At 48.5% G+C, this 71507-nt stretch overlaps 1 protein-coding gene and 1 long non-coding RNA gene across 2 annotated transcripts; one reads left to right on the top strand and one right to left on the bottom strand.

Moving 5' to 3' along the window:
* Positions 1 to 19527: 19527 nt before the first annotated feature.
* On the top strand, positions 19528 to 60443 carry LOC102029246 (protein THEMIS3-like). The gene is made up of 4 exons (XM_005372613.2): positions 19528 to 19628; positions 20667 to 20801; positions 52886 to 53359; positions 57772 to 60443. The coding sequence occupies exons 1-4, from the start codon at positions 19538 to 19540 to the stop codon at positions 58737 to 58739; spliced, it is 1668 nt and encodes a 555-aa protein (XP_005372670.1). The 5' UTR covers positions 19528 to 19537; the 3' UTR covers positions 58740 to 60443.
* LOC106148976 lies at positions 30864 to 32960 on the bottom strand. Its single transcript, XR_001234815.1, has 2 exons — positions 32853 to 32960; positions 30864 to 32394 (listed from the first exon to the last, which is right to left on the bottom strand). It is a non-coding gene; the product is annotated as an uncharacterized LOC106148976 (long non-coding RNA).
* Positions 60444 to 71507: the final 11064 nt, after the last annotated feature.

Raw genomic sequence — 71507 nt, 5'->3', positions numbered from 1 at the left:
AGTCACCCCTAGAAGGCACACTGCCCGATTCTAACAGGGATGTTTCTTACAGTCAGGCAGGTGGCAGCTATAAGCTGCCACAGGTCAACTGTATCTGTGCTTACTCAATCAAGCATTTCACTTGGCAGTCACTCCAGGGGGCATTACTGATAGGATACACAGGGAGTTTAATTGCTATTTTACAGTATCCTCAAAATGTTAACCATGATTCAACCTTGAGATGACAAACAAAATTATGTTGTGAACCTGGACAGGGAGCGTGGGAGTAGGTATGAGTCTGATTGTAGCGAAGCAACTGTTTCTCACTAAATGTTGTGATTTTCTGCAAAGCAACAGCCAAGTGTTGTATAGCACTAAAGAAAGACACCACAAGGCAACAGTAAAACTGCCCACCCTGTACCCAGCAGTGCAGCCCAAAGGCCAAACAATCTCCAAGTGCTGGATACACCTGTAAAGAGGAAAACTCTTTAGACCAATTAACTTTAGTAGAGTTTATTTCAGCCAAGCAAAATAAAAATGGTTCATGCATCAGGCATCTTCCAGAACCAGAGCAGATTCTGAGAACTCCAAACAATGCAATCAGACAGAATTTATAGGAAAACCAAAGTGGGGCATAGAAAACCACTTAATTGGCCACAGCCTAGTGAATCCACCAGCCAACTTGTTACAGCTTTAGTGAGTTGTTCATAGTCAGTCAACCTGCTACAGGCTCTCTGCAACCAGCTGGACTTCGGTTGCTATGGTTATCTCCTAATGGTTTGGTTCCACTGGGCCCAATGCAGATGTCCCATGCCAATCCAATGGCCTCCGTCCTTTAACTCCCCCATCACCCTTCTTGCACTCCTGCTCCCACGACTGAGAGTTCACCCAAGCTTAGGGCTCAGAGCTGTGCTTGGCTGCCACCATCCTGGGTTTCCTGTTTGAACACTGAGCTCTTGGTGAACTTAGGGCATGTGTGTCCCAGCTGACTGTTACTGAACACTCTGTAAGGTTCACCATCCTGGGTTAGAATGTCCTCATGATCAGGCATTTGAGTTCTTGTCATTCCAGCCACAGAGACCATAGGCCACACAGCAGGTGACTGTGCAGACACGAGACCTGAGGACCTGCTCCCCAGGGGCTGATTATGACCATTGGAAAGATGAAGCCAAGAGTTTAGAGCAGCTCCTCAGTGAGGTACTCATAAACCAGCCCAGCTCCAAACCAGATGACTGAAGAACAAGCAGGTGAGGAGTCATTCATCCTAACCAAGCAGCTTCATCTTATTTTTCTTGTAACCAAGGCTCTGCACTAGCTAATGTATTTTGCCATTGTCTTGGTTACTTTTCTCTTGTTGCTGAGACAAAATATCTAACACCCAGAATTAAGAATGAAACAGTTTATTTAGCTTACAGTTCGTGGAGGTTTCAGTCCATACTTGGCTGGCTCCAAGGCGGAGTGGCACGTGGCAGAAGGCAACAGTTCATGGCAGTGGAAACAACAAAAACAGCAAGAGCAAAAGGGGAGGAGTGGTGGCAAGCAGCCTCTTGCTGTCCCTTACATATGCAAATACATATCTGCGCATACATACCTTACATATCTGTATCAGGACAGGTATAGCACTCACACCCATAATGTCAGCATTGGACCATGGATCAATCAAAAATCTAGAACCTTGCCCCATGACTGCATGAGGATTTGGGGGGACATGCAGGTATAAACCATAAAATCCATAGCAACTGAAGTGCAGGCACTTGCAGACTCCACCCTGCAGTTAGTAAGTTAGCACCAAATGGAGTGAGAACAGGGTCTGGAAATCTGGCTATGTATCTAATCCTGTCAAGGGAAGGTGATGGCCTAAGAATAGGTGAAGGAGCACAGGTCTTATGACCGAACATCTGATTCTGATAGCCTGAGTGAAGCTGTCCACATCTGAAGATGTCTGGTTTGGGGAGAGTCGGATGCCTGTAAGTCTCCAACAGGTGAATGGACCCCAGGTGTGGGGCCCTCAGTTTTACTGCAATGTGGGTGGTGAGAAGAACTTGGTATAGTCCCTTCCAATAGGGTTCAAGGGCAGTCTCTGAACAGTCACATGACTTTTCCCTAACTTGTATTATTTTTTCTATGCCATATGACTTACAGACTGCAGAAATTATAAAGGACATAGAAAAGAGGGAAATGAAAATAGGTATCCTGTGGGTGCAGGTTAGATTAATGTCATGTAAATGACCACACAAGTCAAAGCAATCTACAGATTCAGTGCCATCCCTTTCACAGAAATAAAGAATCCTAAAATTCATATGGAACCATGGCAGACCAAAAATAGCCAAATAATCCAAATCAAAAAAAAGCTGGAGAAATCACAATACCCGACTGCAAAAAATACTGAGAACTATGGTAACTAAAACAGCATGGCACTGGCATAAAAACAAACGCATGGACCAGTAGAACCAGGTGGAGAATTCCGAAATTGAGCCACATACTTACAGCCAACTGATTTAACAAAGGCACCAAAAACACACATTGGAGGAAGCACAGCCTCTTAAGTAAAGGGTGCTGGGAAAATTGGATGTCCACATGCAGAATGAACTAGATTCCTACCCTCTCACTCCACACACATGTACACACACACACACAGAGCTCACAATGGATCAAAGACCTACACACAAGACCAGAGACTATGAAGTTGCTATAGAAACACACAGAAGAATCACTTCAAGACACTGGTGTAAATAATGAATGTTTTGATAGGAACCCAAGAGTAAAAACAGATAAATTGAGTTCTATCAAAGACACTTCTGCACATCAAAAGAAATAATTAGAGTGAAAAGACAACCTGCAAAATGAGAAAAGACATCTGCAGCTACTCCTTGGATGAAGATTAATACCTGGAATATATAATGAACTCAAAGCAGTCCAATTAAAAATGGGACCTGAGTAGATGTTTCCCAGATACACAAATGGCTGAGGATTACATGAAAAACTGCTCCATATCACTAACAAGAGAAAGGCAAATCAAAACCACAATGAGATCATCATGTCAGGTAGAATGGCGAGTGTCAAAAGCCACAATCAATGCTGGTGGGAATGTGAAGGAAGGGAAGAGCTGAGATACACCGGTGGAAATGTGAATTAGTATAGCCTCTCTAGAAAACAGCACAGAGATTCCATTCTGTAGAAATAGAAATACCACATGGTCCAGCAATCCCACTACTGGGTATACATCCAAAGGAATCCTATCAAGACATCTTCACTCCCATGTTTATTGCATCACTATGCACAATAGCCAAGATATGGAATCAATCAATAGGTAAACTGATAAAGAAATGTGATATAGCTGTATGGTGGAATATTATATAACCATAAAGAGGATAAAATTCTGTCATTTTCAGCAACAGAGGTAGAACTGGAGAACATTAAGTTAAATGAAATATGTCAGATACAGATACATGTTCTCAACTAAGTAAAAGTTAAAAAGTGAACCTCATAAACGAGCAGAGTAGAATAGGGGTCACTAGAGACTAGAAGAGCTATGTGGAAGGGGACAAAAAGAGTTAGAAAAGGGACACCAAATCAGACAGGAGGACTTAGTTACAGATTTCTGTAGTGCAATATAGTAGTTACTGTCTAAAACAACATGACAATGTCGAGATAACTAGAAAAGAGCATGAAGGTCACTTCCCAACAAGTAGAAGTGACTAATGCTGAAGATGGAAGCGTCTATTACCTTGGTCTGACGTTGTATACAAATATCCGATGACTGCGCTGCACATGCTTCCTAAATATGTACAAAAAACTTTCAAGAAGCCCACAAAAAACCCAGAACTCAGTCATGGAGGCTCTAAAGATTCAGGAAAGAACAGGCAGCTGCCCAAGCCCTCCATGAGGCCAGGCTTACTACTTATTTACTTTCAGACACCACTTCTATTTCTCCCAATAGGTGTGTGGCCCTGTCCCCTAAGCGGGACGGAGCAAGTGAGCTGCTTAGACAGCCCAAGGACCTCCCTGAATCTCACATCTCAGCAGCCCAGCACTGGCTAACTCAGGATGAAAACCTGCCAACGCATTCTGCCGGGTGTGGGGTCAGCAGTCTTGTGGACCCTCAGTCTCTTTGTTAGAATTCTAGAACTACTGATCCAGTCCAGTGATGTGATCTCCAGATTACCCAAAACTTGTACATATGAGAGTCATTTCTGTCTCCTTGAAGAGGAAATGTTTCAGGCCAGCATCAATCATAGCATACGTGACTCAAAACTCAGACTGGCCTTGACCACAGTTCTACGGAGATTTCCTTATGAAACGATGCAGCTGACAAGGAAAACTGGTTTTCTCTAGCACACAGGACACTAAGACAGTAACTAGGACTGTAACCAAAGACACTAAACCAGGACTGTCAGAACCTATGAATCCCATACAATTTTTTAATCTATTAATACATTTATACAAACAACTCAATGAAGATCCACCGCCATTTTTTGGTAACGCTTCCCAAACAACATAAGATAGTAAATAGGCCTCATTTAATAGCCTCCATGTTCAGATGCCCCAGGGGCACTTCTGGAACATCCCCAAAGTTAGTTAAGGTCAAAAGAGTTCATGTAGAATTGATTTTAGAACACTCTCAGTTTGGTCTCGTGGGGCCCAGCCCAACACAGAGCTGTCCACCCTTTTCACAGCACAGCACACACCTTTACAGAAGCAGCATTGTGGGAAACAGCCTCAGGCTCTGAGCCCGAAGGGGTCCCACATAGCTCAGTGTGGAAGCTGGATGTGGAGAAGTTTGAGAAATGTCTTAACGGATGCAGTTTGCCTACTTGTCCAGTACTGCACTCCCTAAAGTGCTCTTCCAATAACTTGAAAGGAAAACATGAAGCGACAGAGAACTCCGTGCCAATTTTCTGGGCAGCACTGCTCCCACTCATTGAGCCACAAAATGGCGCATCTTGGAAACAGCGGTCTCAGTTCTGTGGGATGTGATGGTTGACCTTCAGGAGTGAATGCCCAGATCTCAGGTTTAACCTGCTCACTGCATGACCACCAGAGCTCCCCAGACGCTGGCTCTGCGTCCTGGGCTTCAGGTTGCAGAAGGCCCCATAGCATGTCACTTGGTTAAGCTGCAAACAACGACCCTGCTAAGTCATGGCCGGCTGACGGCTGACTGAGCAGGCTGTGCCCAATGAAGCTGCTCCAAGGCCTTGCCTTTGTTTTCCTGTGAGTGCCGTCAGCACACAATGTGGGCTGGAGCTCTGTGCACCTGCTCTGGTGCTGGAAATTGTCTGACTTACAAGTCACGTTGCTCTGTCACATAAACTCTACTCCACTTAGTCAGCATCAGGACTTTCCTTTTGATTGTGATTAGCCTAGTGGGCAGGATCCAAGCTGGAGCCACAGCGGCCCGGGAGCATGGAGTTCCCAGAGCGGGGCTCTCCGAGTCACCTCACCCTGCCTACCAGGCCTGTGCTGCCTGCTCTCTCATTGCCTCTGGTTCTTGGGTAAGTTCTCGCATGGATCCTGAGCCGGGCTTGACTTGGGAGTCACATTTGGGTTCACTCCAAGCTGCTCTCAGAAGCTATGTGAACTTGGACAAGTCACTTCCTCTGCCTGTCAACCTGAGCAGCTCCATCTGTTGCAGGCAGCTGAGTTACAGAGAGATATTACGGCAGTCAGACAGGGCCAGGCCCTCGAGGGAGCCAGTGTGGAAGACAAGATGCCTTCAACTGTAGGCCAGACCTCAAGACAAAAGATGAAACAGGGGCTGGGGATTTAGCTCAGCGGCAAAAGCGCCTGCCTGGCAAGCGCAAGGTCGTGAGTTTGGTTCCCGGTACCAGAGAAAAACCAAAAAAAAAAAAAAAAAGATGAAACGAATGCACCCGCATACCTCCCTAAGCATAGACATCAGGGACTGCTGTTCTACATAGGTAGCAATCACCTTGAAAAAAGCCAGGAAGAGTCACTAACCAACCCCCTTCAGGAAAAGCCCCTGTTCTGTATTCGTGCCCGCTTGCTACATGACTCGCTTACCCATCTGATCCCTATTTAATCAGTTTTACCTGAGCAATCATACTCGTAATCTTACTGGTTGATCATAGTTTCGTCCCACCTCATGCCCACCTAGTGAGTTCCCACGATTCCCACTTTGGTTTTTTTTTTTTTTTTTTTTTTTTTTTTGGTTTTTCTCCGGTACCAGGAACCGAACTCACGACCTTGCGCCTGCCAGGCAGGCGCTTTTGCCGCTGAGCTAAATCCCCAGCCCCACGATTCCCACTTTGGATCAGCCTCACCTTGTGGATTTGCTTTATAAAAATCCCTAAGAAAGGCAAGGTCCTTGGCAACCCACTCGGGTCCCCTTCTGTTCCTCTTTCAGGCAGACTCTTTCTTTCCCCCAATAAATATATTCTGCTCTTAATGTCCATTGTTCCTAAAATTCATCTGTTGTTCCTAAAATTCATTCTTCGATTTTAGAGAACACGAACTCCTCCCAGACATCATCCCGGTGGGAAATTTCTTTCCTCTATATCACATCTGTAAGGGAAGAAAACGGATGACTGAGGCAGGAGCTGCTGCAGGATGGAAGGAGATCGTGTGTGCATCACACACTCTCTGTGGGGTTGGGTAGGATTGACCGGGTCTGCGTCTGATTGGCTTAATCCCGACCATGTGATCTCAAGCATGATTGCTACTGTGGTCTGATTAGAGTGGCACTTGATTCTTAGCTAGTTTGGGAAGAGCAGTTCTTTTTGCCTGGATGGGATGGTATGTGTGAGGCTTGTCACTCTAAGAGCCATTAGCTACCAAGGAAGCCAGCCTGGAGAAACCAGGCATGGGAGAAGAAGGGCAAAGTTGAGAAAAACTAAGATAGGGACCCAAGCGAAAGCATCTGAGCCCTGCAGTGCCTCAGGTATGAGCCCAGAAATTCCCTGTGTTCCAAGCACTGCCAAGTGTGTTCTCTGACTTGCATTCCAACTGACCCAGCAGGAAAAGCACTTAGCACTTAACAAAGACAGTCTTTGTTGTCAAGTGTTTAAATTACGCAATGAAAATGAGCGTGGGCTCCCAGCCCCTAACTCGCTGGGGTGGGGCGACAAGTCCAGTCCCACAGGGAAGTGTTCTGCCTTAAGGAGCCCCTGTGCCTGCTCTGGGATTTGGCCCGATCTTCACCTTGTAAATCACAGCCAGTGGAAAATTTCCCACAGCCACCTTCAGAGCAAGGGACCCAAGCAAGCCCTGTCAGGGACAGAAGGGACTGACCACACCTCGTCGCTCCACTCTCCCCTCGTGCCTGAGGTGCAGGACAGCAAGTCTCTGCTCTCGAGTAACCATGACACTACGGGGTGTCCTCACTGGTGCACAGAACTGGGGCTCAGTGTTCCAGACCAAGACAGTGTCAGGCCACATCAGCCGGCCTGAGAAGCAAAGGCTCAGGACCTCCTTGGGGTCTTCCTGCCCTGGCCCCTGTTCTGCTCGGTGGGAAGGAAGGAGAGAGCAGCTCAGGGCTTCCCGCTTTATGCTCCTCAGGCTGCCAAGCGCTCCTTGTGGGGATGTTGAGGCACACGGCCGGCTGCAGTGGGGCATGTGGCCGCTCTCTCCAGGGCACAGGGACTGTGTTCCCCTGGGGAAGCCACGGGAGCCTGGTCTGGCCCTGCCGCCTTGCAGAGGACGCGAGGGTGGCCTCCTCAGTCACAGACTTCCCCGCTTTGATAGACTGATCGCGCCTCGGTGGTCACCGTGTCATTGGTGCAGCCTGCAGCCCCGGTCCTCAAGAGCCAGGAGCAAATGGAGACCGGTGGGGTTTGCTGGGCCTCAGCCACGGGGCAGGCGCCATGGCCAAGGACCACAGACATCAAAGCCAATTTGTAAATACGGAGAGATGGATTGTGTCAGTCAATTCACATCAGAACAAGCAATATCCCCACATAAATGGATGTGTCTCTGCAGATGTTTGACTTTTAATTAGCTTGTTTTCAATATATGTTACCTGGAAGTATTGTTTGATTTCCACTCACTAAATCTCAGTCAGGTGAATATCCTGAATGACAGTGATTCTTTCTCCCTGTCCATCAAGCAGTGACATAAAATAAATGAACCGCTAATATAATTTTAGAAAAAACAATAACCAAGCAAAGGGCTGTGCCCCAGGGAGGGACAGCTCCAGAAGTAGCCTGCATGGACCCAGTGAGTGACCATGCCAGCCACTCCCTGTCTGCAGCTCGCTTCCTGTCTGCAGATAAGTCGTGGGCCATCTACTGCCCAGGCTGAGGGGAGCACTCTCTGTTCTGTGTAAACGCCTGGCATTACGGATTTGCTTGTCTCGTTCACCCCAAATGACACAAAAAGAAGCAGCAGGGGGCTCCGTCTTCACGGGCGGCCTGGACGCATCACCCTCATCTCTTTTTGTGCAGCAGAGCCTGGACCCCGTATAGGTCCCCCCAGGTGCCTTCTTGGCAGGTCAGACTTGCAGACCAGGAGGATTCCCTGGGCCGCTGGCTCTCTCTGCTCCTGTCCTCCCTCCCAGCTCCCACCTGCCTGCCTTGGGCGTCCCAGTCTCCTCCATCGCCTCTCACTCCTCTAAGTGGTCTGACACCTCAGCGACACCTTCTCTCTCCTTGTTCCCCTTCCTGACACTGGCTTCTGTTCTTTGATTACTTTTTCCCACTTATTTTGTCTTTTCTGGCTTTGCTCAGCACCTCTCCTGGGAAGCGCACCTTGAGAGCTGCTGGGTTTTGAAGGCTGTCTGCCCGGCGTTTGGATTCCCATGGGGAGGGCGCTGAGGACACAAGTGGCAACTGGGTGTGGTTTGTGCCTCCCAGAAGGCCATGCGCTAAGCTCTGTCCCCACTGGCTGGGTTGGGCTGCTGGGACCTTCAAGGGGCGGGGGTTACCAAAGGTAGTTAGATCACTGGGGCTCCACCTGCAAAAGCGAGTTGTTTTAAAAGGAGCAATCCTGGCCCCTGGCTCCTTCTGCTTCCCGTCTCATTGTGTGCTTTCTAAATTTGTATTTTCTTGAGTCTGTGTTTGCAGTGCATCATGACCACATTCCTCCTGGGGAGGTGGTACGTGGACATCACACATCCTCATCCTTTCCCTCAGCCCCTCCCACTCCCCGTCCATGCTTGGTCATCTTCCCACCCACAACACATCAGTCTCCCTGTTTCTTTCCATCTATCGATCATTTTGCTCTTTATTTAAACTTTGAGTTTCTCATGAAAAAGAAACTATGTGATGTTTAAGCTTGTGTGTCTGAAGCTGGGCATGGTGGCACACACCTGTAATCCCAGCACTCAGAAGGCTGACCCAGGAGGATTGCTGTGACTTTGAGGCCAGCCTGGGCTACGTAATCGAGTTCAAGGCCAGCCTGTACTACACAGTGAGACCCTGTCTCAAAAAAATAAATAAACAAACAAACAAACTTGTGTGTCTGGTTTATTTCACTCAACATGGTGGTCTCAAGGTGCATCCATTTTCCTACAAGTGATTTGAGTTTATACATGAGAGACTATTACACTACCATGAAGAAGATGAACTTCAGTCATGTGTGCTTCATCTGCACATGCTCCCAACATTGTGATTTGATCCACCACCATGCTATCACCAGACACCAAACAGACAGAGCTGCCCCATCATGAACTTTCAACCTACAGAACTATGAGCTAAAAAAGCCTCTTTTCTTTACACAGTACCTAGCCTTGGGTATTTTCTTATAATGACAGAAAACAGACTACAGCAGCACAGTGTGAGAAGGACCACAGTCTTCATTTGGCTGTGGGAAGACCAGGCCCTGTGAGGCAATCTGCAGTCTCCTTTTGGAGGTCTGGAGGACAATTGGGTCTAGTCTCTGTCTCCAGCTCACTGTGTAGACCAGATTGGAAAAGAGACTGGGCTGAGAGGTCCTATCAGGCTGACCTTCAGAATCTCCCAGGGGCGAGGTACTGTGTAGGTGCCCATGGGCACTGAACCTTGCAACCTGTCCAGCTAACAATCTCTAACACTCCATAGTGAGTGCTTGCTAAGTGCGAAGCTGGCCCTCCACTGGTGCCATGGAACCCGCACCAGCCACACCACATTAGTACTGCTGTCACCTTCACTTTATAGATAAGGAAATCAAGACCAGAGCTACCCAGGGAAAGGCCAAGGTGTCACAGACAGCAAGTAAGGACAGAGTTCAGACTCCGGCCATCAGAGCCACGTGACTCACTGCTAGCTCTAAGTGGTATGATTCTTCCTCTTGGTTTCATTCTTTAGGAAACTGAAGTTCAGAGTGAGTGTCCTGTTCCAGGTCAGAGTGAGTGTCCTGTTCCAGGTCACAGGGCTAAGAACATCACACTCACCTGGCCTTCTCCCTGTATATGAGTCAGTCTCCAAATTCCCCCTCTGTGAGAACACCCAGTGTGGTGGATTAACTAATGGTCAACTGTGACACACAGCTGAACTAGGTCAGCGTGGTGCTGGGTGTGGAGGGCCCACCTGAGGATTGTTGCCAACAGCATAAAAGGAAAAGTGGAGGGGAAAAGTTGGTTCTGTTGATCCTCCTGGAGAAGTCTGTTGTGCTGGTTTTCCTGATATAAACTTGGCTGTTCTTGTCAGAGTTGTTCTGGTCCTTGCTGTCACTGAGGATGGCTGCAGTTCTCTTTGGGGAGCTCTGATCCTTACCTTGAGCATCGCTTCCTGGCTCCAGTGCCGATCCCTCAGCCTGGTGGCACAGATCCTTCATCCCACCAGCACAGACTTTCTGGCTTTCACCACTGACCTTAGGGCCTTCTCACTGCAGATCCTTGATACAGACCTGCATGGGCTCTGGGCCTCCAGCTGGACTGGTGCAGGACATTGCTGTGGGATCCAGGCCCTCAGCTGGACTTTTTGGGTCTGTAGCACATGGACAGATCTCTTGCACTATTTTGCATTTGACTCTTTGGGTGAATATTATAAAACAATCCTATAAATCATGTGTCCTGTATTAAATCTGTTCCCTTGTAAACCCTGACTACAACAACCCGTCGAGTTGGATTAGGGCCCCAATTCAAAGACCTCGTTTCTACTTGGGAAAGACAGTTTTGTTCTCATCACACAAATTGCCCCAAAGCAGTGGATGAGTCAGTGAAGTACAAATCCACATCATTTCAGAACTCATAGCCCTAAAATATTAGCTAGGGTTAGGGTTGGGGTTTTAATGTGATATGTGATTTGCAAAAATTTCATCTAGAATATTTACATCAATATTCATAAGTGACATTTGTTATTTTCCCTGTTTAGAATGTCTAAAATCAGTTAGACATCAGTGCTATGCTTGCTTCGTAAGGTGAGTTGCAAAGGTCTTTTATAATGCTCCAGGACAACTGAAGGAGCACAAGGAGTTACCTAATCTCTGAAGGTTTGCCAGAATTGTCCTAGGAAACAGTGTGTGTGTGTGTGTGTGTGTGTGTGTGTGTGTGGTATTTCTTTGATAATTTCTTCCCTTTCTGCTGCAGAAATTGGTCTGTTTATGTGTGTTCTGTTTCTAATCAGATCCATTTTGGTAAATTGTATTTCCATAGGAAATTATCCATTTCTACTAACTTTTCAAATATATTTTCAGAGAACCTCACAGTCTTGAGGTTAAATTTCTTTCATATGAAGTTCTTTCACCTTCAACGTGTCTTAGTTCATATATTTGGTCTTTCTAACCTCTCATTTTTTTCTTTTCTAAGTTGGCTAATGATTTGTCTCTTTTGTTACTTTTAAGTGAGGTATTGACTTATTGGTTATAATTATTGTATCAGATTCCTAGGGCTCCCATGACAAATACGCTCGAGAGGGTGCCTCATACCACAGCAGTTCAGTCTCTCACATTACCTGGAGGCTACAAGTCTGTGTTTGGTTTGTTTTCCCCATTGTTTTTGCCCTTTTTATGTCGTATTATTTTCTGTTAAAATCACCAAACTGTTAATGGTGATATGGTCTTTTTCTGTGTAATGTGGGGTTTTGTTTTGTTCTGGTTTTTGCTCTTTTAAGTTTTTTACTTTCTTTTGGTCCTTGGAAAGGTTTAAAGACTTGTTCTTATGGTCACCTTTGTGCTCACAGCTTTTAAATGCTGCCGGTCCCTGTGACTTTATTTTTGTCTTTTACCTTGTAGGTCCTTAGTTTTCAATGGTCTCTTTTCTTCCATCACTTAGGCACCAAATTGTAACTCCCCCACCTCAGGGCATTTGTCTCAGTCAAGGAAAAGGTTGAGTCTGTGACCCATGTAGGAGAACACTGTGTGACTTCTTGGCCTTTTTCTTCCTTGTCCTTAAAAACCATCCTTTCTTCCAGTCAGACAAATGGACACAAACACGTGTACACACACACACACACACACACACACACACACAGACCTCAAGCAAGGCCTACAGTCATGCGAGATCTCCCCCAACTTCCCTTTCTGTGCAGGGCACCCATGAGTTTTGAGAGGTCTTCATCAAAAAGAAGGGCTCGGCCATCGGTGGTCCCAACTTCCTCTGCGTGACAGTGTCCACCCTGTCTGCAGCACCAGAACACTAGGGAACAACCTCTCCTGGAGGCCTGGGCCACCTGTCAGGGAACAGGGTCCCTGTAGAATCCCCAAGGGCTGTTGGGCAGTGACAGGTGAGGTGGTGTCAGACTGGTAAACACGTTCTGGAGGAGCAGCGGTGGGCACTGAAAGCGCAGGTGTGAGTCCCCCGATCCTGGCAGCCCAGGTCCCTTTAGCCCTGTCTAGGAGCTAGGAGCCCTGAAGCATCACCCACTTCCTCTAAAGAGCTGGAGTGTCCTGCCCACAGGAGGGCGGAGAAGCATTCTGCAGCCAGGAAGCTCTTTCTCTCACCGCTGCAATTTCTCTGCAGTTCTGAAGGTTTCTTTTGTGCAAAAACAAAAAGGAAAAGAAAAGGCTTTCATCGGCCAAGATTTTTACTTATCACATATGAAAGGGTATCGTCTTCTACAGATTTCAAAATGCCTTAAAAAGGGGTATCAAAGAGTCCAAGGCCCATTAATCTAAATTGCTTTAACACTTCGAGAAGAATAAAAGGCACTTTCTCCAATCTGCAAATGAGTATAACCTACAAAATCACACATTAAATGCTGGGGGAGGAAAATGCCTTAGGTTCCTGCTTGAAACAAGCATTCTTTGAAGGGAAAGAAATATTACTTCAATATTTTAAAATCATGTTTTGAAATAGATGAGAAAGAGACAGATATGTACTTAGGTCCAATGGAAAGTGACAGGGAGAAAAAAATTCTACTTCAGCTGAAACTGGTTCCCATTAAATTTCATTTAATAAAATTTCCCAAGGAGGGATCAGCTCCATAAAGAGGCTATTTTTACAACCTTTGCAGAAGCCCTTCCACATGAATCTAAATTTCTAAGCCATTTTTCGCCTTGGAAGGAGATACGCCATTCTCAAAGTTTAGAGCAAAATTCTCGTTTCATTCGGTAGGAGAGAGGTCTTACTTTTCAGCCTTTCCCGTTTAAATTTATTCTCTGGTGCTCACATAGTAATAATAGAGTGTAAGGCCTATAATATTTGATAACCTTGATTTTGGAGCCCCAGCCAGGATGGGAAAGCCATAATAATGTATTAACACATTACATTTATACCCTAGTATCTCCAAGGAGCTAATGGAGTTTTACCACACAATTCTGCAGGCTGACTAATCCCATCATCATCCTGGCGGGAAAGTCCTGAGGAGCTGGGGTCTGAGCACCATCCCTCTCGTGTGAGGAGACCCCTTCCCTTGCCACCCAAATTCCGTGCTGAGCCTCAGGGCTCTGACCAGCTGGGAGACCACACTTGTTCATGGAGGGGTTCCCCTCAATGTTCCTATATGGAACACCTTTGGGGTTCCCCTCAATGTTCCTATATGACAGAATTAACACAGGCTAATGTAGAAAAGCTATAGTATTTGAGTGAACAAAAAACTATAAGAAAAAATGGCTCATCAGACCACAACCAACATGCCACCATTATTTTTGCACACAGCCATCCAATTAGGCAGCTTTTCCTGTACACAGACATAAAAACATGAGATTCTACTATATACATGTTACACACACATACATACGCACACACACACACACACACACACACACATTCCTCTGTATCCTTGGGATGTTGGACCCTGGATATACATCCCTAAGCCGAAATCCACGGATGGTCAAGTCAGGTGGAAGGAGCGGTAGAGTATCCGCATGGTCCACATGCATTCTCTCATACACTTGGAATCACATGTAGGTTACTGTAATACCCAACACAGTGTAAATGCTATGCAGCTAGCTGTTACACTGCATTGTTTAGGGAGTAATAACCAAAAAGCCATGTGGACATTCAGTAATGATGCAATTTTTTCCAAATATTTTTAATTCATAGCTGACTGGATCCACAGATGTGGAAAGAGGCAGAGGGCCACCTGTGCGTATCGCATAACATGCATGCACGCACACACACATTTACCAACATGCCCATGGCAAGTCGTCAAAACCTCAAAGCTTCCATTTTTGCAAGTACCAAACCCTGAGCCACTACTTCCAAATGTTTGTCATTATAAAGTGTTAACAGTGAAATACATACATATATTTAGCAATCTTTTATTTTTCATTTAAATAAATTTATTAGCTTCTACTTTTAAACCATTTACATTTTTTTCTTTGTTTTTCTCTTGCCCTTTTACATTTGATCTCACCCTGTACCTCCAATATAACCAGTATTTTCCTCTTGATTTCTATCTCCACCATGCTCTTCCACATGGACAGAGGCACAAAGTATATAAACTGAAGACCGCATTGGAAGAGGGTTAGTAATTGAATGCTAGGCTGGGCACAGCCAAAAATAGTAAGACCCCAATGAAGAGTTAAAGAAGGGCTCGTTTCCTTCGCAGACAGGAAGGTTGGAAACGAGCTCTCACATGGGTCTCGCTGTTCAGGGGCATCGGTAATGTCTGGGGCTCTGTGTGGTGTCTGGCTGAGCCCTGAAGTTTGCTTCTGTGCTCCAGTATGTTCCCTGCTGTTCTCGAGTAGTCACTCCAGCCTCTGCCTGTGCAGCCACATTCCTACCACTGACGTACCTCCAGCTCATTGGCCAGCACTGGTCACATGTCCACTGCCTGCTGCAAAATCCTGAGCACTGGTAGGTTCTGCCTTCCCTGAGCAAAGTGCACAGGGAACCAGAGGGGGAACGGCCATGGTGCTGGGTATGATGGTCTCTGCCAGAACAGCAACCCTGAGGGTCATATGTGGAGCAGAAACACAACAAGAGTGGCGGGTCCCTCTCAAGGATGCTGGCTTAGGGACCAAAAGGGCATCTTTTCCTCCTCCAGGGCTCCAGACAGTGAGTGATGGGGCCTGGGGTCTTCCTCGGTGACTGCACAGCCCAGGGTCATTTCATGCAGAGCCTCTGGGATTGGAGTGAAATTCGGCCAGATGGAAATGTATATCCCATCTGATGTGATAACTCACCAAGTTCCTTTGGTCTTTCTGCAGTTGAGGCCTCTGCATTTGCACCGGGGAAACGTGTCCCCTGGTCAGGTGAGAAGCTGGGCTGAACTTCTGGTCCTTTCCATTACGGGAGAGACCTGTCAAATCCCTCCCGCCTCTGGTTACCGGTGGCCATGGAGCTGCCGCCCTTAGACAGCACTTGTCCCGCTTTCCCTCCTCAACACCCATTCGCCACGGCTTTCTGCAGTCAGAGCGCTCTGCACAGGCCGTGACATGGTGAACTCAGGGTCCCCCTCTGAGGGTGGAGGCAGAGGCCAGCTTGCCTTCCCAACCACCGCTCTCCACATTCCAGCAAAGGCCGCCCAACACCTCTGCACAGAACTTAAACACTGCAAAGATGGTGCTTTCCACCACACGGTGACCCACAAGCCTTTCGCTTTCGCTGGTATAACTTACTCCAACATAATTTGCTGTTGGAATTAGTGTCATTGTTTTGGGAGGGAGAATTTATATACTGATTCCAGATAATTATCATTGTCAAGTAGAAACCTGACAATACATGAGACACAAGCAAGACACCTTCTCCAGACTGTGTTGAAAGCTTTGAAAAGAACATCAAAACCACGAAGAGACAGGTTGTTAAAAGACAGGGCTTCTCAGAATATTTCCAGAATTTGTACTGAATTCTGGCCTGCGCAGGAAGTCCACACCTTCAAAACTCCTGTCCCTGTATGATTCAGCCACCAAGAGGGCTCAAAGTTCACTTTTATTAGTTTCTTCGAATCTTTTATTTGACTGAAAGTTGCTTCCCGTAAAGAAAGAAAATCATGTGCCGCAGCCAATACAACCAACCCAGTAACATGACCTGCCCCAAATTCAGTTTCTTGGGTTTGTCTTGTTTTTAGACTCTGGCAGCGGGATGGGTCCGAGCATCTTTTTCAGACTCGTGTTTGTGTTTCAAGCTTGGAGCTGCTTGCTGTTAAGGACATTTGCAGAGAGATGCCCCCCTCACAGCCTTGGGATAACGGCCATCACCCCTAAGCCCAATGTCACAGGCAGGGCTGGAACAAAGCAGATATGCCAAGTGAGCAGAGAACTGGGGGCTCCGTTGCCCCAGAAAGCTTTTCCTCCCCACCTCTCTCACACTCATCCAGCAGGCCTGCCCTGCCATGGTTAAATGTCCCCTCCAAAGCTCACGCTGGCACTTAATCCCCGAGCTCTACACGTATGGATGGTACATGGGCTGATGCCTCGGAGATGGTGTTGTGAGGATGGTGTCCATGACAGCATTAGTGACTGTGAAAGAGGAGGAGCCTCCAGCTTGCACGCCTGCTGTGTCTCTGCATGTCACACTCTGCCATGTTAGGTCACAACAAGAAGACCATGAAAGGTGGCAGCGCCGGCTCTTGGACCTCGGCCTACAAATCCCTGAGGCAAACAGACTTCTTTCCACCTCAGCTGGTCTTAGGGACTTGGTTATAGCCCCAGGACACAGACTAAGAGACACCCCTGCCCCTGCACCTGCTCCAGGGAATGTGCAGAGAAGACTAAGGAGGTGGCCACTGAAATGATGCTACTTTTTGGTGTGGTTATAAGCATCCCAGCCATTCATTTAGAAACTAAACTTACAGAAGAAAAGGCATAAGCCCAGCATCTTGCCTTGTTTTCTCAGCTACCTGCAGCAGCCGAACCGACCTCATCCCCATCAGATCCCTGTTGTAACCTCAAGCATGGCTCACAGATGCCCGTGCAGCCACAGCAGGTTTGCGACACCCACTGTCATTTCTGTTTATTTCTAATGATCTTGACCACCAGAAAGGAGATCTGCCATGGAGCTCCTCTCCGAGATGACTGTCGTGTAGTCATGACTTCTCCCTCTTTCCAGTCGCTCTCAAGACAAGCTGTTTTTCTCTGCTGATTCTTTTCTCTAAGCCAGCATCCTATGCTACTCTCCTGTCCTCCTCCTCGGGCTCGAGGCGGGGACCCGCCCGTATCATGGTGCAACAGCTGCTTTCCCTAAGGCAGAGGCGGGTGGGCACCAACTCCAGGCCAGCAGCAACAGGGGGTGGCAAGAGGCAATGTCGGCATTTAGAGACAGGAAGTCCAGCTGTACAATGAAAGGAACAATAAGACAGCAGGAAGTTAGTTACAGGGAGCGGCTGCCATGGTGATGGGAGTCTGTGGCTGGCAGCCCCTCGCTCAGTACCCACCACAAGGGGGATGCTGTTGAGATGGGAAGAGAGAAAGGGTCCTGCAGAGAGGTCACTGGCACGGGGAGGGGTAGCTCTTCCGTCTCACGCCCAGGGCGATTTCATAGAACGGAGCTCACTGCTCAGGATGCTTTCCAGCAAGTTGGTGCTGTGTAAGGTCACCCGGGGCTGAAACCCAGCCCTTTCTCCCCACCAAGGTCTGCACGCCTGTATCACCAGGAGGAAAGGCATCCTTTCCTGGTCTCTGCGTGCACCACCATGCACACATGCCTGCTTACATATTAGGGGCCCTTCTGGCACTCACTGGAGACTGTAGGTAAGAGATGGACCGCAGCAACCACTGGGCTGGCTGTGGAACTGGTTACCTGTGACCAGGGTCAGGTCTGGATGTGGGCCTGGTGCCAGGGAGCACCAGCCCTGGGCGCATAAGGCCACCCTGCAGAGAAAGGCTGTTCTGGCTGTGGCCAGGAGATGCCCAGAGACAGAGGGAGATTTTACAGAGCAGACATGGGGGGAAGGGAAGTTGCCTTTGGATGTGGGAAACTCACAGGTACCATTCCAGGAAGACTGAGTGTGCAAATGAGCAAGCATGCAAATGACTGGGTGTGCATCACCACATAAAGACATGAGAGCACCGAGGAGAGACATGTCCTTCACCATGTCAGCAAATGCTCGGAACCAGTGGCTCCCAAAGCTGGGAGGAGCCCCAGTGGATAAGTAAGAGTTTCAACTATCTAAAACTCTCTGAAAAGTGATTTGGTATTCGATAACAAAAGCCTTACAAACATGAAAATCATTTCGCTCAGTAATTACTGTAATTACACTTGCAGGGCTTTATCCAAAGGAAATAAGAAATGAATATAAAGATCTTCCCTGCATGTATAGAAAAAAAATTTTAAATGACCCAATGTCTAGCATGAGTACAAAAGAGTTTATTAATGCCTACTATTTAAGTATAGGAATTAAAATTATGTTTATGAGGTGCTTTTCAAACCAAAAACAATATCAAATGAAAAAAAAGTGGCATTCCAGCATTTCACAGAGGGAAAGGCAAGAAGAAAATACTAAAAGTATAAATAAAGGAGGTGGGATTTGGGGGGACTGTTCTCTTCTTTACCCTTTAATTCTCTGCAATAGATATATGTGATTCTTCTAATCAAATAAAACAGAAGAAATATCAGAATAAAAGGTAAAAAAACTGGCTGGCAAGCATAGTGCAGTGCAGACGGAGGTGTGGTGCCTGCGGTGTGTGGTGGCCCTGAAGACAGCTTGGGAGGGATGGGCTCAGCTCTGAGCGTGAGGCTGTCATGGTGGCTCTGGAGCAGGGAAAGTCACCTCTGGTTCAACATGTCCAGTGAAGCCTGAGACTGCATCTCTAACGAGCTTGTCCACATGAAAGAACATCCCCTCGGAGCTCACTGTGTGTCAGGTCAGCCAGGTGGGCTGGGCTTGCTGCCACATCTAACCAGCACACAGGTGAAGCTGACACTATGGACCTGCAGACCACCCTAGGATAGCGCCCTTAGTGCTCACATCTCTGGAACCTTCTCCTCGAAGAGTGATGGCCAGCCATACCAGTGTCAGCCAGCGGCCTAGCAGAAATGCAGATGTCAATTCCACCCCAGACTGCATGTCAACAATTAGATAAATGCATGCACCTAAGAGTCTGGAGTCCTTTAACTGAAAGACACTCCCAAAGGGCTGGGTGAGAGCATTTCCCAGAAGATCAGGGGGCTGCCCCTCCCAGCAGTCAACCCCTGTACCATGGCCTCTCTGCCAGTGGAACCACTTACTTCCCTGTTCTTCCTATCACAGCACTCAGGGTCACTGTCCCCTGGCAGATCACCTGCTGGCAAGGGACACTTTCTGTTCATAGTTCACTTCCTTGAGCAGTGCTATGTTCTCCAGGAGAAATCACCTTAAACACCATGGATCAAACTTGGAATTCTTACATCAATTCCTTAAATCCAAACTCTTTGCCTAGAAAAGTGGAGGTGACTGAAGGAAACTATTTTTCAGGTAGGGGAGATGGTATCTGATTCCACTGGGGATTCTGTCAAGTCCTGGAAGAAATGTGGGATTGCTCAGCATTCTTGGTTATAGGGCTTCAGGAATTGGGGTGAAGGAAAGAAAGTCTTGGGTTCTAGAACATCTTTAAGCAATTGTATGCAATGAAGAATTAAGAGTCATTCCATTGGAATGATTCCCCTAAAAAACAGTCCTGTCCTTATTTCTTTTTAATAACTTCAAGGAGAAAATTCCCTTTTCTGAGATGGTAGAGAATTAGAAAAGAGAGAGAAAAATGTTCTCTTTATCGAAGACATATTTATTTACTAAGGCATTTTCCTTATCCTTGGGTGAAATGAAATATCCAATCTTAAGATTATCTACCCAGTTTTAAATGCTGTGTATGTTGTCGTATTTCCTGCTACTTGAAAATTGTGTGTGGGGTGTGTGTGGTGTGTGTGTGTTTAATAATTTGATGGGAGGGTGTAGAGCGAAGCTATTCTCCAATGGCTATTTGAAGTTTAGTGATTGCCTAGAAAGGGGGAAAAATGTTGTTCTCAAGCAGTGAATATTTTTCACTCTGCTAAGAAATTATTGCAGTTTGACATATGAAGTCTGAGGCATAGATAAGCGTGATCCTGAAGAATTGTCTTTTGTTAGCTTGATGATAACAAGAAAAACAAATCCTGTCGATGGTATCGCATTTTTCGTAGCCAGTGGAATTCAGCTGTTGCTACAAAAAGCCATCCAGCACCTGCTCTGCTGTGCAGTGGCAGGGAAAAGCGGACCAGCGGCTGGAACTGACATGGTCACCTCTATCCACAGGGCAGGGCAAATGATGACTGCAAGTTTTGTGTGCCATCGCGCATTCCTATAAAAGATAAGAACCATCTAAACAGTGGTCTTTCCGTTTGGTTCTAGAGGAGAATTCACTTGTCTTCTGTGTCAGATTTAACAAGTTTGAATTAAAGTGTTTATTTACCAATGGAAATACTAGGTACACACCGATCTTTGAACATAACTTCAGCTTCTGGAGTGACTTTCTTTCAGGGTCTCTGAACAACCTGTCATTCTCCAATGGGGACATCATGACGCTGGTTGACCTCATACCCTCCAGTGTGGGAGCGGAAGTGATTGATGGCGAGCAGATTCTGGGGATGGTCAATGTTCCTCTTGGATATGAAGGTAGGGTGCTCGCCGTTTTGTGTTGGCTTTTGAGAACGTTTACAGACTATAAGCATGTATGTTGTAAAAGAAACGAACTCAGAGTGGTCCGCTTTCAAGTCAAAGCGGCTAACTCTTTGTAGAAAATTACTAGCAGTTAATCTTGCCTGGCAGCTTCTGGACACGACAGAGCTCGGCATCTGGAAGGCTCCTCAGCAAACAGGACCTTGCGGGAGAAATAAACTGTTAAGAAAGTCTTTGTGGAGAAATGTAGATGTGAGTGGAGAGAGGAGAGAAAAGAATACCCTATGTGGAAATGATAAAAACTAAGTGATGTCCAGGAAGACTGTTCACCCCGCAGTACTCAGCCAGTGAGGCCCTGGTTGGAGAGAGCTGTGCGCTGGGGAATAAAATGCTTGTCAGAACTGCCCTGGCTGTGCCTGCTTACCAGACACTCAGTGTTATGCTTTGTGTGTAGATGTCCCCGCAAGCCTCATGCAGTCATGGAGTGGGCTTTTAGCGTTTTTGACTGATCCATGGTCCAATGCTGGGATTATGGGTATAAGTGCTACACCCACGCGGGAGGGGGGGTAGTTTGCATACAATGTAAGGGAGGGAAACAGCCTTGCTCTCCGCTGCTCCTCCCTTTTTGCTCTTGTTGCTTTTGCTGTTTTCCACACCGTGAACTGTTGCCCTCTGCGACGTGCCACTCTGCCTTGGAGCCAGCCAAGAATGGACTGAAACCTCCACAGACTGTGAGCTAAATAAACCTTTCCCTCTTTAATTTGGGTGTGGGGTATTTTGTCTAAGCAACGAGAGAAAAGTAACCAAGACGCTCAGGCTTGCAAGACCATCGTTAAATTCTCACTTTCACTATGCTTTGTGCCTCCAAGCCATTCCTCGGGTTTGGGCAAGAGAGAGTACTTCTCACAGTGCAGTGGAGGGAGGGTCGTTGTTGTCCAGTTTTACCAGGCAGGGTCAAAAAAGGACGCCAGGCCACCAGCTGGAACAGGCTTGGCGGGAAAACAGGCAACAAGTGGGCGTTTCCAGGGACACAGCCTGGGAAGCAGACTGCCCAGGCCTGCGCGGGCTTCTCCACAGCCGCCTGCGAAGCTCTCACAGGTGCTGGCCGCGCTTGCTGGAGTCGTCTGCAGAAGGCCTGAGCCTCTGTCCCTGCTGCTGTGATCAGCGGTGTCCCCAGGGAAGCAGAGAAGGCCACAGACTCCTGAGCGGGAGACCACAGCGGACAGCAATGGGACTCGGGCGTGGGGCTGCTCTGAGCCGGCTTTGAGACCCAGAGGGGAGTAAAAACACCCGCTCACCTCCTGTAACTGGAGGACAGCCCACGCAAGAGGGACACAAAGTCCGCGAGAACTTCACGTCTGCCCTGGGCCCCGCGAGGAGCGCCACCACAATCACAAGGGGCGGCAGTGAGGAGGGAGGGACGAAGAGAAACCGCGCGCAGCGCTGAAGCGGTCGCGGAGATGCGGACTCATCCACCACAGGGACGGTCGGGACTTGTTTTAAAAACGCAGAGATGGGCTCAGCCAGGCGCTGGAGCGCGGAGCGTGGCGCAGTGGAAGCCTCTTGTCTCGTCGCTGAAAGTCAGAACCCGGGCCAGAGCTTTGCGGCCGCGGCGCTGCTGGGAAAGCTCTCTCCAAGGCACAGCGGCTCGGCTCTCAAACCCAGCAGAACTGCGGGGCCCCAGGAGGCATCTCGGACCCGGGTTCAAGCGAGGATCGACGCCAAGTGCAGAAGGAGGGTGCCAGAGGGGTAAGTGAGGGTCGGCGGTGAATGTGGAGCACAGTCTCGAAAGGGTGCTCCCCACGCCTTTTTACTGCTGAGATGTTAGACCGCTTCGGCACTGACGGAGCCGTTAAACAGCACCATTACGTACGGGGAATAAACTGGTTAAACACGAGCTTCCTTCCTTCAAGCGGTGCTTGCGTCCCTCACAGAGACCCAGAGCTCGGCTTTCTGGGCGGGAGGGAAGCGCACACTTGCACCTCCCTCAGACCCGGAGAAGGCTGTCCCGCGCACGTTCCCCAGAGAGTACTCTTTTTGATGTGTCATCTATGCCTGTCTGGTGTTTGTTTTGTTTTGTTTTGTTTTGTTTTGTTTTGTTTTTTTCCGGTACCGGGAACCAAACTCACGGCCTTGCGCTTGCCAGGCAGGCACTGTGCCGCTGAGCTAAATGCCCAGCCCCCGTTTTTGGATTTTTTTGAGACATAGTCTCACTGTGTAGTTCAAGCTGGCTTTGGTCTCACTATGTAACCCAAGCCAGCCTCAAACTCAAGGCAGTCCTCCTGCCTCAGCCTCCCAAGTGCTGGGATGACAGGTGTGGGCCACCATACTTGGCTGACCCAGGTAATTTCAGTTCCAGAAAAGCATTTCCAAGATTGGGGGCAGCCTGGAAGCTGCATCTCCCAAGATTGCTCCCCAGGGCTGCCATCCCTCCAGAGCCTCCTGGTACCTGCCCCAGCTGTCGGTCTGTGTCCCAGGCCCAACAGAAAGCCCAGCCTTTCTCTTCTCCGCACCTCTTCCCGGCTAGGCGGGGAGTGTGCTCCCTGAGAGAAGCCCTTCAGCGCGTCTTGGGTGGGGCGTGAGTTCCAGGGTCAGCTCAGGCAGGAAGGTGCTGGGAACAGGCTCTGGGAGGAAGCTGCCAGGAGGCCCCGCTGTGCCCCCACACCGCCTGGAGACTGCACTGGGCCGGGCCCCTCCCCCTGAGAGAGCAGGCGGGGTGCTGGCCCTGCCTCCAGCCCCTGGACTCTGTCCCTGCCGCCCTGGCTTCAAGACCTGCCGCTGTCATTTTAAAGGAACTCAGAGCTGGGCGTGGTATTGCACAGCTGGAATCCCAGAACTCTTAGAGGCTGAGGCAGGAGGTGGCAAGGACGAGCCCAGCTGGGCAAGTTAACAACAGGGAGAACCTGTCTCAAAGTGAAAATGAGGTGGGGATGTAGCTCAGGCTGGAGGCCCTGGGCTCGGGCCCCAGCATCACACACACACACACACACACACACACACACGTGGATTTGGCATCTGCAGAGACCTAAATGGGAGTTCAGAAGAGCAGCAGCCCTGCAGTAGGGGTACATGGGGTAGGAGGAGGGCGGGGTTAGAAGAGAGATGGTGCAAGGAGGTATGGGGGCTGGGGAGCAGGAGGAAGGCCAGGAAGACGAAGAGCAGGGAAGGAGCACGTCGAGAGCGACCCAGAAATGTGGGGTTTGGGGGCACATCCCCTCTGGTATTGCTTCCTGTGCTCCGGTTGGGGACATCACTAACAGATCCGTCTCTCCACCTCATCGTCTGGGAGTGGGGATAGCGATCAGCCGCCCAGCCAAGTCCCCCGCACAGAGCTTTAGCGTGGCCGAGGGCAGCATTCAAAGCACCAGCCAGGTGTTCCACAGAGGCCATGGCCCCAAGAGTGGGGTTTGGGGGTGATGCATTGTGTAATGTCTTCTCTTGGGCAGAGGCGTCATCCGGGCTACGGTGGAAAAGCCAGGTGGGTTGGCCGGGGAGAGAGCAAGGGCGTCGCTGGGACTCGGCAGAGTGGGCGCTGGTGGCGGACCCGGCCCTCCGCTTCCACTTCCTGATTAGCCATTCCCAGCATGCCTCTCTGTTAATGGTGGCCCAGAGGGTCAGATTAATCAAAGTGGAAAATATTCCTCTTTCAATTGCAATTACAACCATTATTTATGTTATTGAAATTCATCAATCACCATTGACTACCTTTACTATTTTTATATCACTTTGGGGAATGAGGCAAACAAATCTACAACCCCTCCCTCCTCCCAGGGTAGAGGCCCCCTTGCCGGGAGGCAGAAATGTTCCCCTCGAAGTGTAATGGGAGAAGGGTGGGGGGTGCTTCTGCGGTCGATATTAAAATTTAATGGGTAATTTCCATGTAAAGCAACATGTGATTTATGTTCTTGTACTTTCTCGGCTAAGAGCTGGCACTTTTTAATAGACCTGTGTCTCACACCCAGGTCACCTCCATTCACTCACTTGCTGATGACGCTTATGTGCCAAGGCTGTTTCAATGATTGGGGGTCAGAACTGTGGGTGGGCCACATACCCAACCCCGCCCCACCACGGTGCATGTAAACTGGAAACCCTTGCGGACTGTCCTCTGGCTACTTTCAATGTGTAGCACTTTTCCTTAGACAACAGAAAATATATACTTGAAATAATATGGTTAAAATCATATCCAAAGTTTGAGCAAGAAAACAATTAAATCTATGATAGAGTGTTCTGAATAACTGCATAAGGAAAATGTGCTCTACAGGGCATGACAAAATACGGAGACTGTTTAAAAATGTATTGCAGAAAAGGCACGTTGCCATCAGTCCACCTCAAAATTCTGCCCCTTATTTTACACACACTCATCCCATCATCCCTGCCGCTTTCTGCAGCAGCTCTGGAGTGTTCTTTCCTGAAGGTCTTTAGTCGTTCTGTCCTGGCTGCCTTCATGTCCTGAATCAACTCAAAACATTTTCCTTTCATGGTCATGCTGACTTTGGGGAAGAGCCAGAAGTCAAATGGTGACAGATCTGGCCCTGTTTTTATTTGACCAAAATTCCCATAAACCTTTAGAATCAATTCAGGACACTGAGGCAGCAGTGAAAAGACATTCATGAAAGTGACAAGAAAAATAGGATAAGCATGTTTGGTGGGAGGGGCACAATTTTGAGAGAAATTAATGGCAATGTATCTTCTACTGTAATAAATGTTTTAACTTTTTAAAGAGAAAAGAAAACAGAACAACAAAGATAAGAACAAAACTACACACAAACAATAAAAACAATACAGAATTTCAAATCTAGATGATAGAAAATTAACAATGGTTGTTACATTACATACTGTTATCTTCAACAAAGTTGCTCAGATTACCAGATGTAACAATACAAGATTGATCAAACAATTAAAGAGAATAAAAAATAATTAAAAATTAGAAATGATACATAGTTTCACTAATCAAGATGGTAGGAATTCAACAATGGTTGTTATATTGCATGTTGTTGTCTTCAGATTAGTTGTTCAGATTACCAGATATACATATGCAAAATTTTCAAGAAAAAATATAAGCGTGAACTGTTCCTTTCCATAAACCAATAGACATCAGCAGTACAGTTATCCTGGCTATCCATAAATGTTTTAATTTTTATTTAAACATTCACTGTATTTTTTCCAGCACACCTCACACATCCAATAGAGTTACTCAGCTGTCAAGGGAAGGAAGTCCCGCCTTTAGTGACATGACAGATAAACCTGGGACTCACAGGTTTATCTCTCAATAGCAAGAATACTCTCAATAGCAACTCCCAATAGCACTCTCAATCTCTCACAGCAATGTCACTCTCAATAGCAAGAACAGCTCTAAGTGCCCACAAGCCCTGCCCTGAAATCTCTTGGCCAGTCCCCATCCCTGATCCCATCAGAGGCTGGGACACTGGTTGGCGAGGAGCTCAGGCCCCGGTTCCTGGCCAGTCACGGCTGAGGCAAGCGCCGGCCTTTGGGTGGACAAGGCCAGCTTTCCCTGGAGAACACAGCCCACTGCCAGAGGGGTGAAAACCACTTGAGCAGCCTGCCTGGGGATGGAGCAAATGGGCAGCCACTTATTCCAAAAGCGGACAGCAAGGAGGGGAGGAGGACGCCCAGTGGTCAGGTGTACTTGGAGATAGGGCAGGGGGGTGCACAGGAAGCAAACCCCAGGGTTTCCGGCCACACCCTGGCCTGGGTATGGAGAGGTGCTCTGCTGGAAGTGAGGCCCTTCCCATTGGCCCTCCTGGGTGGACATTTGCATCCTGAGAGCCGCCATTACAGGAAACCCATCCTCAGGGAAGGAAGCAGGGACCACACAGCCCACTGAGGCCCTGCCCAATGTACAGAAGCCTGGAAGTCAACTCTTCCTAGCATGTTGAGAGGGCCCTGCAGATTGTCAGACATATTGTGTCCTGGAAGATGGAAGCTCCATGGGCCTGTGTGAGTCCAGAGGGTTCCCCATGCTGGCACCCTGACTTCCATGCGCTCCCTCCCCTCATGGGTATGCGGTCACCGTGCCAGCTGAGCAGGGAGCAGCACCCTCCAGAACCCAGCCCTGCACGTCCGCAGCCTGGGTGTGTATGGCAGAGGCCGGGCGCGGTTCAGTACCACGTCCCCCAGGAGGCTCCCAGAGCAGAATGAGGGCCGAGTGACACAGACACCCCTCTGGTGGTACCGATAGGGCACATCTGCCTACCCTCCCCGCCCACCCACAAACCAGGAGGTTCCAGGACCAGCCTCGGCCCTAGCACACGGCAGATACGTGGTGGACCCCAGCACGCCGAGCTGAGCTGCAGCACCCACGGAGGTCAATTCCTGGGTTGTCACTGCGAAGTGCAGCCATCGTCTACCCACTGATCCTGTAGCTTTCTCTCAGCGAAAAGTATGAATGACTTGCTGAAAAATTGAATGGATGGAGGATCAAGGCCAGCCTCGTGGAGCAATTTATCTCCTACCACCCACCCGAGCCCGGTCACTGTGGACATTTATCTCAGGCCCAGTTTGTTCAATTAAAAGATAAAAAGATTTCTCAGCTTTCCAATCCTAGCTGGCTCTTAAAGCCCCTAGTAGGATTCAGAGCAGAGCAAAATGCCTTTTCTGATGACCCCTGGAGCGTGTTGTTTTGCCATTAAGCCTGGAGAAGAGCTTCACTGAGACAGTGGGTGATCTGAGGCTGACACCTGGAAGCGTGTCCCCGGTTCCCGCGCAGAACAAAGGCAGGAGAACCCACACGGGTTCAACCCACCCGCCGTCCCGGAGTCGGCCCTACTTTACAACGCCACGGTTCACAGAACAGCACCGTCTGCAGCTCGGAATCTAGTGCATCTCCCACTGCAGCTGGAGCCATTCTGCCCTGATTGCTGTAACCTAGATGACCAGGCGTTTTGCTGTGCGGGGTGGAGCTAATGAGACGGAGCGCCTCCTCGGATGGAACCTGCTGGCCCGCTGCCTAATGCACCGTGCCAGGAGCCTATGGGAGCCGCTGCCGCCCGCGCGTGGCAGAACGTGCTGATGCGTCTGTCGCTGGGACGGAGGGAAGCGGGCTGTAAAATAGAACAGCAGGTGGAGGGGACCCTGTAGGGAAGCCACTGAGCGCCCCTCCCAGCACAGCAGGTAGCAGCCTGAGTGCGCTCGGATAACGGGGCGCACACCGCTGGGAGCACACACTAGGAGCACGGGAGGGGACGGCGTCAGTCACTGTCCCCAGTGCAGCAGCTGCAGGCTGGAAATCGGTATCAGGGAGAGAGACGTTTTGTTCCTAGTGGCGAAGAGTCTGTGGCTGCGGGCTGTACTGTCCTTAGTGTTACTACAGTGAAACTGGGCTGGCGGGGAGCGCTATGGGCGTGCGCTTCCCTGAACCTGGTCTTTGAGCTGAAAGAGACAGGGTAAAAGAGACAGGGAATAAATGATGATTTGCTTCTCCGAGATCCAAATGCTAAGCAGAGGAAAGGGGGCTACAGAAGCTTAGACAGGTACCAAGGGGGTCTCCAGAAAGGGCTAGACGCTTCTAGAAGCAGGCGTTCATCAGCATCTCGTGGACCCTGTCAGCTTCCCCAGCGGCTTGGAGGGTAGCACGTGTGACCGATGACTGGATCACAGTACCTGTGGCGTCTTCTCATCCACTGTGGCGCTCTGCTGGGACAAGACGGCTGATGCGTCAAACGGAGCAAGTAAGCGGGAAGACCAGCTCTGCCTTGGCTGAATCACCGCCTCTTTCCTGAGGAACAGCTGCCTGTCGCCACCCCCTGCTCCATGCCGTTGGCTAAATTCCCAGGAGACTTGGTGCGAGGGGCCCTTGTGACACCTGTCCTTGTCACATGTCTGTCTGCTGGGTCATAGCAGATGAAGCACTGTGGCCACGCTTCCCTGATGGCAGAATCCACTTGGTACCTGGCTTCCCTGACTTTCCCAAATCCTGGGGGTCTCAGAGCACCCTTGGCTTCTGCTCCGGCCACGGTCACCAGAACAGGGTGGGCTCGGCTTTGTCCGGGAGCAGAAGGCATGCTATCATCTCTGTGTAAGACGAGACACAGAACGAACCAAACCCACAGCACCCACCACCCAGGGCTCAGCGGCGGGCACCAGGCGCGTTAAGGCTTGAATCAGCACTGGAGCCTCGACTCCGCCTGCCTGCCCTTATCCCAGGCTCTCTCCTGAGCATCACTGCTGCTCCCCCCAGGGCTCCGTGGACAGCTTTGCAGCACTGGTGTGTCCGGCCGTCTCCTAGCTCAGCACAGAGCCTCTGGGCCTAGCAGCTGGCCGGGGTCTGGAGAGTCCCTTCCCCAGCGTCTCCAGCCCTCACTGTAGCAGCCCTCTTCCAAGGTGCAGAACCCTGCTTCCTGCCTTTGCAGTGAGGAGGACTCTGCCAGTAGCTCCCTCAAAAGGACGCCTGTGCCCTGGGGCCAGCCTGGGCAGGGACTTGAAAACACGGGTGCATCTGCCTCTCCCCAGCTGTCTTGGGCCCAGCATGGCCTCTGCAGGCTGCTGTCCAACTCCCATCACCAGGAGAGGGCGTGCTTTGCATGACACCTCCTGGCTGGACAGTTGAGGCCAGCACAAAAGCCATCCAAGAACCACCACACAGATAAAGGCCCTGGCGAGGCCCACAAATGTCTGCGGGGCCCATGCATTGTACAGGGAGCTGAGCTGGGGCACAAGGGTGCTTCTCTGTGTTCTGTCCAGGAACTTGCGATTGGCCAGATACGCTGGAGATGACAGTGACCGAGCACAGCAGAAGACAGACCCGTGTGGCAGGCAGAGGCTCTGAGTGCGGCAGGCAGTTCTGAGTGTGGCAGGCAGAGGTTCTAGTGTGTCCTCCCGTCCCTGGTGCTTCGCAGCTGCCTGCATTGCCGCACCTGGCTATGGACACTGTCCACAACACAGGAAGCCATATCACTGTCCCTCGAGACAAATGCTTTCACAGGAAATGAGAGCCTGTCAACCTTGGTTCTCAGGTGAACCCATGGAAACAGTAAATATTTACTGTATGAAGTACTGACTCCCTAAGGCTTCATTCATGCCTCCGGCAGGGCTGACCCTCAAGCCTGGCTTTGCCCTCGCTGAACCCTGGTGTCCACGGAAAAGGCAGCACAGCGTGGTCCAAGAGTTATCCAGGGGCACCACTATGCCCACCATGTCTGTCCTGTGGCAGGGGGCTGTGGGAGCCAGGAACCCGCCAAGGGAACCCCACCAGCCAGGAGGGGAGCATCACATCATGCCAGCCCTCCTGCGCCATGCCTCAGGGCATTCTTCTCGGACGTCAGCTTCTGTTGGGCCACGCAGTCTCCCAGTGCCCCCCCCCCGAGCCCAGGAGCCAAGGCTTTCTAGGGTGTGGGGTGGCGAGGCCATGCTCACTGAGTGTGCTGCACGGTGCCCCGCACAGGGCGGCATGGATCAAGGGACCCACCTTTCCCACAGTCTAAAGAAGATTGACTCAGAGCCCACTGCTTTTGAAAGCCCCATGCTCTCCAGAAGGAAAAACACCACTTTTCTAATGGGGATCCATGCTGTTGCCCAGTGCCTGCCACGCCCAGAAAGTTCCCCATGTCTCAGGAAAATCTGTGGCCAAGTCCGTGACCAAGTCGTGACCAAGTCCGTGACCCGCTGGCGGCCCATGGTCCCACAGCACAGCTGACGGACCCGGGAGGCACAGCCACTGAAGGCCCCGGAAACCGGCCACAACGGGAGCCCAGCTGCCCCCAGGAAGTAGCCAAGTCGGCCTCCTCAAGAACCTGGCCCAGCCCCTGACCCGCCCACAGCCCGCACGGCCCAGGGCGCGCCCTTTGGCTCGGGCAGCAGTCCAGGCCCCAAAACCACTGCAGACCTCTCCGGTGTCACTGAGCTATGTGGTGGCCACAGGTGATAAGAGTGCCTTGTTCATTTCAGAATAGCTGAAACAGACTTTAATATACAGACCATGAAAAGGCATAAATCAGCAAGATCTGCGTATGATGATGACCTTGACTGAACCTTTCCATAGTGCATGTGCGGATGGAAGCCTCACACTGTACCCCACAAATACACACGATTCCCATTTGTCAGTTAAAACAAAAGTTTTACCTTTTCCCCAATTACAGAGTCACACATAGAAAGCTAGGAAACGGGCCTTCGGGTTAGAGTCCAGGGTCCTGCGCTCTGTGTGTGTTCAGATACGGCCGGTAGGTCTGTCTGGGAGTGGGGTAATCAGAAAGCGGGCAATCGGGGCTGCAGCCCAGTCACCCCTGTGTGGGGCCTTTCCATGAAAGGAACCTGCGGAGCGAGCGCGTCGGTGAGGAGCGGGCTGCGAACGGTTTCCCTGGAGTCCAGGGTGGATGGTGTGGCGCCGTTTCAGTCCCTGTCCTTCATCAGTGAATTCTGCAGCCCAACTTGGCTTCTCCGCAGGCTCTGCCTCCGGGGGGTAATGAGAACCAGGCGATTCTTCGCACACAGGAACACATTTTCCTCCCGCATCATCAGCAGGCAAGATTCATTACACTCATCAGAGTCTGCGGGCCGTGCTGTTACACCTTCAGATATGCAAGTTGGTCAGCCGAGTGGCCTCCTTCCGATATTCACGTCTCTAAGCCACTGTCATCATCCTCCAGAACCAGGCTGAGTCTTTTGAGGGCAGCAGCCAGAGCAGCAGAGAAAAAACCAAAGGACTCGGGAAAAACACATATGGATTTACCACGGAGGGCCAATGAGTGTGAATTTTATTTTTTCCCTAACTGATTCTTAGGGAGTGGAACTCAGGAATACTAATGGAATGAAAAACAGGTTAGCAGCGAATGGCTTTCTGGAAGGACCCTGGAGCCTAGGCAGCGTTCCCTGTTGGGGAGCGATGGTAGTGGGAGCACAGCCCAGGATGCCCGCCCCCCATCGTGTGGTTCCCAGCCCGGGCCACAGCTCCGCTCCCCATGCCAGGGCACAGGGTCCCCTCACCCCTCCGTGTCCTGGCATCTCAAGGGCTGAAGTCACCGCTCCCTATTCTCCCTGTGCCGCTCTTCCTTCCATATCACTGAGGATGCACTGATGACCTGAGGAGGAAGCCAAGGGCACAACCCCGTCCCCTGGTGACCCGCCAGTGCTGACTTTCGCAGGGCACTGTGGGTTGAAGAGGAGGCTGCAGATTCAGTCATAAGCAAGAAGCCCCAGGGTGGCTGCTGGTAAGCTGAGCCTCCCGAAGCCACCTGTCCAGCCGAGCTGAGACAAGCTGTCCTCGTGGCGGGCTGGGGCGCCCCACCTGTGATCTGTCCCTGGGAGGAGGCAGCGTAGCCTACGCATCCCGACAGAACTGTCCCCTGAGGAAAAGGGAGCAGGCCCTTACACCCGCAGTTATCTCAGCACTGCCTGGTCTAGTGAATCCAAATGAAAAGCATTACTCCTCTTTGTTGCTGGTAGGCTGGACTGTCTTCAGTCTGAAAAATAGTTGGCAAAGTGATTGTTATGGGAAATAGATACCTTCCACACAGCTTTATCTCTGATTTACTTCCTAGTAGAGATCTGTGTAGTGACTTCTTTTAATTTGCTTCGATGTTTGACTCAGTTTCCACTTCTTTTTCTCGTACTTCATTACAGTTTAGCATCCTGCTACCTAGGGTAGCCAAGGGGGGAAAGGGTAAAAATTATTTTATAAGTTCAACAAGATGCAGTTGGAGGCTTACAGTGCTAACTCATGATATCATCGTAAGGTTTTACCCTTACATAAATACCTTCCCAAAGGAGACTGAGGAGAACCTTTAAAACCATCATTTAATTTGTGTGAAGTAAATTAATTCTTAAAAGAAACATCATAATCTTTGATTTTTAAATGAAGAACCTAGATTTAAGGTAGATGAATAAAATCTATATCATTTTGTAGAACCATGTTCAAGTTTCTGGTATGAAATTGTAGCCTTTACAACACACACACACACCCCAAAATGACATAGGGAAGAAGTGATGGAAGTCTCTACTCTTCTTACACATTTTCTTACACAAACGATTGTCTATTTTCCCAAAGTTTGCCTTGTCTCTCCTGTTGATGAGCTTTCTATTACTGTGACAAAATACCTAAGATAATAACTGAAAAAGAGGAGAGGTTGGTTTGGCTCAGGGTTCCCAGGGTGGCACGGTCTATCACAGTGGGACTGTGTGGAAGAGGAGGCTGCTCACTTCCTGGTGGCAGCTGGGAAATGGGAAAGAGAGACAGGAAGTTCTCACAGTATCCACTTCAAGCCACGCCCCCAGTGACCTCACTTCCTCCCACTAGGGCCCTCTCCTTAAAGGAGCATTGGGAGGGCCCAATAGGGCCATGAACCAGGCACCAAGCCATCCTTACATGAGCCTTCAGGGAACATTCTAGATCCAGACTATGACACCTCCACTCTCTTGTCCTTTCTGCCCGGCCCCTACTCCTACCCTCCAGCCACTCCACAGGGCCCAGCCATTTCCCCTTTGGGCTTCATCAACAGAGCCTCACAGAAAGTGGACTTGGAAATAATACTGACTGAGACCAACCACCAACTGTGTGACAAGGACTGACTCACTTAAAATCACGTCCGGGTTCATGGACACAGGAGAACCACAGCCGCTCAGCTGCTAAGCCTCCGAGCCAGGGCTGAGCACTGTTCCCCTCTGGCCTTGCATCCTCTTGAGATCAAGCTGGTGCTCAGCTCTGTGCGAGGCATTGTGGACGCAGAGTCCCCTGAACACCAGGATCCAAGGAACTCCATGCTCTATAGCAGGCCGAGCACCTTGGCGTTGCTGTGTACCATGGGGGCGCCCGACCGGGCCAGGAAGTGGTCTAGGGAGGAAGAGATGGCAAGCCCGTCTCCAGCTGCCTGAAGGAGGCCAGGCGAGGCAGAGTAAACCCTAGCAGCACAGCCCAAGCCGGACCTGCGGGCGAACTCAGGGGCTCCTCTTACCTGGCGTGGAGGTACACATGGGGCGGCCAGAGACAAGGCCACGCAACAGGTCAGATGGCTGCCTGTGAAAGGCCCATCCTTACACATGGGTGATGGGCACCCTGAGGTGCTGGGATTCCCAGGTGTGGGTGGGAACTGGTGCTGGCAACGTCAGTTTGGACTCTGGGTATGGAGCCTCTGGGACCCCCGAGCAGCGTGGTCCCCAGCTGAGGCAGGTGGTCCTATGGCTTGCGAGTACTCTTTGGGAGGACAGGAGAGGCCCTGGGGTGGTGCCAGGCCACGCGGAGGGCTGAGCTTGTAGAGGAGAGGGTAAAGAGGTGCCGGTCCGGGACATGGGGCTCAAGGGGATGGCTTGGTGCCTGGTTCATGGCCCTATTGGGAGGGGGTGCTCCTTTAAGGAGAGGGCCCTAGTGGGAGGAAGTGAGGTCACTGGGGGCGTGGCTTGAAGTGGATATTGAGGCTGTGAGAACTTCCTGTCTCTCTTTCCCATTTCCCAGCTGCCACCAGGAAGTGAGCAGCCTCCTCTTCCACACAGTCCCACTGTGATAGACCGTGCCACCCCGGGAACCCTGAGCCAAACCAACCTCTCCTCTTTTTCAGTTATTATCTCAGGTATTTTGTCACAGTAATATCACTTTAGAGGCAGGGAGAGGAAGAGGAGACTTCCAAAACACCTGGGGAGGAGCATGTTTCAAAAGAAAGACCAGAGAAGCAAATGAGGAGGGTGGACTCTAATTGGTGGACTAAGAAAATGGGTTTGGTTGAGTGCCACTGCTGCACCCTCAATGAGCACCTAACTTTGCTGCAGTTTGGCCGCAGGGAGATCAGTTTCAGCTGAATGGCTACAGTCTCCGCAGGAGAGAGAGGAGGTGCGGATGTGTCTAGGGTCCTAAGCAGCAGGAACATTCCGCCAGGCGAGGAGAGGCTGAGAGAGCGGTCCTAGCACAGGACTTGTGTTTGGGGATTTTTCCTGAGAAGGAAATACTTATCTCTCTACTCATCCATCCATCCATCCATGCACCTGCCCACTTACCTACCTGTTGCTGAGAAAGAGCTGGCCGGGAGGGAGGGAATGAAGATGTATACTTGGAAGAAGGTGTGACAGACACAGCTTCATTCTTCAGGAAGGGAGAGGGGATGGCAGCCAGGGAACAATGCAAAAATTAGTCATGGGCGGGAGGTAACAGGAAATTCCTCTCACAGTTGTCTGGGCAAGATGATCAATCCTTGTGTTCTTTCCCGCCATCTTTGGAACTGACAGAAATAAGGAGCCCGGCTAAGGCCAGGGAGACCAGGAAGAGCCGGGTTGCCTAAGGGGCAGGGTCTCCAGGCTCACTCTGCTCTCACCACCCTGCACAGGCGCCCGATGCCAGCCCTAAAGCCCACCGGGCCCTGGACCAGCCACGGACACAGCTCCCTGTGGGAGGAAATCACTTCCTGTCCTGAGGGGCTGTGTTTGCTTTCGCAGGGACAGCCCCTCCAAAGAGCCAGAGATGGGCTGGGGGCGGAGGGCAGAGGAGAGCCCTTCAGGCCTCTGGGTTTTTCCGGAAGGGTAACTTTCATGTTTAATAGACCTAGGCAGGAATGAGGCACACATGTAATATTTCCCCTGACACATTCATACAAACTTGGAGGTAAGCAAACAGGAAATGGAGGTGTTGGTGACTATTTGTGTAGCTGGTGGGAGAATATCTGCTGAGAGTAAGCAACAAGCACCATTACAATAAGATTGTTAAAGGAAGGGGATAATATTCAGTCAGACAGGTGGGATAAATTCAAGACACAGACTGTGAACTTGGTGAGTGTGCTGTGGTCCCCTTTATCCTTGGGATCATCCCAAAATGTCCCACAAATGCCTGAAACTATAGGTAGCACTGAGGCCCGATGTACTGTTTCTGCCTACAGTACTGTATGCACCTGTAATATAGCCTAATTTACAAACTAGACATAGTAAGAGATTAACAACAGTAATGGCATAGAATGGTTATAGCCACCTCCTGTGATACCATTGCCAGTCTTGTGCTTTGGGTCACTATTAAGTAAAATGTGTCCCTTGGACACAAGCACTGCCATACTGTGACAGTGGGTCTGATAACTGATGATAACTACTGGTTACTAATGGGCGGGTAGCATAGACAGTGTGGATCCACTGGACAGAGAAGTGACTCATGTCCTGGGCAGGACACAGGGTGATGAGAGATTTCATCATGCTCCTCATAACATTGTACAATTTAAATGTATGAATTGTTTATTTCTAGAATTTTCTATTTAATGTTTTTAGCTCACATTTGCCTACAGATAACTGAAACTGCAGAATCTCAGATATGGGAAAACTTTAGTTAATAACTTATACTTAATATTGTTAAAAGAGTGTACTTTAAGTGGTCTTATCACACACACACACACACACACACACAACAGGAAAAGGTAAGAATGTGTGGTACTGCCTGTGTTAGCTTGATGTAGCCACCCTGCACCTACGCAGATTTCAAAATGTCATGATCTACAGACCAGGAATACATACAATTTCTAGTTATCTACTAAAAATTATAAATGCTAGCAACAGAAAAACCACAGAACAGTACCAAGACCACAGGAGAGTTTCTGGGACCCTGGAAAGTGTGACTGTGTCCGAGCCATCCAGATCCCTGCTGGGTGTCCCCACCACCTTCTGACACAGGGGACCCTGAAGCCCAGCCACCCTGTTCCCTGAGGGTGGCCAACCCGGTGTCTGGGGCCCAGCCTGTGACGCAGGAGCTGGAGGGCGCTGATGAGGGCACCCTGCTGCTGGGCTGAGCGCAGGGTCCTGGTCCTCAGCTGCAGGGAGGCAGGCCGAGGGTGGGAGTCCGGCCCAGCTGCAGTCGGTGCGAGGTTCGGAGGAGGCTGAGCTGCTCTGAGGACCGAGGCAAAGGTCCTGGAGGGAGGGAGGCCTGAGGCTGGGCGCAGGCCCAGGGCAGGACGCTCTGCTGTGGCTCTCCGGCCTCCAGGGGCCCTGCACAAATACAAGTCCTGGGTGCTGCAGGGCGACATGTCTGATCATCTCCCAGGGGTCAGGGAGGCGGGGTGGACAGGTGACTGCCAGCCTCTCGCTGGGGGCCTGCTCCCATCACTCCCCAGCCCGTGGTGCCAGCCCCGTGTCCTCCCACCTGTGGGTCGCCAGAGACCACGCCGCCTCGGGGCCACGGTGGGCAGTGGGCTTCGTGGCAGCCTGGCCAGGATCAGCTCAGGACACGGACACACACAGACACACACACACCCCGACCCTGGCCTTGAGTTCTTTTTTTAAATTTTTATTTTAAAGAGAAAAGAACAAAAACAAATTAACAAACACAAAGACATAAACAGCATAACACAAAAACGATACAGAATTTCAGGCAAGGTGATAGGAAATTAACGACGGTCGTTGTACTGCGTATTGTTATCTTCAGATCGGTGACTCAGACGAACAAATACAGGCCTGTAAGCCTGCTCGTGAATGAAGCGCTTTTCCGTGGAGTCAGCTCCAGGAGCGCGTCTCGCCGCTCACAGCGGAAAACAACCCGTACTGAGAACTGCGGTGATGGGGTCTTCTCGGGGTTTATAGATCGTGCTCCCCGATTTAAGCACGGCCCATTGTCCCCTCACTTAAACAATGTTCGGACGGGGAAAAACGATGGTGCCCAGAGCAGCAGTGTACAGGACGTCTGCTCATGGAGGTGCTCTCCTAGCGTGTTCCTGCCCGCAGTCGCGCGCTGGTAAACGGAGGTCGGAGGTGTTAAAGCCGGGCTCTGCGAGGCGCGGTGTTCGTCGCCTTTGTGTGCCTGCCGCGCCATCTAGTGGTGATGCGCGGTACTACGTCCCAGGGGCGGAATTGCCGGGAGCCCTGCTGGCCCGAGAAACGCAGGCCTTTGCCGGGCGCCGCGGTCTGCAAGTGTTCTGAGCAAGGGAAAGTGAACGATCCAGGAGGAGAGGAGGCAGATCTCCGGAAGCGGTGAGAACCCGGGCTGGAGGAAACCTTGGGTCGACGGAAAGAAGGGCGTGTTCGCCTCTCCGCGGCCCTGTGCCCCCAGTCCTCTCTGCGCAGCAGGACAGCAAGGACGACAGGCGGGAGGCCTTTCAGAGTTCCCGGCCCTGCTCCGCGCCAGCGCCGGCGAGCTCGGGCCGGGGGCGCGGGAGGACGGCAGGCGGCTTGCGTCTGACTGCTTCTTCCACGATGCGATATTTATGGGCCTCCCGCCAGCCTGGCATTATCTTGCTTTGAGGGACACGCACGGCGCTGTCTGCCGACGCCCTCCATGGCCTGTGGGTTTGATGCATTCCGGGCTGAGTGATGGCTGGGTGTGTTAAGTATGACTGCTGTGTGCCTTGGGGAACAACGAATAAAAATCTTGGCTGGATCACTTAAAAGGAATGCACGGTACAGGAACCTCAGGAAACACACGGAGTAGGTGGGAAACTCCCAGCAGAGCGTGGATAGCAGGAGACCGACGCGAATTCTCTAGGTAGACACCATGATGGTTGAATTTTTTAAATGAATTTTCTAAAAATTCAATGTTTGATATAGGAGCTGGAAACGAAAATAGCTATACAGGACTTAAAATCTTGGGTATCTTTGTAGAGGTTGTGTACTACTAACCCGATTTTATGGTACAAGCAGGAGTTTCTGCACACATTTGGTATACTTTCCATTAAAAAGCAATGCGTGTTGATTATGTAAGTTTGGAACGGAACCATATAAAAGGGAGACAAACTTTACACTCCTGTGCCCGTCACTAACTCCTGCAGTTTTCAATTCCCTTTCTGTCTTCTTATGTGACATAACCCTCCCTCATCTTGGGTTTTGCTTTCTGCAATTACCTGTAGTCATCCAGGTCCAGAGTTACTCCATGAAAATTTCCGGAAATAAACCGTTCCTAGGTTTCACGTCTGAGCAGGGTGACGATCTCTCACTGCATTCCCCCTCCACCTCTGCCCAGGACGCTAATCACCCTGTATGCAGCATTTCCATTCTACCTGCCCACCAGTCACAGGGTAGCTGCCTGGATAATCTGTCAGATGTCTAGTACCACAGTTCCAGGGTTCAAGTTGCCTGTGTTTTACTTAATCATGGCCCCAGCACACAAGGCTAGTGATGCTGCCACGTGTGGTGGTGCACGCTTGTCATCCCAGCACTCAGGAGGCTGAAGCAGGAGGATTGCCATGGGTTTGAGGCCAGCCTGGGCTACATAATGAGTTCAAGGCTAGCCTGCAGTGCACAGCAAGACCTTGTCTCAAAAGAATAAAACAAAACCAAGGCTACTGATGCTGGCAACTTGAATATGCAAAGAGAAGCTATTAAATGCTTCTTTTAAGTGAAAAGTTTAGAATAAAATATTTTGAGAGAGAGGGACCACGTTCAAGTGAATTTTATGATCATGTGTTGCTATAATTGTTATCTTATGATTAGTTACCACTATAATTTAGATCTTGATTATCCCTAACGGCTCTGTATGTTCACTGCTTGGGCCCTCACCCTTGGTGCTGCTGGGAGGCACTGGGACCTTCAGGAAGTGGAGCCTCTTGGGAGGAAGTGAGGTCACTGGGGGGCAGGGCCTTGAAGGTCAGATTGCCCCGCCCAGCCTCTCTCCTCCTCTCTCTTTATCCCCTTCCCCCTGCTTCACCAGTTGAGCAGCTTTTGTGCTGCCTCCTACAGGGCCAAAAGCAACGAGACTAACTAACCATGGACTCAACCCCCAAAACTGTGAACCCAGAATCAACATTTCCTCTCTATAGGTTGATCTCTCAGATATTCTGTTACAGTTGTTCAAAGCTGGCACACACGTTTATTGATTCAGGCACTCGTGGCAGCCTTAGTCCCTCGTAAGGCGGGACAGCTATAGTTTTTTTTTTAAATATAGGTTGTAAAAATAATGATATGGTTTGGATCTGGGGTGTCTCTGAACCATGATTTTCAGGGGTGACTGGATCATTCAGGGCCATATTGAATATGTTACACATGCTGTTAGCAGAAGGGGCCTGGCGAGAGGTAGAACCTGGGGGACGCCCTGGAAGTGTTTATGTCTCCCCCTCGCTCCTCCCTTCTTTCTCTGTTTCCTGCTGCCATGATGTGAGCAGCTCTCTTGTACCCAGGTCCTTCCTTGGAGCCAGCCAAGCGGGAACTGTGACCCTGAGCCGAAATAAACCTTTCTATCACACAGGCCCCACTTCCCAAGCTAGCTCAGCACTGCGTCTTCCCTTCCCCCAGTCAGTCTTCCACAGAGTGGGCGCCTTCAGCAGGTGTGGCGGTCAGGGTGGAACATCACCCTGAGCGGCTTTGGGTGACCCACAGGACTCAGGATCATCACCCTGTCCTCAGCGAGTGGCCAAGTCTCCAGCAGAGTGTGACGGGTGGAGCTTGAATTCCCAGGCCTTTCATGATAGGTGCCACCCACCCCAGACAAATCAGCCAGGGGCAGAGTTCCAGGCCACTTCCCAACCCCTCACTCGGCCCTCTCCCCACCAGGCCCTTGGGCATCCCCAGAGGTTAACAAATAACTCTTCCTGTTGTTTCTCAGATGCTGGGGCTGGAGCCCTGGGCCTCCCCCAGGCTCAGCATGTGCTCTACCTCTGAGCTACGCCCCAGCCCTGCACCCCAACCCTGGCAGGGCATCCCACTGTGCCAGCCTCTCCCCTCCTTGGCTCAGCCACCCCACCTCCTCTTGCCCTTAGCTGTGGCTTACAGGGGCCTGGAGAGCCCCTCAGACCACGTGGCTCCACGCAGATCCCTGCTCAGCCACTACACGGCCTGGCTCACTTCTTCGGGTTGAAGTGTAAATGGCATTTCTCACCCCCATGATGACACGGTGTGAGCACTCCTAGGAAGGGGCTTGTTATGGCTGTGTCTAGATGTCCCCCGAAAGCCTCATCGGTGTGGCTTTTTAGAGATGTCTGGATCTAGGGTGTGAGATTCTGCGTCCACCCACTGATTGGATTAGCATAATTCTGGATGCAGCTGGATGGGTTTATTGAAGGCAGAGGCCTGGCTGTGGGTGTGGGTGACACCATCTAATATGCTTGTAGCTTGTGTGGACTGTAAAGGGAGGCTCCATGCTGCGGCTCTGCTGCCTCCTGCCCACCCTGCCGTGGATTGTTTCTCCTCTGCCGGGCCGCCCTGCCCTGGAGCCCGCCGACCGTGGACTGAAACCTGCACAAACTGAGCCAAAATAAACCTCGCCTCCTTTACTTTATGACTGTTGGGTACTTTGTCCCAGCAATGAGAAAGTAACTAGGACAGGACTTCACTCATACACCATCCAGGACCAGGATCACTGTAACATGAACTAGTTCATCAAATTCCTCTTCTCCCTCTCTCCTTTCCTTTCTCTCTACCTTACCCCTTTCCCTTCTTCCCTTCCATGGACTTTTACTTATAGAAACACTTTGAAAAATCAAATCACTCCATAAGGCTTATAAAAAGCAAAACCTTCCCTTCTCTACCCTAGTTCCAACTCTTTAGAAGGCAAGAGCTCACTTAGCACTTCCCTCTGGAATTTGCTTCCATATTTCTAAATAAAATGTGAACACAAGCATCCCTCAGTATCCACAAAGGACTGGTTCCAGAACCCCTGTGAATACCAAAATTTGTGGGTGCTCACGTACATTATATAAAATGGCACAGTATTTGCATACAACCCATGCACACTCTCCTGTGTGCTTTAAACCATCTCTAGATGACTTGTGATACCTACTACAGTGCAAATGCTCTGTATGTGATTGTTATGCTGAGTTACTTAGAAAATAATGACCCAAAAAAGCCTGTACAAGTTTAATAGATATGCAATTCTTTTCTTGCCAAATATTTTCAATTCTTGGTTGAATCCAGATGTGGAATTTGCGGATATGTAGATGTGTGCTGTTTCTTGATTTTTTTTTTTTAAGATAGTACTTGTTGGTTTCTGTTATAGATGAATATGTGGAGATTTTTTTTAACCTCCAACCACATAAACACAGACAATTTACATTACAATAATTAAATTATTCACAGCTGAGCCACGTATACAATAACAGCCAATTTTCCCTTCTTTTCTACCTTGTTTGTCTTGGTTTTCTTTGTATCTAGTGTTCACTTATCCTCAAATTTTTCAGCCATCCATTCAAATGCTTCAGAAGATCTGTTCGACTTTGCCTATTTTCCTAGGACCCCCCAGAAACCAGCCCCTTGTCCCTTTGGCTGCTTCCCCAGCCCCCGCAACACTCTGCCCTGTCCCCCCAGGGGGACCCATAAAATGTGTCTCTTCTCAACTGCTTCCTGATTTTGGAAAGGGACATCTTCCAGTTTCTGCCTTAGGAAAAGTACATGGAGAGTAACATTTGAGGCCTTACACAGGTAAAATCCCTTTACCCTGCCCCTACTCTTTTTCAGGTTTTATTTTTGTTAGTGCAGAACGATTGCATTCATTGTGCAGTGTTAGTACAAGTATGAAACACACTTAATTCTTTTTATACCCCCTTCCTACCTTCGCCTCCCTCCATCCCTTGGTTCCATTCCTATTTGCAAAAGATCCACCTCCCTGTTTTCTATCATCTGTCGTTTACTTTGCTCTTTACTTATACTTTGGTTTTCTCACATAAGAGAAACCACATGACATTTCAGACTAGGTGTCTGGTTTACCTCACTTGTTTTATGGACTCAGGGTGCACCCATCTTCCTACAAATGCCTCGAGTGCATCCCTTGTGGCCAAGTGGTGCTCCACTGTATATAAAGGCCATATTTTCTTTCTCCATTTCTCTGCTGATGGTCATACAGGTAACTTCCAAAACCCACCAGCAATTTGACCAGCTGCCTTACTCCATGCTGGATGCTATCACAAAATGCCATCAACAACAGAAATTGGGGCTGGGGGTTTAGCTCAGTGACACAGCGCCTGCCTGGCAAGCACAAGGTTGCGAGTTCGATTCCTGATACCGGAAAAAAAAAAAACAGAAATTGATTTCTCACAGTTCTGGAGGCTGGAATCCTAGAGGAAGTTTCTGACAGATGCAGTGCCTGCCGAGAGCCACTTCTGGGTCTCTCGGTGGCACTGTTGTGTTCGGGCAACACAGCTTTTCCACTGCCTTTCTCTTACTTCGTGGGAGGGGCAAGACGACCCACTACTCCCATCAAGGGGTGGCACCCTTGTCACCTAATCACCTCCCCAAGTCCCCGCCTCCTGGCAGCGTCGCCTCGGTGGTGAGCGCTTGCCCTATGAGTTTGAGGCAGGGCACAACTTTGACCATAGTGCTACGTAGTGGAGGTCATGGTGGGGAGGACGCCCACCACCCGCTCCACTTTATCAACACTGCTCCTCTGTTTCTCCGATGCCGTCTGTTATCACGAAAGTCTGTTGCCTTTCTGGTTCCTGACCCTTCTTCCACTGCCTTTCTTTTACTTACAGGAGTCCAGAATCTATTCCTGGGCTGTGGCAATAGCAAGGGGTAGAGCACTTGCCTGGTGTGTGCAAAGCCCTGGTTTCTACCCAGCACTGCAAACAAACAAGCAAATCTGTGCTTCCTTACTGTTCTGAAAGCTCATCCTGCAGTGGCTTTTCTTCATACGTGGTACTGAAGACTTAACGATCCCTTCAGATTGAGAATGCCTGTCTGTGCACACCCTCAGGGCCAAGCTGGGGAGCAGCGTGGGCCCTCACTGGCTGGAACTCAGCCTATCGTCCCCTCAGTCTCTTGTTAGTACTCCACTCCCGGGGCCCCTATGCCTAGTGCCCTAAGGCAAGGTTTCCCCTGGTTCCACTTCCCTGCAAGTGGGACCCTGGTCTCCATGGCTCTGGAGCAGAGTGGCTCGGCTTGTGGACTGGACGGGATGTGGGGTCATTGTTCCCTGTACAGTGGGTGCAGACAGCCCTCCTGCCAGCTCCACTTGGTCCTGGCGTGAACATCCCTGAAGCTCCCTGCCTCCGGCACAACCCCAGGGATGGCGGAATGCTGTGGTTACACAGGAAGTGCCCGCCCCCCAGAGATTTGTGGATGGAGGGCTGGACCCTAAGCCAGCAGTGTTCAGGGGCATGGCCTAGAACTAAGGTGATTGGATCCAGTGAAGATTTTGGAGATGCTAAGGAGGTGGTGTCCGGTTGCAGGAGGCGGGTCCTAGGGTGTGCCTGTCAGCGGCATTTGCCCCTCGGGGGGTCTCTCCCTTCCTCTCTGCTTCCTGGTGGCCGTGACGCAAGCAGCTTCCCTCCGCCACCGGAGTTTCTGCCTCAGCTCAGGTCCACAGCAGTGGAACCAGCTGACCATGGACTGAAACCTGGAGCCAAAATAAAGCTCTCCTTTCTCGAGTTGTGGGTGTCAAGCGCTCTGTGCCAGTGGTGGAGAGGTGGCAGGTACACTCACTTTTCCTCTTCCTCTGTCCTGCTAGCTTCATTCCCCCTTTTCGTTTGCTGTCTAGCTTGTGGACTTCTGGGGAGGGACTTTCTGCTGTCTGCTGATGGGCTGGTTTGTTCACACACACCTGGAAGGCCAGCCAGGCCCCTCTTCATGACCAAGAGCCAGAGTTTTAATGGAGGCGGAAGAGTTTATACTCATTCCTGTCCATACAAGGCGTTGGAGCAGAGTCTGACATCAAGGGTCTTCAACAGCCAAGAAGTCTCGCTGGGGACTGAAGGTCTGACTTCCAATAGTTAGACAGTTGGTTCCACGCAGGAGGGTGCCCGCGAAGTGGAAGAAAATAGCTACTGATGGGAAACAGGCAAGTCCGGCAGAGGGCGCCAAGGTTCCGGGGCTCTGTAGTCCTGCAGGAGGCCTGGGACACAGAGCGCAGAGTCTGCCCTCCAGTGGGGAAAAGGGCCAAGTGCAGCGGGAGAGGCGGCAAACCCACCCACAGGGTGCCACGCACAGAGCAAGTCCTACAAGAAGCAATTTGCTGTCATTTTTTAAATGTGAAATTGGACATCTTCCCCAAGTCCTTTCTTCTCATCGAGATAAGTAAGTTTTCTGCCCCATTAGGTCTCAGGCTAATTTCCAGCTTCTTTGCATATTAAAAGTGAATTTGGGAACGACAATTGGATTAAAAAGAGGACATGGTGCTTACTCACACACTTTCATCTTAAACAATTTAATTTGCAAAACTGCTACCTAAACGGAAATGAACAAGCTCGTTTTAATTTTCAAATTACATGTTGCTAAAAAACACAGCCCAATAGCTTCCAGCCCACTAAAGTGCTCTGACTGTAAGTCTTGACTAATCATTTCTGACTGTGAAAAATGAAGCTTTAAAACTGATATTTTTCCCCCCAGACTGTACTAAATTCTGCTACTCTTTGTTCAGGAACAACCTGGGCTATGTTATGTCTGTAATACAGTTTCCATTCCCAGAATGAGTACTACCAGCCTCCCAACAATCCCTCAGAAGCCTTACAAGTTAGAGTGTACTTTTCACACAAAATAATCAAGATATTCTTTTTTTAAAAAATTAACATTCAACTTCTGCTGCACCACACTTTTGCAGCTTTATTTAGTTTGTTGCAAACAAGCATATCGTGTTGTACAAAAAGTATTAACCCAGTGGAAATAATTTGGTGACTTTATTGCTTGGAAGAAAGGATACATTGTGCATTTGTTGTAAAATTAAATTTAAACAAGACAGAAAAGTACAAAGGGAAGTAAGATCTGTGCAGTTGTATCGCCTGGAGATAGCCAGGGGTACGTTTCAGGTGTGTACCTACAGCCTTGCTCTGTAGGCACCTGTGTCTTGTACAGACACATTCTCCATCCCAGACGCACAAGTTGAGATCAGCTTGTTGATACTGCGCTGCCTTGCGATCTTTTTCCTCAACACATCACAAGCGCTTCTTTTGTGATTTAATCTTCTCATGATTATTCAAGTCTACCTGATTCCATCCTATAGCTACAGCAATATTTACTTATGGTCCCCAGATAATTGAACATTAAATGTGACATTATCCAGCTGTAAATAATGGCATGGGAATATATAGGAAGCTTAGCTTACATCTCTGATGACTTCTTTGGAATAAACTTCTGAAGGAATGGGTGTACCAGACAGCGTGTTAGACACGCATTTTAAACTTCTTTTATTAACTATGTTTAGAGCTTTAGATCTGCACTGAAATTGAGAAGCAAGTGCAGGACTTTCCTCACTATCAACACTTGTTACAAGTGATGGATTTAAATTCTTGACACCGCACTGTCAAGTCCAAAGTCAACAGCTAGGCCTCCCACTTGGTGCTGTATGTGTGTGGGTTTCTGAGTGTGTGATGACATATGGCCACCGTGATAATATCAGAGCTTCACTGCCCTGAAAAGCCTTGGTCACATAGTCATGTTAAAGACAAGTTAAATATTACCAAAGAGTGGGCCAATTCACACTCTACCAGAGAGTGTGGGACTTTCTGCGTCTCTGCCTTGTAAAAATTATAAGGACAAAACTCTTGCCTGTTAGGAAGCTGAATGATGCTATCACATTTTGATTTTTTTGGTGATTTTTACTGAGGTATATAGTTATCGGTTATTTAAAATCTGTAAGATGCTTGTTCATGTCCTTTGCCTATTTAAACATTGAGTACCTTTTCTTTTTTTATCTATGAGAACTTTTTATATTATCCACTTAGCACTGTGGTCTAAACGTCATGTCCCCTAAACTCCAAGCTTGAGCTCCCCTCCCCTGTGGTGGTGGTGTCAGGAGCGGGGACTTGGAGAGGGGACTGGGTGATGAGAGTGCAAATTCCTTAGGAATACCTTTTCCATCTTTTGCTGTCCATTCTGAGCTCCCCTTGCCTGACCCCTCAGAACCGTTAGAGAGCCAGGTTCTTCTACACCATTTCCCACTGTGGCCCTGACCTGCAAAGGGAAGAGCTCACAGAGCCCTCCGCAGGGCTGACCCCTCCTCCCAGCACTATAGAACCTTCCTGCTCTGCAAAATAAGTGTCCACAAACTTAAGAACTGCTACAGCACACAATTATTATCTCCCAGTTTCTGTCAGTCAGAGAAATCTGAACATAACGTGACTAGATTCTCTGCTGAGCATCTCCCCAAGAGAAAATCATGGTATTGGCCATTTGGCACTGGGGTCCTCTTCCAAGCTTTTATGGCTATAGGCCTGAGGCCCCACTTTCTTTTTTGGTAGCGGGAATTGAACTCGGGAGTTTGCACTTGCCAGGCAGGCACTGTGCTGCTGAGCTAAATCTCCAGCCCTGAGGCCCCACTTTCAAGCTACCAGCTGCTGCTGCTGGGATTTTGGTACTGGGATGTGGGTACCCCCATAACAAAGACCTAGAAATGTGGAAGTAGCTTTGTGTTTCGGCAACCAGTAGAGCTGAAAGAATTCCAAAGCACATGCTAGAAAAAGCAGAGGTTTCCATGGAGGGCTGTTGGCAGGATAATGGTGCTAAAAGTGTTTCTGAGGGTCCAGGAGATGGGTAGTACACTACTGGACACTGCAAGAAGGGTGATCTTGGTCCCACAGTTGTAGAAAACATGGGGCCATGGCACACCAGGCCATTCCACCTGCCACCAGGGATGGGCCCTCTCTGCAGGCCAGCTGGGGATGACCCAACCCAAGAGTCCCATCTCTGGAGTGGACTTTCAGGCATATTCCTGACACTGCATGTTCTAAGCCAGGTGTCCTAGAAGCAACACCCAGGACAGGGAGTCCCAGAATTGAGAAGACCCAACATCAGCAAGAATAAAGTCACACGTGGTACTGCACTGATGGTTTAGATTGCTTTGGCCCTCCCCCTCAGCTGAGGCCTGGCCTCCTCCTGAGAGACTACAGCACTGGGTCTTGTCTTCAGCAGCCACAGCATTTAGGCAGCCCTTGTTCTTCCTCTGGGAAGCTCCTTGAGGTTGAGAACTGGAATGCACAAAGAGTGAGGGCAAGTACGGAGCAAACATGAGTTACCCCATCACGCAATGGAACGTGGACTGAACATGAAATCATGTAAAAAGATTGATTATAATGTCCTTTTAATGCACAGACAAATCACCAGAAGAAAGCAAAATAAAATATTTCAGTTTTAGAAGAGACATCAGTAGCGTTAATTCTGACTTGCAAGTTTTACGTATTTTGTACATTTCATGTAATGAGAGTATTAGGGCACACTTATAGAAAGCAGACCTGTAGGCGTAGTATAACCAAAGTTAGAAATCAGCTCACTGCCTGTGCGTATGCTCATGTTCCCTGTCACGTAGCTAGCCCTGACTGTCCTGGCCCCGATGTTTCCCCTTAACAGTGTGTGGGTAAAACTGACTGTGTCCCGCTTGTGTTTTAAAAATATGTAGTGATTCCAACTTCCTTCAAGGGCTACAGGACCATCATGCTTGGAGGAAGACTTGCCCAGTCAAGGACACTTTTAACTCTACCTACTCTTCTCAGACTCCCTCCCCCCCAGAATGTTCCTGTACAATTCTTCCTGACAATATATGACATAATTCTTGTATTCCATGTAACCATCACGTAATAAGCTGCTATCAGCTTTGTGCTTCCCACTTGCAAACCGTATTTAAAATGAACTCAAACCTGACTCTGGGCTGGTGATTTGAACCTCTGTGTTCCTCACCCCAGCATAATAAAAGTTTCCTTCTAACTCCTCCATGCAAAGAGTCTTCCATTTGGGTTGATATTGGTTGTTCTGCTACAAGAGAATGTTGCTTTTGCAATTTTTTTAAAGAGTTCTTTTTAAAAGTTTCTGAGGCTATCATTCCACATCTGGTAATTTATGCATTTGAGCATATTTTCAAATGTGCATGTAGATTCTATGACAAGAATGTTCATCAAATAACTTTCCATTAGAGTGGAAAAAGCTAAATACTCCTCCCAAAAAAGAGATAGCCCATAATGATGAAATATAAACACACCCTAAAAGTTATGGTAGTTGAAGAACACCTCAAGTTATAGACAAATGTTCACTATGTAAATACGTTCAAAAATTATAAAATAATACAGGAGCTTATTTTTTGTGATTATGTACTAATACTTAAAAAAACTCTCAGAATATAGGGCCAAAGTTAGCTCTAATTATTGCTCAATGGTGGTATTACAGGCAATGTTGATTTTCTTTGTACTTAACTTTCTTTTCTTCTTTCCTTTTTTCTAAACAATAAACATATCATTTGTCCTGTAAGGAAAAGATTTATTCTAGATTTATATATTCTTATATAGTCTAGATTTTAATCCATTATCTAGATTTTATTCCCTTATCAGGTATATATATTTTAGATTTTGATTCCTTATCAGTTGTCTAATTTGCAAACATTTTCTCCCATTCCTTTCACTTTCTTGACAGTGTTCTTTGCTGAATGAAAGTTTTTAATTTGAATGAAGTCCAATTCACTTTTTTGTTATCTGTGCTTTTGGTGAGAGAAGCATTACTTTTTGCTTTTAAAAATAAAATGTTCCTGAAGGGAGGCAAGAGGGGATGAAAAAAGAATGAAGGTGTGTGATGGACACTCACCAGCTCTACACGAGGAGTGTGAACATTTATGTACTGCAGACATGTACTAAAAATATAGATAAATAATAAATAAATGAGAATAAATATCTCAGAACTCTGGGAAGCTGAGGCAGCTGAATCAAAAGTTTGAGTCCAGCCTGAACAACTTGGAGACTTGGCAAAGACTATCTCAAAATTTTAAAATAACTCAGGATATACCTCAGGGTGAAGGCCCTGGGTTCAATCTCCAGTACCACAGAAGAAAAACAGAAGGGTAGGGCAGGGGAGGGGAGGAAAAAAGAGCTTATCAATGAAAATCGAGCAGGGGAATACAAGTTCCCTGTTATTGTAATAAGTATTCTTAACAACTCTTAAGAAATACTCTCTTTAAAAGTAAAAATTCATGTTCATTAGCATGTAGTCAAGAGCCTTTGTCACCATTACTGAACATTTGTCATGCACAGATGACATGTCTCACACACACACACACACACACACACACATGCACACATGCGCACATAGTCAGAGACTGAGATGCGAGTGCTGGTCAGTTCCAAAGCTGTTTGTCCTCAGTGAAGGAAGAGGCCTGTTATGGTTTGAATCTGTGTCCCCCCAAAGCCTCAAGCAGCCAGGCTTGAGGGGCAGGCTATTACAGTTTGAATATGGGTGTGAGAGCTGTACCCGCCTAGAAGTGGATAGTTTGCATATGTAAGGGAGAGGAAAAGAGTGCTTGGGACATTCCTCCGCCATTCCGTCCTGGTATGTGCTTGCAGCTTAGCTGTGTTCTGCTGTCCTGAGCTGTAGCCCTCTGCCATGTGCCACTCTGCCTTATAATCTGCCAAGTATGGGTTGAAACCTCCACAAACTGTAAGTGAAATAACCCTTTTCTTCCTTAATTTTGGGTGTCAGGTATTTTGTCCCAGCAGTGAGAAAAAAGTAACCAAGACAAGGCCTATTTATTAGCAAAGACTCTTTCAGCTGCAAGTAACAGAAAACCAATTAAATGGCTTAGACAGAGGAAGGCCCTGGTGCTGTAGTCAGGATTGAGGGATCATGGTTGCAAGTGGATCCAGAGGCTGTATCTGTTATTTCTGACTCTTTTCTCCCTCCTTCTCTCTCTTTTTCTCCCTTCTGTGGCCTGCATGTCCACACCCCCACCTTTGTGTGTCGAGATCCTAACCCCAGGGTGATGGTGTTAGGAGGTGATTAGGTCATAAGGTGCAGCCCTCTTGATTAGGATTAGTATCCTCACAAAGGAGAAAGACAGCCATCCACAAACCAGGAAGTGGTTCCGCATGACACAAGGAATCTGTTGGAACCTTGGTCTTGGACTTCCCAGCTTTCAGAACTGTGAGAAACAGAGTCCTGTGTCTGCTGCATGTAAGCTGCCTCATTTGGGGTCCTTCTAAGAGCCTGAGAACTGAAACCACTCCCTGTCTTTTATTCTCTGCATTTCTTGGCTTTGCTTTTACATGTGGCTTTGCTTTTACCTTTTAACTTACTTGTTCATACCTATTGCACACAACTTCCTTCATCATGTGGGAGGTGGTTGCGAACAATGTATGTTTTGTGTTAGTGTTCAATCCCAGGAATTAAAGTCCTAACCAAGGCTGATAGCGCCTCTTTAGATCATGTGTTCATCTCTGAACCAATCACCGTGACTAGGAAATGGGCTACTCTGATTAGCTAAATTGGATCACATATCCAGCCTTGTGGCTTGGGGTACAGGTTCAGAAGTGGTGGGCTGAGACTTTCTAAAGGGAGAACTTGCAGTGCATCTGCATAGACATGCTAGTGTATACCAGCCAATACTGTGCCAATATTCACTAGTGATGTGCCTGGCTCTCTTTGGGTGATATCTTTCTCTGTTGAATTAGATGGAGTTTTTCTCATTTGGTGAGTGCGATAGCTTGGATCTGGAGTGCCCTCCGAAGGCTCCTGTTGTTAAGGACTTTTTTCCCAGCTTGGCACTATTGGGAGGTGGGAACCTTTAAGAAGGAGGTCTTTGGGTCATTCATTGGAGGGATGAACTTGAAAGGGTTGTGGGGCCACAGTCTCTTCCCCCTTCTCTTGTGCTTTGCTACCATGAAGTAAACCATTGTGATCCACCACACCTCTTACCAAGATGTGCTTCCCACACACACACACTCCTGATGCCCAAAATAGATCCAGCCAATCATGGACTGAAACCTCCAAAACTCTGGGCTAAAATAAATCTTTCCTCTTTCTAAACTGATCATCTCAACTACTGTGACAGTAATGGAAAGTGATTAACAGCCAGATATTTATTGATAGGACTGAGAACACTGTGGCTTTATTATGTAGGGAAAGATTCTTTGAGCCATGAACGTTTCCAATCAGAAAGAATATTTTAGAGATCTTTGGTTTGAGGGATGAACAACCTTGTACACAGGAAGAAGTAGTGTACGTGTGCACACTACTAAATGGGTACAGAACCTTCCAGAAAATAAGGAGATTGGGGGAAATAATGATGACTATAAAGAAGGGAGCCTCAGGATTCTTTTGGTTGCCAATGACAGAAATTCACTTTGGTCTAGCTGGCTTACACCTAGGAAGACAGTTTTTGATTCACGTAACTGAAGAGTCCAGGGATAAGTTCTAGTTTCATGCATGGCTTTATCTACACCTCAGCACCTGCAGGCTCCATCTTGAGCTCCCAGTGGGTGGTCACAGTCACAGGGCATTGATGTCCCTCACACTGCCTGAGATAGCACCCAACACTGGATTCCTCAGGCCATCGTTGTGCTTTCAGAAACTGTGATAGCAGGAACTCTGAAGGTCTCACTGACAGGAATCAAAGAGAAAATGGGAAAACTGATGCACAGTCCCAGAAATGTGTGGTCCCCGGGGGGACAAAAGTCCTCCTGCAGAGGCATCCCACTGATGTGACAACACACCTAAGGTAATCAACTTAAAGGAGGAAAGGCCTCTTCTGTTTCATGATTTCAGAGGTTTCGGTCCATGGTCACTTGGCTCCATTACTCTGGTCCTGTGATGAGGTAGAACATCATGGCTGGGAACATATAGTAGAGCAAAGCAGCTCACCTCACCTCGTGGTGAACAAGAGGCAGAAAGTGTGAGGAAGAGATGGGTCCCAACACCCTCCCAGGTCATGCCCCCAGTGACCTCACTTCTTCCCACTGGGCCCCACCTTTTACAGTTCCCATCACTTCCCAGCAGCACTACCAGCTTGGGACCAAGTCCTCAACACACAGCCTTTGGGGGCCACCTGAAGTCCAAGCCATAACAAGGGAACAGGATCTTTCCAGGGCATCAAGACCTCTGGCAACTCAAGGAGACGGCTGAGAGTGTTCCAGGCAGGGGAAGGAGGGGCAGGGGCATGTTCAGGAGGAGACTGCCAGATGTACCTGCACTTTGGAGCAGGTGCTGGGATAGTGATGGAGATAGGGTCCCAGGGCACACATAGGAACAGTGATGTGATGTAGTGATGGTAGAGAAATATCAGCAGATTCTGAACACAGGAAATGGTGTGTGGTGTTTGGGGAAAGACAAGACTGAGGTGCAGAAACCATTTCACAGCAAATGGGAGAGACAAAAAGGCCTGCTTGGAGCAGAGTGGGGAGCCTGAGGGAGGCGCCATGGGTTCCTCCAATTCAGCAGGTTAGAGGGAGAGTTATATTTAAAAAGCAGTCATAACAAACACCATACTTTCAAATGGCTCTGGGTTCCGAGCCTCGGTTCTTATGCTGTTCCCATTGGTGGAATAATTTGAGCATTGTTTTCTCTTGCTTTCTCTGCAGGGCAATTCCAGCTGATTGCAGATCCAGTCCCATTCAAAACAGTGGCTGATTTAGTCCACTCTGTCCGTGTTCCCCAGGGTCCCGCGACCCACAGGAGCCCTCCCTGCTTCAAGAACTTGGTCCCCATCTCCACAGCGGAGCTGCCCATGGTGCTCAAGAAAAGACAAACACTGTCCTTGATTGGTCTTGAAGATCGGCAAGGGGAGAGGTTGCTGAGATGTGAGTTGGTAAGGAAGGAGCCCCCACTGCAGCTGCTGCTCCCCATGGACTGCTGGGGCCAGTTCCAGGAGTGCCAGGATGACCAGCTCTACACCATCAACACCATCGTGAGCTGGAAGCTGCTCACAGGCAGGAAACGCAGGGTCAGGGCAGCAGCAGGTCACAGCCTGAGGACTCTCAGTCCCCACATCCCTGAGCACTTCAGTGGGCATCTAGTTCTGCACCCCTCTTTCTTGGTGATGGCACTTTTGCCAGGTGAGTAAGGTCAAGGGGTTGGGAGCATGCATGGGGCTGTTTTCTGTTGCTGCAATACTGAAGGCTGGGAGATTTAGAAAGAAAAGAGGTTTGTGTGGCTCACTGTTTTGGAGGCTGAAAAGCCACATGCCCTGGGATCAGCTCTGGTGAAGCCTCCATGGCAGATGGCATTACAGCAGGTGCATGCCTGGGAGACAGATTACACAGCAAGACAGCTTGATCTTTTATAACAACTCTCTCTTGATGACTAAACAGGACCCCAGCAGAACTATCTTAGCTCTTCCAGAAGGCACCTCTCCCAGTGACCCAATGTCCTCCCACCAGGCCCCACCTCCTAAAAGCAGCGCCACCTCTTGATGTGCACTTACTGGGGACCAGGGATCTGACTCACAGACCTTAGGAGCCATGCGCAACCCATATCTGAGCCACAGCAGAGCAGGACAGCAGGCACACTAATCAAGGACATGGCCTGCCTTCAAGGAGACCCTGTCATCCAACACACAGCTGCCACTCCAGTGCGGGGGACTAACCAGGCCCACAGTTCTGCAGACCAGTGAGGGAGTCCCCCACAAATTGCTGCAAAGATCTCATTTCCCGGAAGTGCCTACCTCTTACTTCACTGACTTCACATCTTTTTTTTTTTTTTTTTTTTTGGTTTTTCCCCGGTACCGGGAACCGAACTCACGACCTTGTGCTTGCCAGGCAGGCGCTTTGCCGCTGAGCTAAATCCCCAGCCCCTTGACTTCACATCTTGATTTAAAAAGAACCAAAAGATGCCAAAAACATACGCCTAACAACTCTTCCCAAACGATGTGATTTGTTCTATTATTTTAAAAATCCAGTCATCCTGTCATCTATTGGGGCTGGGGATTTAGCTCAGCGGCAAAAGCGCTTGTCTGGCAAGCACAAGGTCGTGAGTTCGGTTCCTGGTACCGGAGAAAAAACCAAAAAAAAAAAAAAAAGTAAATCCTGTCATCTATTATAATGTTGTCATCATCTACATTTAAACATATTCTTTTAGTGGACTCGAGATGCTTTTATTTGATTCCCTTAATAAATATTCATTTCAAGGTGACAGCCGGATGGGCTCTAGGCAGGGAAAAACAGTTTATCCTTTGAGCAAATTCATAATTGGTGCATTTTCTGAAATGTTGTCATAAAGGCCAGTCCTGCACTACACATTAATTTTATGACTTTATTTATAGTCCATGTGAATGCCAAACTCCAATACACTTTTCTATCTACTCATGGACTGCATCATTTTATTTTCCTTTGCAGCAAAGAAATACTAGATTGGGCATAAATTTATAGCGGGCTTAAATCTGGGCTTGCTGGAAGATCTCTTTCAGGAGGCAGTGTTTGTAAAAGACTGATTTGGCATCACAGCAGGGCCTGAGTATGTGTGCTTGCAATTGTTGGGTTTACAGGAGAAGCCTTGCTTTGATTTGTTCTGCCTCTGTTTGTTGGCCATTTGCAGACTAAGTATAAACCAGGCCTCCCCTACTCCTCCCTCCACTGTGCCCTGGCATCTCATGACCATTTGTCACTCTCCTCTGCTCCCAGCTTTGAGTAGTGATGACAGCAGTGATAAGCACAGGAGAGATGATTAGTCAAGGGCATTGCAGTCCCCAGCAGAGCTCTCAGTGAGGAGTGGGTGTCCTGGCTGGGTACAGGTGTCTGTGTTCATAGTGGACTCCAGAGCATCTCTCTGACCTGGGTATGCAGATTTAAAACTGAACCTCATTCCTCCTCCCAAATCTAATCCTGAGGAGCAGTTCTTGCTCATGTTTGTTCCGCTGCATCAGGTACTTACAGCATCAGGTACTTACAGGACTTCCACAATTTGTACCAAGAAAAATGAACATTATGATTGAAAACATGCCACTGTTGGGCATAGGGTGCGTGCCTACAATCCCAGATACTCAGGAGGCTGAGGCTGGAGGCTCGCCCGAACCTCAGAGGTCAGGACCAGTGTGGGCAACCCAGTGTGACAGTCTCAAAAAAAAAAAAGAAAAAGAGATGCGAGCTCAACGACACTGGCAGACAGCACATGCCGTTATGGTATACATAAGCCATGCTTGTCGAGCTTGGGTCAAATGCCTTCCCCATCAAGGCACCTAACAGAGTGGGCACATGGCCCAGGTCCTGGCTGAGACACGCCTGATCACAGTGAGACACGCAGGAGGGCCAAGTGTGACAGAAACCAACACCAGGCTCTTATGGAGGCTTTTGGGCGGGATCTTCGGTGGTTCCACTACCAGAGGTGGCCCAGTTAGACAAAAATAGATATCTGGACCACAAAGCCATGTTTAAAATCTGCTGTTGAGTTCATCTGGAAGCCTGCTGAGGTTAGTATTCTCCTTATTCACTGGATTCAGAAAATAAACATCTGAAAGGTTTTACAGTTGAGGTTACAACCCTAGCAAGGGTGAGGGATTGTCTAAATTCATTTCTGAGGACTATATCTATCAAAGAGTTTCCACGTGAGAAATTAGACCTGAGAAATTAAGTATTCACAGATTTATTTTAAAATAACAGTAATAAACATAATTCATTTTTCAAAATGCCATTGACATCATGAGCGAGAGCTACCATCTAAGACCTTCAAATCTCCAGAAACAACCCACAGGGTGGTTTATTTTCTCAGTTCACTGGTCAGAGCATCCTCCTAACTCTGCCAGGCACCTAGAGACCACTGCCACTATCCAGTTCTAGAAGGAAAGCGGCAGGTGCCAAGCCATGCCCTCAACCCTCCCATGCTTTCATGGTTTGCCATACTTTTAAAGTGAATTTTATGTTGTAAGTTGGCGGTTTTGGAGTTTTGTTTTTTGAGATAGGGTCTTGATAAGTTGACCAGGCTGGTCTCCAACTCCTACTCTCAAGCCATCCTCCTGCCTCAGCCTCTTCAGTAGCTGGCAGTAGAGAAGTGGGCCACTGTGCAGGCTCTTGGAGTTTTATTAAGGAAATTCTTACTTCTTGGCTTCTGACAAAGTTTAAATGATCATGCACAGATTCCCCAAAAACCACTGACTCTGAACACACTTGATCCAGGTTTACATTTCCCTTTGGAGTACATGCTGCTATATATGAAATGCTTAGAAAGACTGTGGCTGCAATTTCTGTTTCCAGGGATCAATTGGATGTAACCAGATTCAAATATTTTGCTTTGGGATAACTTCTACCCAGTTAGGCTGAGGTCAGAGGTGACCTTGCTGTCATGACACCTGCCATGTTCTGGAAGTCAAAGGACCTGTGTGAGCCTGCAGGCTTCAGACCAAAGCCCAGCTGATTGGAAATGACTGCCTGATGGATCATACAAATGACACAGTTAAACTTCCTTCTAATCATCGTAATATTTTCATTTTATGTGAAAATCTAGAAGGGAAAGGTGGCGAGATGATGAACACTGTTTGCTCATTGTGCTATAAATGTTCCGTCTCTTTACTGCTTGCTCAAAGCCCTTTTCCACTGAGAATTCTTGGAGCTTAAATAACTGTACCGAGATGCTCCAGAAACCATCGCCTCCATAGTGACTTCCATCTTCACAAAAGACTGAAGCAAGAGACAGCTCTGCACCACAGTGACACTCGGTCCCCATGCCAGAATATAGAGGTGTACCTGCCTGCACCTTTCTGTCTCAGTCTCGGGCAAACCACCTGACCCTTCTGTGTCCCTCCATCCTCGCTGTGCCCCAGAGGCTGGTATAACCCACCTCCCTTGCTGTCTGGTTTCAGATTAAGTTCAGCCAAAACAGCCAGGCTCTCAGAGGCCAGCAGGCTCTAGAGGGGAAGGCATGGACTCCCAGGCAGACTGCCAGCCTGGCTGTGACCCTCTGCCAAAAGCACCAATCCTGCAGTTTGGGTTGTGCCAACCACTTTCCCTCATGCTTTCAGACCAAGGGAGGGAACAGCTCCTGGCATTTATTAACCTTGCCTCCAAAGAGCCCTCCTGGATGTGCGACTTGATTCTCCCCAGCACTGTCCATGACTTGAGTTCGTATCTATGGACCAGGGTAAGAGTGCTGTGACTGCCTTGAGGTCACCATGAGTATGGGTGCAGATTGCAGCTGTAAGCATGTGGGATCAGCTGTCATGGGCTCTTGCTTTGCAGTGCTCACTGTTGTCACTCAGCTCAGAGCATGTCCTCTCCTGAATGTGCACCTTCACATCCTAGGTCCTTATGAAGACTGTGATTTCCAGGGCTTCCTGTGTATCTTTTCATACTGTTAGCACTCAAAGCAGACACAGTGAAGGAGAGCTTGAGTAGCTGGACCTGGGTCCTTCCAGACTGGCATCTCATCAAGTTTTCTAGAAGTGCATGCTTTATGATTCTCTAACACTTGCTGTGACACATGAATCAAGTAGGAAGTTCAGGGTGAGAACTCATGCTGACTGCCCCTTCTGCTCCCCCAGGTGAACACGAGATCACCATCCCCTCCCACCTGGACATCCGCATTACTGATGCTACAGGTCTAGAGCAGAATCCAGGCAAATTCATGAAAATGAGACAAATCTACAGCATGGAGAAAACCCGATTCCCGCTGAGAATCAGGATCATGAGCATGGTCACAGCACAGCCCTTCCCGCTGCAGTGTGGCCAGCTCCTGACCGTCCTTAGGACCAGGGAAGTACGCAAGTTCCTGGCCACAGAGCTCTCCAGAGGGAAGATGGGGCGCCGCTTCCTCATCCCCACCACCTACTGGGGCTCGGTGCTCTGGGGAGGCCGCTATTTTCGCATGGTTTCCGATATCACCTCAGCCATGCAGCAGGGACAGGTCCGGTTTCGGGCCCAGAGGGACTACACGTCCCCCACAGAGCCGTTTACATCATTCGAAGCCAGCGAGTGCTTCACGGCACTTCAGAAGAGCGTGGTTACTGCTGAGATCCAGGGCGAGGAGCACCGAGTTGAAGTCCTCAAGTGCCAAAACATGGCCACCAACGCCCTTGCAGTGTTTCCTCTGTTCGCACAAGGTGACTTCCTGGAGTTGGTCGTGGATCCTAGAGTGGGGAAGTTGCAGGAACTGTGCCAGATCACAAGACTCCCGTGTCACATCCGGGTGGTCAGCCCAGACCCCACAATGGCCAGAGACCCTCTGTTCGGAACAGAGGAACTGAGGGTTGAGAATGTCATCATTGAACAATCCCTCATAGCTAAAGATGAAACTTTGCCAGAACGAACACTGGAGATCCCCGTGGAGAAGATCAGCATGGAGGTGTTGGTCCTAAAAGAGAGGTTACAGATCAGAGATGCAGGGAAGGAGACCAGCGTGGCTCCTCAAGGCATAGAAGAGATAACCGAAACAGAGGCCCTGACCTACAGCAATTGCTTGATTGCTCCCCGTCCACCACCACGCCCACCAAAGCCCAGAAGTTTGTCTTAGACAATGTGTCTGTCAGCCCTACTGCGTCTCCAAGGAGCAGCCACAGCCTCTCAGGACCTGCGTGTGTTGTGGTTGCTGGACTGTGCCAGCTCAGATGAACAGAGATGAAACCAGATACCGTCAGAGTTACTTATTTCCTTCACTCTTGGACATTGGCCAGGAGTTGCTGTGTTAGCTTTCCATGGCTATGACAAAATACCTGAAATAATCAACTCATAAGGAGGAAGGGCTTATTTTGGCTCCCAGGTTCTGTGATTTTGATCCATGTTTGCTTGGTCTGTTGCTCTGGGCTTGTGAGAGCATAGTGCATTGTGGCCAAAGTGTGTGGTGGGTAAGATTGCTCTCTTCAGGGAGGCCAAGAAGTAAAGGAGAGAATCAGGAAGAGAACAGCCTCTTGAAGGGGCTGGAGTCCTGTATTCCCCCCAAGGCCATGCCCCATGACATCACTTCCTCCCACTAGGCTCCATCTCTTAAAGGTTCCCCCATCTCCCAACATCACCATGCCTGGGATCCATGTCTTTAGCAGATAGGCCTTTAGGAGATGCTTACCTAAACCACACATTTGTCTTTAGGTGGTAGATATTCTTCCCCTGAGGTATATGTAAAGCAGTGCTATAATAATGTCCTGACTTGCCCATGGTGCCCTTCTTTCAATTAAAATGAAATTACATTTATTCAGTAGAAAGACTTATCCATTCTAGACTCCTAGGTCGTGAGACATAATTCTTCATTTCATATGTCTCTATATTGGGAGTCACACTTCAGCTGTGTTACTCTAAACAGTTCCTGGCCTATAGGATACACTCAATAAAAATTTGTGGACAAATGGACAAGTGCACACGTTGGTTTGCTAACACCTGCATTAGTATCTTGTCTTCCTACTTCTTCTTCCACCAGTTAGAAAGTGCTCAATGCACACTATATACAAGTGCATGATTAACAACTGACATCTACTGCACCCTCCAGAGACTCCAGAAAGAACAATCTCGGATTGTTCCCTGTCCAGGGGAGGAAACAGGACCCTCATAAGTGCTCATCATGACAGACATAGCTGAAATTCCACTCCTCCCTCACCCCGATGTACTTGTGTTGTAGTTACTTTCCTCCTCGCTGGGACAAACACCCAACATGTGAAATTTAAAAGAAGAGAGGGTTATTTTGGCTCAAGTTTACAGTCCATGGTCAGCTGGCTCCCAGGCAGGACAGCATGGCAGAGGAACCACTGAGGGGGCAAAGCTGCTCAGCGACTGGGAAGCAAAGAGTGAAGGAGGAGCTGGGAAGGGAGACAGGACCTTCTTCCACCCATAGTGACTGACCACTTCTGACCAACAGCAAGTTAACTATAAGCTCCTGTGATCAATCACCTTTCAAAGGTCCTGCCTATGACTGCAACAGGTTTTAGGGTGACATCCAGATATAAACCATAAGCCTTGGCAGCAGGAACAACTGACAAGATTCACCCTGTGGCATCTGATTTTACTCAAAGCAGGCTCTGGCACTGGTCCTGTTGTATTGTACCTCTTTAACCTATGTGTGAGGCAAATTTTGCCCACTTAAAAGGTTCTTTCTATGTCTGTGAGTGCCTTGGAGCTCACAGTGACTCTAACAGATAATAGGGAAGACCCAGAAGGGGTCTGGGTTAAGTGGGACCTCTAATCCTAGTTTTGTGAGGTATCTCCAAACTGATTTCCACAGTGGTTTCACCAATTGACACACCCACCAGCAGTGAAGAAGGGTTCCCTTTTCCCCACACCCTCTCCAGCATTTGTCATTGGTTGATTTCTTAATGATAGCCATTCTTTGTGGGGTGAGGTGAAATCTCAGTGTTGTTTTAATTTGCATCTCTCGAATGACTGATGATGTTGAACATTTTTTCATATATTTATTCATCATTAGTATTTCTTAGCTGAGAAGTGTGTGTTCATATGTCTATTGTTTTAAGCACTGGGTTTCTGGTATTTTGTTACAGTACATGCCAAGAAGATAAATACACCATAGAATAAGATTAAAAAAAAAAAAGATGGATAAGAGAAAGAGGAGAGGAGAGGAGAGGAGAGGAGAGGAGAGGAGAGGACCATAGAATATTGTGCAGTAGTTGGAAAGGATGAGTTGACCTATATGTGCTAGCATGGAAAGATCTCAGAGACACTGATGAGTAACAAAAGCATCTGGCAGAACTATATTAAAATACTCTTTACATTCAAGAGTATTTGTATACAAGCCGTATACAAGGCTATGCTTTCTATGGGAACAAATTTGTGTAAATGCAATGTGATGTCTATTAAGAAAAGAATAGTGTTCACTATGAGGTAGGAGGGGGAGATGAAGAGAGGATTGGGGTTGGGGAAGCCACAGGATTTAGCTCTACTGAGAATATTTTAGGGCTGGGGATATGGCTCACCAGTAGAATTCTTGCTTAGCATCTACAAGGTCCCAAGTTTGATCCTCAGCACAACAAAAAAAAGAATATTTCTATTTTTACAAGGTTAGTATTTACATATAAATTATATAATAAAAGAATATAAACTCACCATGGCACCCAGAGCTGACAGATCAGCAGCAGGGAAGGAGCCTGATTGGACCTTGGTCCTGATGATACTGGAAATATCAGGGTCATGTCCCACAGTGATGAAGAATGAAATCATAGACAGAGGAGGTTGGGTACAAGCAGATTTATGTAAAAGATTAAAAGGCAGAAAATAAAGAATATAAAGGCAAAGAAGTAAAGCTGCTGCTAGCCAGGAGGGGGTTCTGAGTAGTATACTCAAGAAGGCGCTTTGTTTATGATTTGCTAGAAGAGCGCTCTGGCCACTGCATAAGCAATATAATCTCTACACTGTAGGAGACTACACACTTTTCAAGGTCTGATCAATGCAGTGGTCACACAGGGCCCATGACCCTTGAGCCAATGACCTGCCTGAAAGTGCTCTGGGGAGGACCAGACAGCAGTAGGACATCTGGCAAATGTTTTTCTGAGGTTCCTGGGGGGTCGTGACTTGGCAGACTCCACTTGGGGCTTCCTGACTCCATTTTGGGGCTGCTGGTTCCCCGCATGAATCTTCACTCCTTTCTCACTAATTCCTGTCACACCAAGGTCTGGGTGGTATCTGCCAGTCACTCGCTGACCTGTGCCACCTACCTCTCACAGTGGCCTCTACAGTGGCCGTTCTTCCAATAAATGTGTATCTAATCCCCAGAACTGTGAGCATTGCTTTCTGATCCAGTCACCTCTGCAAAGCCCCATCTATGAGAGATGAGGCTTTGGAAGGACATCTAGATATAAACAATATTTAAACCTGTGAGCCAAGACAGGTCATTTCTATTTGGAAGCTAACTCTCTCAGGTATTTTGTTAAAGTAACAGCAAGCTGACTGACACAATCACCGTGCATATTTTAATCACATGTGTATCTGCAAATTGGCACATGTGTGTGCATCCCCTGCTCCTAAAAATACAAGTGAGTGTGTGTGTAGGCACACCCCAGGAGTTCAGGGGTCCTGAAGCAGGAGGGAATAGCTTTAACCTCCCTGAACACTTCTCTGTTGTAACATATCTTACATATATGAGCACTGTACTAATGCATACCTATGGATGTGTATTAACACTGCCATCAGTGGCAAATATATTTTGGGTGATGTAACAAAAAGTAGAAGCAATCTTGTTCGTCTAGTACCTGTGGGCTTCAGATCCCCGACCTCCCCAACATGTTCTCAGCAGCTCAGGTGTCTGAGTGCTCTCTTCCAGGAAAACTTCAGAGACAGGTGGAAGAAAAGGCCATGGCTAACACAAGTGTATTAGAGTTCACTAGAGGAAGACATGCAATATAAAATATAGGTGAAGTTATACAAGGGATTTATGAGGTAGCGTTAGAGGATCGAAAGGGGAGGACTCCCAGTGGCTGGCTAAGGAAGCAGATGTGGAAGAATCCGAGATGGCTGCCTACAGGCTGAGAGCTACAGGACCCAGTAGCAGGGTAAGGTTGACAGCTTGGGGCTCACTGCACAGTCGCCATGTGCATCTGTGCTGGAAAGCCAAGAAGTCAGCGTTGGAAGGCTAAAGAGTCTGCACTGGAAGCCTGGAGACCAACAGCTGACGGCAATGATGGAGACTGGAGAGCCTCTGCAGGATAAAAGGCAGACTTCCGTCTTCTTTCCCTCTCTACTCTGTTCAGGACACAAGCCTATTGGTCAGTGCCACCCACATCTGGGGTGGGCCTTCCGCCTCAGTTTGCGGCCTATGTGTCAGTCATCTGCAGATGTAACCCAGACCCTTACTAATCTGCTTGCCTGTTCTTACGCAAGTCAACACCTCACAAATAACAACCACAGTAGGCATAGGAGAGTAGATTGTACCTGGCCACCCCAGCAGTAAAGACCCAAAGCATCAAGAGGGCTTCTTGTCTCCTTTTTACATTTTTCTCACTCCTCTGGGACGCTGCCAAGATGTATATGATCGTGAGACCTTGTACCTTGCCATCCTCTGCCACTCAATGACATGCAGAGGGGATCCAGCCTAGGCCTTTAGCTCCTCCCTTTCTCCAGGCACCTGCAGAGAGTTTGTCTTTGAAACCTGAGTGGGAATCTTCTCAAGATGGGGCCTCTGATCTGTGCCACAGCAAAGGGGAGTCACAGCCCTCACATCCCTGGCTCTTCTGGAGAGGAACGTGGAGTGGTCCCCTCTATCCAGAGGACAGGAAGGTGGCTGGGGTCTGGGTGTTTGGCCACTGCAAGGAGGAAGATGAACACTGGAGAACACTAGGCAGAGAGGGCTGTGTGGCCCTCAGGAGTCGCCGCTTCTCCAGTGCATTCTCCACGCCTTTCCTCTTTCTTTCAGCTGCCTCAGCCATGATTTCACAAAGTGAAGTCTGGTCTGCTGCTCCAGACGAGGGTGTGGTGTTGACCGGTGTAGAGCACTTGCATGGCATGGGCAAGGCCTCACCTAGGGGTAGGTCCCAGCGCTGCAAACACAACCACCAAAAAGCTGTTCTGGCAAGAAACATTTTTTTCAAATATTAAAGTTTGTTGTTTATTTTGGAATGCCTTAAAATTTTACTGTTTTAAATCTGAAATTTTCAAACTAACAGTGCTAAGAACTCACCTAACATCCACCCTGCAGACTCCTGGCATGTGCACACAGCCCTGGTGGTGTCACCCAGCACCTACTATCCAAGGACACCAGTTGGAATCCAGGAGGAGGACATAACACTTCCCCCAGTTGTCCCAGCAGCATCCCAGGTAGTTCCTTTTCCTTTAAACTCAAAGCAGAGCTAAAGAGTCCTACTTCTGGGGTCGGAGTACACAGTGTGATCACAAAATATGGTGAGTGTTTAAAATTTTTAAAAATTGATTACATTAAAAGTCATAGTGGTGTTAATCCCCCAAAAAACCTACCCCCTTGCTTTGGACACATTTATTCTATTGTTCTTGCCTCTTTCCAGAGCATTTCTGGAAGTTCTCTTTCCTGAGTGTCTTTACAAGGTGTGATCACAAATATGGTGAATGCTGCTGCTGAGTGGCATCCAAAGGAAAGGAAGGCTTAGGAAATGTGAAAGTGTCCTCTTCCACCATACTCACTGGATCTGGTGCCTGTCTTAGTTCCTTTTTCTTGTTGCTGAGACAAAATACCTGAAATAGAGGAAGAAAAGTTTATTTCAGCTCACAGTTTGTAAAAGTCTCGGTTCGTAGTTGGCTGGCTCAGGGCAGGGTGGCATGGTAAAGGGGCATTGCAGAGGAGAAACAGTCCATGGCAGGCAGGCAGGAAGCAACAAGCTGCAGGAGCAGCAGCAATAGCAAGAGTCACCAGGCCTGCCTATATGTTTCATCCAGGCTACATGCTTTTTGGACAGTGCCAACCACACCCAGGTTGGGGTCCCCTTAATCCCAGCATCTCACACTCTGATCCCTTCACCTTCAAAACTCCCCACCTATGACTGCATGAGGCTTTGGGGGGACATCTAGATATAAGTCATAACAGGCACACTGTGACTTCGGGTTTTTCCCCAGAGGCGAAATGACCACTAAGGGGAAATGTTTTAAAGCCATTCAGGACACGGAGGCAGCCACACAGCACAGATAAAGACAGGAACGAGGACCCCAGAACTGCTTCAGGAAGGAGCAAGAGCCATGGTATGAGTGTGTTCACAGCAAGGGGCAGTATTTTGAGGGAGAGTCACGGCAATGTCTCTTTTACTGTGATAAATTCTTTTTAAATTTAACTGCTGTAGTGTATGAGCTCACCTTGTTTGTCTTGCTTCCTCCCACCCATATAGCAAATCCATCGTCTCCCCCACTCTTGGGACCAGTCCTCTGGAGAGACCTTGAAACCCTCCACCTTTGTATGAGTCCTACTTCCCTGTGGCTACAGTTAGGTCAGACGTTTCCAGTGAGACCATCTCATCTGGGACCATCTCACCACCTCAAAGGGAACACACAGGGTGGTTGGTGTTCCAAGCCAGAGCATCAAACCCAACAACATGAGGTTCAGCCACAGCTTCCCCAAGCCACTTCCTCCACCACAAAAAACCCACTTCCCAAAGCAGACCCCAAGCCAGCACCCACTGTGGGCTCTGTGCCTACAGGTTCAACCAACCATGGATGGAAAATCCTCAGAGAAAACACTGAACCTGTCCTGAGTGTGCAGACTTCTATTTCCATGCCGTGATTCCTCCAACAATTACCTAGCATGGACACCTCATTAGTGTATGTCATCTAGAGATGATTTAAAAGATCTAGGAGGATGTGTGTGGGGTCTGATACCATTTTATACAGGGGATCTGCAAGTTCAAGGAGCTGCTCTCTGTGGGGCCCTGGGACCCACACTCCACAGGTACAGGAATCACCGTATTTGCTCATGTGCTCTGCTCCAGTCTAGTCCACACACAGAAGCTATAGGCTGAAAGCACCAGCACCATTAAAAAGAACACACTCAATACCGAGGTTAAGATTTCTTTGCCTTTTCTTTTTTGTTCTTAGAATTTGTTACTTTGCATAGTTCTTTATTTTCTATTACTACTGAACATTATGGATAATGTTAAGGAACTATATGTAATTAGTAAAATGCCCTTTTGTTAAAATAAATATTAAGATGTTGGATAATTCCTTTTTCTAGCAAAATAAATTAAGAGAATAAGGAAATAGGAAAATGCACACAGAGCAAGGGGTTTCAGCCAATTCCTGGAAGAGAAGTGGTAACCAACCTGCAGAGAGGAGGGAGCCGCAACTCTCCGTGTCCCTGGGAGGGGTTGAAAAGCTGGCTGCCACCCCCGGAGCAGGGCAGGAGTTCCCCTGGCAGGACAGTGAGTGGCACCCCCGGAGCAGGGCAGTGAGTGGCACAGCATAACTAGGCAGGGGAACCCCACCTGCCACCCCACCATGCCCCAAGAGGCTTCCTGGGACACAGTTGTTTCTATTACTGCGATGAAATACCCAAGGCAGGCTAATTTATTTTTTAAATGTTTATTTTTGCTCATGAGTTCTGGCCCGAGGTCAAATGCCCTCATCTGGCAATGGCTTTCTTGCCGGCAAGGTCTCAAGGCAGCAGAGGGGTCACATGGTGTGACAGTTAACTGTGGTGTCAACTTGAATAAGAACCACCTAGCAGATCAGTGAAGCACGGTTCTGGGCAGGTCTGTGGATGACTGACACATAGGTTGCCAACTGAGAGAGGAAGACCCGCTCTGGGTGTGGGTGGAACCAACCAATAGCTTAGGAGCTTGGATGGAATAGAAAGGGAAAGCGGAGGAAGACTCACTTCTGCTGTTCAGAGGACTCCAGTCTTCACCTTCTCCTTGGACGCCCTTCTCCAGGTTTGAGCGCAGACCCTCCAGCCTCCTGATGCAGACTCGCTCGGGGCTGTGCCATGAGCTCCAGGCCTTCCACTTCGGACTGAATCCTTCAGATCTCCCATGCACAGACAGTCCTTTAGCACTCTCCCACACCTGACTTTACAGGCAGCCACTATAAGCATATACTAACTGATACACATGGAAAGAGAGAGAGAGAAGAGAGAGACCCCTCATCTCTGCCTCTTTATCTGTCTCTCCTCCTTTCCAGAAGCAGATGGACTGCAATACTGCCTTACCAGCCCACCAGGGTGAGTACACACCCAGCTCAAAGACCACATTTCCAGTTTCCCTTGCACTAAGAAATGGCTAAAAGTTAATGATCTATGAGAGGAAGTGCTGTGTGGGACTTCCAGAAGCTTTTTTTCAAGAGGGAATTCTCCCTTTCTCAATATTGTTGCCTAAACTGTGAATACACTTGCTGGAGCTCCAGTAGCCTTTTTGGTCATGAACTCAAAGAGACCCGGATGGAGCCTGGGCCCTAATGACTTGAAAGGCCTTGGTTACTGAGCTTCAGAGCACAAACAAACTACCTTTTAAAGCCATTTTTAGTGCACCAGTCTTCTATTAAATGTGGTGACACCTAATCGTGATACAGCACCCCAGTAAAAGTGGATTTCTCACCAAGCTAGTACAGCAATGCTTTGGTTCACGAACAGTTCAGTTTATCAGCAGAAGCATTTTGCAAAAACTTCACTTCCATTTGTGAACTCCAAATTGGGTGACAAACATGACTGCAGCCATCCTCCCCACTCTGACATGTGGCCGTGGTTTCTTTCAGTCAAGACTGTGATCGAAGGAAGACCTGTGCACATTCGCTGTGAAGATTTCTGTGTGCTTCTTAAGCACATATAGGACTGTACAGTATTATTCAGTCCAGCTTGGCTCCCAAGAAAGTGCAGAGCGAGCATGGTAAGAAGAAGATTCTGAAGAAAATAATCATTGAAGGGAAGAAGGAAATCGTAGAAAATCATGAGCATGGTATTCCTGCGACTGATCCAGCCTTGGTGTACAGGGTGGCGCAGTCGACAGTCTCTTTATTCTATTTTGAAGAACAAAGATGCCATCGAAGGAGCTGATGTGGCAAAAAGAGTAATGATGTTAACAAGCTGAGGACACAAGTGCCGGACGAGGTGGAAAGCTTTTGTCAGTGTGGTTGAATGAGAAACAGCTGGCGGGTGATGGTGTTAGTGATGCTATGATCTGTGAAAAAGCCAGGAAGTTGAACAGTGATTTGCGGCAAGAAAACCCCTGTACAAGGGTAACAAGGGATGAATTTAAAGCCAGCAGAGGGTGGTTTGCTTAATCTGCAAGAGAAGTGGCTTCCCCAGTGTGACGAGACAGCCTGAGGCTTCCAGTTGTGACAAGGCTGCTGCAGAAGCCTATAAGAAAGAGTTCACAGAATTCATGAAGGCAGAAGGATATGTCACTCGACAAGTATTCAACAGCAGTGGAACAGGGCTCTTCTGGAGGAAGATACTGTATCAACAGGAGGAAACAGAACCTGTATCAACAGGAGGAAAAGGCACTGCCGGGCACAAGCCCACGAAAGACAGAGTGACCCTTTGGCTGTGTGTGAACACAGAAGAGATCTGAAGATTGAGCCACTACTGGTGGACCCTTCCCAGGCCCTCAGCATTAAGGAAGAGAATGTGAACAAGACCAGATGCCTGTCACGCAGAGACCAATGGGAAAGCTTGGGTCACAGGTGATTGTTCATGAAGGGGCTGCATGAGATGTTCACACAACCAACTGCCAGAAAGGTGTCTTCTGATGGACAATGCCCGGCACCCTCCAGCCTCGGTGGATGATAGGGGCCCGGAGCATGACTTTATAAAGGTCAAGCTCCTCCCCACAACATGACACCTCTCCTGCAGCCCACAGACCGGGGAGTGATCTGCAACTTCAAGAAGCTGTACCCAAAGGCGCTCTTCACCAGGTGTTTTAATGTCACTGAAGAGACGCCCTTGACTCTGAAAGAGTTCTGGAAGAACAATTCAGTGTCATGCACTGCATCATCCTCACTGAAAAAGCCTGGGAAGATGTCATGTACCAGACCTAGAGTGGAGGAATATGTCACTGAACGTGACTCTGCCGGGTCTGATGCACAGGGAGTGGAGGAGACTGTGTCTGTGGGCAAGAGAGTGGGTCTAGACCTCGATGGTGCAGACCAGAGGAGCTTTTTGAGGACCATAAGGAGGAGCTGACAACGGAAGAACTCACTGAACTCCACAGTGAGCAGCAGAAGGTGCTTGCTGAGGAGCATTCACTGAGGAAGAGGAATTCACTGTGGAAGAGGTTAGCAGTGATGTGATAAAACCCGTTATGGTAAAATGGAATGACTGCCAGGATTTCTTTGAGAAGCACCACCCAACATAATTGTAAGGAACAGTGTTTAATCTGATGAAAGATAACATGTTCTCTCATTTCCAGAGGGTTGTGCAGTGCAAGAAAAAACAAGCGGCATTAGACAGATTTTTCATCAAAACTGACTCTGCAGCTAAGAGACAAAGAGGAGAGGAAACCCTGCAGGAGATATCCCCAGTGTCCCCATGGAGGGAGACTCTCCCTCCAAACAACAGCCTCCTCCCCACTGTGATGGTTGATTGATTGTGTCAACTTGAGAAGTTCAGAAGCTTAACCACTAAGCTTATCGGCTCAGCAACTTTACACCCTAGGGTGTAGAAGACCCAGCCTAAGGCAGCTCATCACCTGATGGTATAAAGGGGAAATGAGGAAGGACAGACTTGCTTCTGTTCTCCGGAGAAGCTACAGTCCATCTCCTGGCTCCCAGCACAGACTTCCCTTTGGCTTCTGGCACAGACTCTTCAGGCTTCCATCACAGACCCACTGACCTCCCGATATGGACTCTCATGGACACTGCAGGGAGCTCCAGACCTTGGGCAGAATCCTTCAGTGTCCAGTGTGCAGACGCCCTCTGCATGCTTCCTCATCTAACTCTGTGGCTGACCATTGTAATTTCTTATACATCTGTGTATCTTGTGTTATATGTTTCTCTACAAAAATAAATAAATAAAACCCTGACTGATACACCCACCCACCTTCCTGTCCTCCACACCACCGGGGACAAACTGTCCCATGCATGAGTGAAAGTAGAGATACCAGCAGTCCTATTCCTGTGTCATCCAACAGGCTGGGCTATTTTAGGACCAGACACAAGACTGTGCCTTCCTATTTTTAAACAATGGTTTAATGTGAAAGAAACTTAATCTGTTTATAAGGTGATTGTTTCTCCAGCAATCAGCCAGCTGTCAGGCATCATGTGTGTGATCTCTAAATTGACAAACAAGTCCTATGAAACAAAACAGCCAGTTTCATTACCAGGTGATCATTTAAGTCACCCACAAAGACCATGCTTATGCAGCACAACAATGCTCCAGGCCAGGAAAGCAGACTTTGAAAATCCCTATTTCATGTTTCTTGTCAGTCCTCGCTCTATTATAGGTAGACATAAAAGGCACGTGCCTCTTTGTCTTGTTGATCTGGCTAATTTAATCTTCTGGCCAATTGTCAGTTTTTTGGCTGTCCTAATGAAATGAAAATGAAGATAATCTGTGTGTGTGAAAGCAGGACTGCAAATTGTGTTTCAAATTTGTTGTATCAGAAGTGTGCATCTGAAGTGAGGCTTATAATGACAAAGACGATCAGCCGTGCTCTGGTGGCTTTACCAGGCCACTGACACATCTTTCTGCTGCTACCTAATTGTGTTCGCTCCTAAACGTACCACAGCAATTCACATCTCTGACAGCAGTGCTGTCCCACTCGGGGTATGAGATGAATTCTTTCCCTTTGCCCAGAGCAAGGGATCCCACAAGGTTCTAAGGCAGTGCAAACCCCTCAAATTCCTGCTCCCCACTGCTCTCAAAATCAGGATACAATTTGCCAAGCTAAGACAGAAGTGCTGTTTTGGTTTTTGGTTTTTTCAAGACAGGATGTCACTATGTAGTTCAGCCTGGCCTCAAATCCATGGCAATCCTTCTGCCTCAGCCTCCCAAGTGCTAGGATTATAGGCATGTGCCACCATGCCCGGCCAAGGTGCCTTTTTTTTTTGAGACAGGGTCTCACTATGCAGTTCAGGCTGAACTTGAGCTCATTTTGTAGCCAAGGCTAGCCTAGAACTTGCAATGATCCTCCTGCCTCTGCCTCCCAAGTGCTGGGATTACAGGCATGAGCCACCACGCCTGGCTCCAAGGTGCCTTTTTAAAGAGAACAAATATACATTCCAGAGAAACAGATATTTTTCTATTTTTATCTCTTCAGCAGAATTTTGTTTAGAAATAAACTTTATTATCAACTTACTTCTAGAAATAATTGTATTTGCTTATAAATCCTTATCAGGACCTTGACATTCGTTTAAAAGCAGTATCTGAAATGATACTGTTAGAAATAAAAGTATCAACTGTTAGTAATGAGAACTAATTTTTTCTATATAGCAGATTTCTTTCAAAGTTACACTGGGGATTAAAATGTTCTATAGATGTAGAGTTTAATGCAAAGGTAAACTGGAAAAATGTTCTCAGAAACAGGAGGAGAATAACACAGCCTGTGCGTGGGACTATCACTGAGGGCTGCTCAGTCACCAAGCCTGGAAGTGGGGCTGGGGTTACTCCCTGTAACGAGCATCACTCACCAGCGAGATGTATTCGGGCTGTGTCGTTCTCCCCAGCCAAACCAACCTGCACCTCATCTTTGTGGACGAGGACTCTTTGGTGGGTCGCACAGCCTGACGTGGGGACAAATAAGATACAATATGGAGCAACTCAAAGTAGAATTTCCAAATGCTTTACAGTATGCCTGAATTTAGAAGGGGAGGGAAAGCCGGGAGGGGAAGCCGGGAGTGGAAGCGCACATCTGTAATCCCAGGACTCTGGGAGGCTGAGGCAGGAGGTGCACCACAACATCGAGGC

Source organism: Chinchilla lanigera, unplaced genomic scaffold (genome assembly GCF_000276665.1).
Source record: "Chinchilla lanigera isolate Chin_1 unplaced genomic scaffold, ChiLan1.0 scaffold00001, whole genome shotgun sequence".
Lineage (NCBI taxonomy): Eukaryota > Metazoa > Chordata > Mammalia > Rodentia > Chinchillidae > Chinchilla > Chinchilla lanigera.
This window is presented reverse-complemented; position numbering and strand designations above follow the sequence as displayed.

Coding starts and splice junctions, on each gene's coding strand:
- LOC102029246 (XM_005372613.2), top strand. CDS start 19,538: ATGGATCAAACTTGGAATTCTTACATCAATTCCTTAAATCCAAACTCT. Junction 20,802..52,885: donor TGTTCCTCTTGGATATGAAG/GTAGGGTGCTCG, acceptor CTTTCTCTGCAG/GGCAATTCCAGCTGATTGCA. Junction 53,360..57,771: donor GGTGATGGCACTTTTGCCAG/GTGAGTAAGGTC, acceptor CTGCTCCCCCAG/GTGAACACGAGATCACCATC.